The sequence below is a fragment of the Helianthus annuus genome, chromosome 17 (genome assembly GCF_002127325.2).
Source record: "Helianthus annuus cultivar XRQ/B chromosome 17, HanXRQr2.0-SUNRISE, whole genome shotgun sequence".
Lineage (NCBI taxonomy): Eukaryota > Viridiplantae > Streptophyta > Magnoliopsida > Asterales > Asteraceae > Helianthus > Helianthus annuus.
Window position 1 is genome coordinate 22,859,469 of NC_035449.2, and position 72,089 is coordinate 22,931,557.

Below are 72,089 nucleotides of genomic sequence, written 5' to 3' on the forward strand. Positions count from 1 at the left end.
TATGATGACTAACCATCATATTACTAGTAATCATCAAGATATCATCAAGTAAACAACAACAACATCAAAACAACTTTATTTCATCAAGATTTCATCTTATTTCGTCATCATGTTAGCTTTATGTTCAAGACTTATGTTTATGATCTTTTAGTGTTCTTGAGATTTCATCATAAAATAACTATTAACCACCATAAACATGAAGTAAATGAGGATCAAAGAAGCTTACTACTAGCTTTCAAGCTAGGGAAGAAACACTAGAGAAAATGAGCGGATAAAAGCACACGAGAGAGGTCCTTGATGATCCGTGAGTTCCACACTTCGTGATTCACCTTGGTACACCTTAGGATGGTCTTGGAAAGCTTGAATCAAAATCGAAAATGGTGGGGGTGTTAAGGGTAGTTTCGGCCGAGCTTTAATGGGGAGAGGAAGGAGGTTGCTTTGTGTTGAAGATGATAAGGTTCTTATAATCCTATTTCCTATTATCCATTGAGTATGGTGTCCCCTTTAGTACAAGCATGTCCAATTCAAGATCTTGTGAGTTCCAAGAAAGGATTTATATGGATATTAGAAGATTTGATGTCTTTGGTAAGAGGGGGTCCCATGGGGACGGTTACCACATAGGGGGGGGGGGGTTAGTTGTAATTTATTTGGGTAATTGGCAATTAGTAGGGTGTTAGATGTAAAATCTAATGTTTAGTGTGGTACATGCTTTATGTAGTATATTTATGTGTCCGGGAACCAAGACTAGCTCAGAAAAAGTGAAACAATGTTAATGATAATATTTTAGTGTTCCGGGTAATATCTGGTTGTTCGGTTTGATACCGTTCCATTAAAGTGCTAAGTGATATCGTAGAGTGTCCTTTATGTAACTTTTAGTGACCCTTTTAATTCCCGACACTTAGGAAAGCATGTAGGACCATTTTGCCATATTTTTGCAACTGACTAGCATATTTAAATGCTGAATTTTGTTTGTATATGCAGAATTTTGCATTTTAAGTGGGTTTTAGGCACTTTCCGGCACCTAAACTATCACCTAGTGACGCAGTTTTATGGTCCTTACTTCCCTACACTCCATACTAGTATGGTACCTTGTCTCTGGCTCATACTGGGCCTCAAAATAATGTCTGTCTATGTATTGGCACTGTCAGTATATTCCTGAATTATCCGCTCACTGTGCTAACTGTGCTTTGTGCATCAAGTATGTCACTAAAGTTTGTGTGTAATAAATGGAGTGACAGTATGAAAAGTGATGCATATGTGTGTATGTAACAGAAATCAGAAAGCAGTTTAATCATCAGTTGTAATCAAGCACAGTCATTAAGCACAAATTTAATATTAACTAATTGTATGGATACCTGTAATTGTGAGGGTTGTCACACCCTTTTTGCTTTACGCACTTTTAGGTGTTACAGACGTTATCTATGTTCAAAGCACATCGATCACACAACGCAATCACTTTTATACGCTAACCGTTACTGCATGATATACGTGTTACTTGATGAATGCTTGTATGTTATGTTTACACAATGATTGTTGCCTGACGCTTTAGCAACGTTAGTACTATAGTTTGGACTCAGCACCTGTTGTGAACAGGGGTTGTTAAGGTTATTACTTCACGTGTCACAGTGGTGATATGTGTTGCGCATTCTACAACTCACAGTCATGTCTGTGCATACTTCATTGTCGATATCCTACTAGCTTTCACTTTGCTACATGTTACATGTTGGTTATGCGTAAACGATTTCGAACTCTATTATATTATTAAACTTGTACGCTCACCTTTACACTATGTGTATTGACCTTTATTTTAACGTATATGACAGGTGCTTAGGATGCTTGCTTGCTATTTGATGGAATCGAGTTAGGATGGAGTCTAGAAACAAACAAAAACAATTTATTTATTTTAAATCTGAGTTGTCGGAACATGTTATTTGTCTTAGAGATATCTACGACTGTAATAATTAGTTTACTTGATGGATTATGGTATGGGACATAATATTAACTATCCGGTAATTTAGTTGTTATGGATTTCTCCTGGACAATCTGTTTCGCTCAGTGCCGTGCCCCGATGTTTCCGTCATCGGTTGGGGTGTGACACTCACCTACCTTTGGTCGAGTTTTCCTATAATAACAGCTATCATACGAGCATAAAAACCGCACCGTTCGAAGCCATATATGGCCGCAAGTGTCGCTCACCGTTGTGTTGGGCAGAAGCCGGAGATAGACAGTTGATTGGTCCCGAACTTGTTCAGGAAACGACTGACAAAATCATCTAGATCCGAGACCGTATCAAGGCGGCTCGTGATCGACAAAAGAGCTACGCCGATCGAAGACAAAAACCTTTATCTTTCGAGGTGGGAGACAAAGTTTTATTGAAGGTCTCACCTTGGAAGGGTGTAGCAAGGTTCGGGAAACGTGAAAAAATGAATCCACATTACATTTGACCGTTCAAGATTCTAGAAAAGATTGGTACCGTAGCGTACAAACTGGAGTTAACGGAGGAACTGAATGGCGTACATGATATGTTCCATGTGTCAAACCTCAAAAAGAGTCCAACTCAGGAAACAGTAATCATCCCTGCGGATGAGATACATATCGACGACAAACTCCAATTTACAGAAGAACCTATTGAGATCATGGACTGGAAGGTCCAGAAAACAAGGAGGAGTCGCATTAAATTGGTTAAAGTACGTTGGAACTCTAAACACGGGCCCGAGTATACTTGGGAACGCGATGATCAGTTCAAAGCTAAGTACCCCCACCTATTCGAGGAAGCTCCTGCGAGAGATGACTCAGCTTGAATTTCGGGACGAAATTCTTTTAACGGGAGGAGACTGTGACAACTGGCACAAAACCGTTAATTTCTGTACTATTCTAGTAATTATTTATTTCTTGCAATTATGTGCTTAAACGTCAACATTATGTGCTTACTTGCTTTGCATATGAATTCATGCATGTTTTATACTTCAAATATCACATTGTGCATTACATTAAGCGTTGCGTCAGAAAAACGAGTAAACTCACCGGTAAGACAAGCTGCGTCAGTATGACAGCAGAACACAATCCGACGGTAGATTTAGGGCCTAGATGTAGGTCCAGCATCAAAAATACATTAAAACCCAAGTGTAGGAACAAGGGTTAATATAAACACTTTCCGGAAGCTAAAACAAACACTAAAAAGTACCCGAAACGCACTATAAATGCAGATTTATGCAGAAATTCAGTAAAAACAGCATTTAAACCATAAAATAATATGCATAAATTGTGTTTTAGTGTCCAGAATAACTTTTAAAGTGTCGGGAATGAAAACGGTCACAAAAGGTACTTCATACCTTGTAAAACTGCGCAATTTAGCACTTTAACGAACCGATAACCGAACGAATAACCGGACACTACCCAAAACATCAAAACTAGACTAGAAGAATTGTTTTTATGATATAAAGCTAGTTATGGTGATTAAACACCTAAAAATCATAAAAACACATAAACACACTTAATTTAAACATAAACCTCCTAACTTACCTTCTAGTCCTCAACTTCCAATTTTTACATTTTACCCACCCCCCTATCTATAACCGGCCCCAAGGGCCCCACCCCACTTTTGAATATAATATTTGCAATGTATCTTAGATATGGGACATGTTAACCTTTGGGTTGAACTTATGTTGTGTGATGATGTTATAAGAGACCATTAGATGAAAACTCTTATCATTTCACCTCTATTCAAACTTCATCTTTCTCTCTTCTTCTCCCCTTACCTACGGCCACATACCACCACCCCACACCATCCATTTTCTTCATCACACAAGGCAATCTAAAGTGATTAAAAGGTGAAGGAAGGTTATCTAAGGAAGCTACAAGTGGTGAAAGTAGAAGGACCTTGCTAAGGAGCTTTTAACTACCCATCTTCTTCATTCTTCATCTTCATCTTATTTGTGCCACTTCCCCAGCCACTAGAGCTAGTAGTAAGCATGCTATACTCTATTTTACTTCATGTTAGTGTTATGTACAAGTCACACCATCTAAGAAACTAAACTTTAAAGGATGAGGATATGAAGATCTAACATAATCTTAAGAAAAACAAATGTTTTTAGTGGTGTTTAATGTATGTGATGAAGTTGTTGTTGTTGAATCTTGTGTTTATGTTTAGATCCATTATGTTAAAGCTTGTTAGAAGCTTAGATCTAACAAGTTTAAGCATGGATCTTGAAAGATCCATGGTTAAACTTGAAGATGAACTTGAAAAGTCTTTATGTGAACTTGAAAAATAGTTTTAAAGTGTGTTCTTGTGTTCTTGAAGCGACTGAGTTTATGTAAAGTTAACTTATGAAACTAAATTTCATAAAAAGTTTGTAAAAAGTTCATCAAGAAGCGTACTTTTGAAAGATTCAATTATGTTAAGCATAGATCTAAAAGATCCATGATGAAACTTGATGATGAACATAAGGATCTTCAAAATAAACTAAAAAATGGTTTTAGAGTATGTTGTTCATAGTTTGAAACCTTAAAACTCATGGATGGTTTATTTTATAAGTTAAAGTTTCATGTAAAGATGGTTAAAACCTAACAAGAACACTTGTTTTTGGAAGAATGGTGTATGTAAAGTGTAGATCTAAAAGACTACACATTTTTAACAAAAATCAAGTTCATCATAAGGCTTTACATGATGAAATTAGTGTATGTTACTTGTGAAAATTGTGTAAATTGATTTTGATGATGAAAAGAAAATAAACACATGTTTTGAAAACATGGGAAACCTCCATTTTTAGGGGAAACTATATCAAAATTTTATAAATTTTGACACTTAGAAAAATATAAGTTTTGGTGAAACTTATTCCCCAAAAATTCACCCAAAATTTTTTACTAAGGTTTCCTAATTTTTGTATAAAATTACAAGCTAAGAAATAAGGATTTCTTCAAGTTAAAATATATATTAAGTATGTATATTTTTAGGGGAAAATATATATATTTAGTGATCACCAAATTTTGTGCTAAGTGTATATTATGTGTATTATATGTAGTAGTGTATTAGGAACATAAAAATACACTAAATGCTCCCAAGGAGTATCACCAACAAAATACACATAAGAATACATAAGAAATACCTAAGAATATTCATACAAAATAACCCATGAAAGGGTATATGAACAAATACAAGAAAATATATTCATATAAATATATTCCTTAACAATTTTGGACTTGGACAAATAATGGACAATTTTGGACATAAAAATATATACATGGACAAATATATATAACTATTACCAAGTGATGGAAATTATACAAAATCGGAAAATGACAAAAATAAATCTATATATATTTTACAAACATAACAAAATATATATATTTCACACAAGTCTTAAAAATATATTTTTATTAAGAAATATAATTCTGGAAAGTATTAAAAATCAAAGTATTGAATTTTGACAAATAATGTAAAATACACAAGCATTTACATGAAAATACAAGTATACTTCCCTAAGTATACTTGCACAAGAATAATATGGAAAATATTATTTCACAAAATACTTATATTTATTTTTGGAGAATAATATAAGTAACATAATTTGGAAAAGTTAAAAATATAGATTATTTTTAACACTTATTTTTTGGCAAAGACTACATAAACAAATATATATTTTTAGGAAGTAAAATATATATTTACAAATAAACAATACAAATTCAAAAAAATACAAGAACATGACGAACGGGCGAGACCCGACAAACAAGGGCACGACCCTCACACATGATGAACATACACAAAACAAATACTTTACTTAAGATGGTGACTTGTACTCCGTGTGTTACAAGTCTAAGTGACTAACATACATAGAACAGATATAGGTCACGATGCTTACGAGAGAAACCCGGTGAAGTTTACGACACAACATACGCAAAACAGTGAGTTCATGTCCCCGCTTTTAAACTTTTACTTATTTTCTAAACTTGGGGAAAATACATGTACAATGGTATGTAGAACACAGAACTAAGGAATGACACATATCTCATGTGACGAATAGGGTGACATAAGCACCATTAATCAACTATATACCTAGACTGCGGAACAAAAGGTTAGAGCTAATGGGTTTCAGGCAGCCACACTCCGAACCACGTTCTACCTAGAGTGCGTTTGTGTCTCGAGTCGTAAATCGACAGAAAAATGCCTATGGTTTGGATGCTTCCTATGTCGTGACATATGTTAATGTCCTCGTGAAACATTAGCGATCTCGTATTCCTTACATTTGCAGAACACCGTTTACAGATATGTTTTACAAATTACATTCCATGTTTTCATACAAGTATACAAACATTCTATACAAAAACTGCATGAATTCACACCAACTTATGTTCACGATTTTCAAAACTTACATGTATTTCAGGTAACTAAGTGGATGTATGCGCGGTCTCCTTGCTCAAGATGGTCGTTTTGGTTTTAAGTATTTATGTGTCAATGTTCCGTTGCCACTTTTGTAGGATTTGTTTGTTATATCCCGCCTTCTACGGAGATATAATGAACAAAGCCTTGATATTTGTTTTTGAAATGGTGTTGTAGACTTTCAAACAATTATCTTATGTGTGATGTAAACTTTAAACTTAACTTTTATTTGGGATGTTTAAACTATGAATGGCAAGTGGAGTTTATTTTTAATCATGTAGATTGTTTACCATTCGTATGTAGTGAGAACCTTTCAGGATCACACCTCGTGCTTCCGCCTTAGAAAGAGGTGTGACAGGTGAGGCTCCGACGAAGATTCCGGTAAACGGGTAAGCTCACAACACTCACAAACCATTGGAACCCCTACAATTTGATCTAACTTGGGTTTTATTCATGAATTAAGATGCATCAGATTGTAATTTCTTGTAAATAATTATCACACGGTTAACTTCGTTTGTCACAAAGATTATATATGTCAAGTAGCATGTGTGCCGAAAGCTTTTAATGTTGATTCTACTTCATGCAATTAAAATTTTATTGATATGGTAAAAGGCATTGGCACAACTTTAACACTGGCAAGGTTTGTGTCTACTTAAGTGCCTCATTTACAGGGTAAGATTTAAATGCTTATGTTTGTTTTTAAGGTCGCACGCCATGTGTTTGTGACACTGCCTAAATGAAGAGATCCAAACATTGGTTAATTAGTAGTATGTGTATTTTGTACAGATGATCGAGCATTGGCCTATGACCCTATTTGAGGAATTCCCGACCGTGTTTCTGAATATACGCAGATTACTGGCCGGTTCCCATCAGGAATCATGTTAGTTCTTACTTTAGTATTGTTTTGTGCATTGCCAAGCTCTTTGGCAGGTAATTAATAGAAGGCTTTGAAGTTAGCAATGATGTTATTTAGTTGGTATATAAGTGGATATTCTAAGTTGTGACCCTTCATGATACTAAATACTACTGGTTCAGGATTCTTCTTAAGTAAGGGACAATCTTTATAGTTTATATAATTTTTCTTTTGGGTGGGGATCAAATAGGAAGTTTATTTTGGCTAAGAAGGATAGGAAGCAATAGGATTATGACATGTGGCAAAATTTAAAATTAAGGTGAAGGGTATTTTAGTCAATCGTATCCTTTCTTCTTCCTTCTTCTCCCCAGTAACTTCAAAACCCACCATTTTCCAAACCCACAATCTTTAACCATTTCTTCACTTTCTATCTCAATAATTACTACATTATAGTGCGATTTTCGTCACCAATCAATGATTCAAACACCCGATCAACGTGTTCTTCAGCTTTTTTTTGAAGAAACCCAGTTTAATTTCATATAATATCTCATTTTTTTCCTGTGATTTTGAAGCGAAACACTCGATTCGTTCGATTCGATCGCTAATAAGAAATATGAAGAAATCGACTTCAATCTATGGAAGAAATTTTTGAATTGCATTTTTACGATCTGGGTTTTTGAATTGAGTCATTGAGTTTTACGATCTTGGCGGGGGTCTGGGGGCAGCGCCCCTGGGAGCAGGGTCCAAGGGGCGGCAGCCCCTGGCGGGGTCCAAGGGGCAAAGCCCCTGGCTGGGGTCGAGCTGCATTAGAAAATTTAATTTTCAGGAAATTGCCTGATTTTTGTAGACAATTTTTGATCTCCTACTTCTAGGTTCAGACAGTTTTTACAGTTTTTGAAGAGTTTTTAGTCATTGCGTTTTAGGTAAAACACATTTTTAAGTGTTTTCTGGCCATTGCGTTTTAGAGTGAACACTTTTTTTATTAAATTGCTTTAACAAAAATGCATCAAAAAATTTAATTTTCCAGAAATTCCTTCATTTTGAAGACAAAAATTCGTAGACGGTTTTTGATTTCCTACTCCCTGGTTCAGACAATTCACAGACAGTTTTATGTGTCCATTGCGTTTTAGAAATAAGACAGTTTTATCTGTTTTCTGGCCATTGTGTTTTAGAAAAACACATTTTTAAGTGTTTTTTGTCCATTGTGTTTTAGGTAAACACATTTTTATGTGTTTTCAGTGTATTGCGTTTTAGAAAATACACTTTCTTTTGTATTTTTAGGCCATTGCGTTTTAGAAAAAAAGGCATTTTAAGTGTTTTCTAGCCATTGCGTTTTAGATAAACACATTTTTGAAGTGTTTTTAGTCCATTGCGTTTTAGGTAAAACACATTTTTATGCTTTTTCAGTCCATTGCGATTTAGAAAGTACACTTTCTTGTGTTTTTAGGCCATTGCGTTTTAGAAAAAAGACATTTTTAAGTGTTTTCTGGCCATTGCGTTTTAGAAAAACATATTTTTGAAGTGTTTTTAGTCCATTGCGTTTTAAATAAACACATTTTTATGTGTTTTCAGTCCAATGCGTTTTAGAAAGTACATTTTTTGTGTTTTTAGGCCATTGCGTTTTAGAAATAAGACATTTTTAAGTGTTTTCTGGCCATTGCGTTCTACAAATAAGACATTTCTTTGTGTTTTTTGTGCATTGCCTTTAAAAAAAGGTCATTTTTTTTACGTTTTTTGTCTATTGCGTTTTACGCAACTGAGTTTCTTTCCATTGCGTTTTACGCAACTGGGTTTTCAAAAAATTTTTTTTAAAATATAGCAATAGTATACTCGTTTTAAAGATAAAAAACGCTCGTTTTTCTGGTGCAATTTTTATAAAAAAATAATGTCGTATGAAAAAAGTTATTAACGTTTAAAAAATTGGGGGGAATTGGAGGAGAGAAACTATTGTCCTAGATTGACTAAAATGCCCTTACACAAACCCACGCGTCTCTTTTCTTCTCTTCAATTTCCCTCATTTAATTTTAACCCTTGATTCAATCAATTGATGGTTAAGATTACTTCGTAGCCTTCCTAGCCAAATTAACTTCCTATTATATCCTAACCCTTATTAAGTAATGTTAATGGTGAACTTGAAGCTTGATAGAAAATTGGTAATTATGAGTTGGAATCTTGACAAGACTTGATTAAAACTTGAAATTTAGTGATTTTAGCTACTAATTTTAGTTATTGTTGAAACTTGAATACTAGGTATTATAGATTTTTTTTAAAGAGTCATTTAACTTCGCTTCATCATCTCTTCAAATAGTATTTCTGAGAAAATTGAATCGGATATATATAAAAGCTGAGAGTTGCATTTGACTTGAGCAGGTCACGATCTTTCACAACCGACTTTTGAATTTGTTTTTGCAGCTGATTCAGCTCCTAGTTGTGATCCTAATTTTGTAATACCGGTTAGGTGATTTGGTTTAAACTGAATTGATAGTTGTTATTCAGTGATTTACTGTTTTGTTCACAATGAATCTTCCTAACATGTATACGGATATTTTTAGCAAAACATTACTTATGTGGTGAGCAAGTGGATGATGAAAAAATTACATATTTTATTGTAGTGGCTATGATATTTAATGTGAATAACTAAATAAAGCATGATTCTTAGATTAGCTAACATCAGATTTATAATTATAGTTTTAATCTTCAGACGCTAATCTCATAGTAATTGAAACAAGAAATTCGATATGTGGGTTTGCTTCATGCGAGTTTTGAATACCCGTATAAATATTTGATACAAGCTTCTTTTTTATATGTATTTTGGGTTAGAATTATACATTGTAACTAGATGATGAAGACTGGGGTTTGAACTTCATGTTCAGAAGCCTTTTTTATCTCAACTCGATGGCCCTGGCTTAAAGTTTTTGTTATGTTTTATTCTACCCTATCAAATATGGCAGAAGACATATTTCTCTTTTCCTTCACACATATGCAGTTAGTATTTTTATTTTAACTGATGCTTTTTGTTTCGTTTTAAGTTTATAGATGGAAAAAGTGGCTAAGTGGACAAGTCCAAATTGTAGACTGTTTGCAATGTTGGTAGCTTAAAGAATCCTATTAAATCAAAGTAGACACACTTACATATACCTTCAGTTCTTTTTTTATTAGAATTTGGTTTTAGACATAGTAACATCGTCTGCAGGCCACTTCGTTCTTGCTATTGCATTATATATATTTGGCATTCTAACTAACCATTCTATTTTGGATGCATAAACATGAGCTATGATGTATATGGCTAAAAAGGGAAGAGACGGTCCATAGGGTTACAATGGTGTAGGGACCAAAAACTATGGAGCCCACAATGTAAACTTCTTGATTTTAACAAGTAGATAGCATATTGTTATAACTAGGTTAAAACCTCGTGTATTACACGGGTTGCATAAATATATATTTATATAATAAATAATAAAAAGATATATTATTAAAAAAATACTCGTATATTGCACGTGTTGAATAAAATATAATGTCACATGTTAATACAAACACTCATCAAGATTTAACTTTTAAAAATGGACATTGATGTGCTATTTACTTATTATAACATTTTAATTTGTTTTTTTATTTTGTATAAATGTAATTTTATATAATAAATAATAAAAAAGATATATCTTTAAAAAACTAGTATATTGTACATGTTTAATAAAATATAACATTATATGTTAACACACACAGTCGTCAAGATTTATCTTTTAAAAATAAACTTTAATGTACTATTTACTTATTATAACATTTTACTTTGTTAAATATGTATTCTTAACTAACTTTTTATTTAAAATTTTTACTATTTAATATGATCATAATAAAAATAAACGTTTATATTCTTATCTAATTTTTTGTTTAAAATTATTATTATTGTTGTTATTATTATTTAATATGATCATAATATAAACAAATGTTTATCCTTATCTAAATATTTATTGTTATCTAATATTTTTTTTTTAAATTATTATTATTATTATTTAATATGAGAGATGAATAGTAAAATAAATTGAGAAAGCACCAGGAAGTGACACGTGTCCAAAAAATATTTTCATTTATTAGTATATGAAGATTTTTATACTAGGTTAGAACCCTGTGTATTATACGGGTTGAATAAATGTAATTTTATATATTAAACAATAAAAACTTAGATCTTTATGAACCTTGTATATTGTACGGGTTAAATAAATGTAATTTTATATATCAAATAATAAAAAAAGTTATATCTTTAAAAACCATGTGTATTACACAGATTAAATAAATGCAATTTTATATACTAAATACTAAAAACGTCGTATGTTGATACATATCGTGTGGATACGGCTCGGCTCGGTTCGACTCGACTACGAAGTGAAGGCCGTAGTAAGGACAACCTCCTGTCTTGACTTGGTATGCGATTTACTTTGTAACAGTTTGTGTAAATGCAATTGCGTGTGTGCAGTTTGCATTTAGTATAGCTTATATGTTTTCTGTTTGTTATTTGGACCTTTGAAGAAGCCCAAGTGACAAAGCCAAGGCCCAAGTCAAAGCTCAATATATCGAAATCCCTTAGGCCCAAACAACATATGACGAAATCACATTAAGTGGTGAAATCCCCTGATGTAATGAAATCCCCATATGAGACGAAATCAAGTGATTTTGTCTGGACCTTGAATATTCGTCGCTGGGATTTCGTTGGCCACATGATTTCGTCGTGATGTTAGTATATAAGCACAGACAACAGACAGAAACAACTTAGAGAAGTCTGAATAGATTTCACAGAGCGAACACACTGTAAACATACACACTGAGAGTTTATAAGGATATCTTGTAAACATTGCTTTTTAACCGTTTCATACGCATTAATACAATGGAGTGTTAATCGTTGAATCTTTGTGTTTGTGTTCGTAACTTGGTTTAACTTACCCGTTTGGATTCCGCACTCTCGGGTTTGTCGGAAAACAGGAATAGAGGTTGACTCGATCCTCCGGGTGGACCTACAATTGGTATCAGAGCATTGGCTCGCTTCCTTGTTTAAACCAAGTCGATTTTCTCGTGTTTTGATAGATTTTGAAAGTGTATTTCAGTTTATGCTCATGTTGAAAATCATTTTTCTGAAAAACTTCTTTTCAAAACCTTGAAAATCATTATGTTTTGCTTCTTGTTTTAGTGGAAACCTTGTTATATTACATGCTTGTATGTTATTGTGGGTTTTTATTGAAAGGTTTAGTAAAAATTTGGGTCACGAAAATTTTATCTGTTAATAAATTTGGCCGGAATCATCAAGTGTGTTCATCAGATCTTCATACAGTTCATAATATTCTTCATATATTTCTGTATTTTGATCTTTGTTTTGGTTAATGATTGAATTGTTGATTATTAAAATAGTGTTGTTTGACATTTGTGACACACAAATGATGGATATCAGAAAAGCAAGTCTGATAAAGATAAGATAGTGTTTGAAATTGGACATCTTGGGCAGGTTTGTGTCAGGATAAGATATCAAGTGGTGGTGAAAATATCTTGCAACTTGCTTCTCACTTTTGTCAACAAAATCAGGCTTCAATGAAATCACCTCATCCAGTCAACGAAATCACCTCATCCAGTCAACGAAATCACTTGTATTTGTTAACAAAATCAACTTCAGTATCCGAACGAAATCACTTGTGTTGATTGGACGAAATCACTTGTATTTGCTAACGAAATCAACACTTATTTTCGTCACACAAGTTCAGCATCAAGACACTTATTTTCATCAAAACAGTTCAGCAACAAACACATGTTTTCGTCAAACATCAGCGACGAAAACAAACTCTGATTTCATCAAACATCCGCGATGAAATCAGAAATGTCAGTCAAACATCAGTGACGAAATCAGAAGTGTCAGTCTACACCTTTCAGCAACGAAATCACTTTGTTTTCATCACACATCAACGACGAAAACAATTCTAATTTCATCACACATCAGCGACGAAATCACCTACATTTCAGCAACGAAATCACTCTTGATTTCGTCATCACACATCAGCGACGAAATCACTTACAGTTCAGCGACGAAATTACCCTGATTTAATCACATTTGATCTTGACGAACTCTCTTGTTTTCGTCATTATTGTTTTGGACGAACTCCTTTAGATTTTGTCCTATACATTTGAACATTTCTAACAGAAGACTTTTATTTCATTGTTAACTGTTTGATTTGAGTGTTTTGAGCAGGTATTCGTCATTATACATTCAAAATGAATCCAGATTGGTGGGGTACTCCATCTAATACGGAAAGTAAGTATAGAAGCACGGGATTATCTCCATCATGGGCCGAACCTACTGCACAATCATCGTCACCTCAAATTTCGTCAACTCAATGGGCGTTTGTTTCAAATCAAAATCAAAGTATTCAAAGTATACTTTTAAGCGAAAATGAAACCGGAAGCAATAATCGTCCACCGAAGCTAATGCACATGAATGAATATCCGGGATGGGAAGACAGATTTCATACGTATATTCTTGGGCAAAACACGGAGTTATGGTTACGATTCATTACAGACTTCGATCAAGCACTTGATGTTGCTGCTTCAACTGCCGCGTCTTTTGCAGATCTTTCTCCAGATGATAAGAAAATTTATGATTTAGAAAAGAAGGCTTTTTCTATTCTAACTCAAGCATTAAACAAAGAAATCTATCATCAGTTTATAAGCTTCAAGACAACAAAGCGGTTATGGGATGCATTGAAGACGAGAGGTGAAGGAAACAAAGCGTCACGCAAATTACGACATGACTTACTCAAGAAAGAGTTTGATGGTTTCACATGTATGGAAAGAGAATCTTTGAGAGATTTGACAAGTCGATTTTATCACTTGTTGACTGAGTTAAATCATTATGGGGTAGTAATAACTCCTTCATAGGTTATCACAAAGTTGGTCGATGCGCTGCCATTTCAATGGAAGGGTTTCTTGGAGATTTTAAAGTACAATGGCACATTGGCTACAACCTCAATCAATGATTTCGTTCAGATGTTGGAGAATAAAGATCAGGAAGAAACTCTAAAGGCGAAAAAGGTTCTAGTACAACAAAATCCTGATATGTATTATGGAGCTTCTAGCACTTCTGCAAGACCTGCTCAACCTGCTCCACTTCAAAGGGCGTTTGTCACAAGCACAGATTTGTATGGCAATCAGATACAAGTTCCTGTAAAGCCAGCTCCAACCACAGACTTGTATGGAAATCCACTACAACCAGCTCCACAACAGCCAAGCCAACGATCTATCGTAGCAACTAATATGTTCGGAAATCCATTACCTGTTCGATCTACCGGAGCAACAGATCTGTATGGAAATCCACTTCCAGCTTCCTCAAGACCAACGGTTGTTCTACCAACCACAGATTTGTACAGCAATCCACTACCAGTGCAATAGCAAGCCTGTTATGGTAGCACGTCATAAGCTGGTCAGCCATCTAATACAGTACGACTGGACACATCAAGTTTCTCCAAAGTTAGCGTTGAAGTAGCTAAGGATTACATGGAGATATTGAACACATTGGTGAGTCCGTATTGTGGGTTGATATCAGGTCAGATCGGGAACATCAATCTGACTCAAGAAGATTACAAGCAGATAGATAAAGAGGAGATGGATATGATGGACATCAAGTGGGCTTTCACTAGTGCTGTTAGGCGGGCTAAAGACTTCATGGAACAGATGGGTAGAACCAGCTTGGAAAGCAAGAAAGACACCAAGTATGGGTTTGATAAGCAGTCTGTTAAGTGCTTTAACTGTGGTGAACGTGGTCATTTCAAGCGTGAATGCACAAAGCCAGCTCAGCATGGGAACCAGAATCCTTTCAGAGGTCAAGGCAACCAAGCAAATCAGAATCAAGCCAGGAATGATGATCGCACCTTGGTCCCTGCAAACAATCAAGCAGGACCATCGAACACCAATCAAGCTCTTGTGGTGCAAACACTAGTCAATGCAATTAGGCATTGGTGATCAGGGAGGAGCAGCTTGTTTTGCTGAAACTGCTAAGGATTTGAAACACGCCAGTGGTGGAGAATCTTCCGCCAGTGGTGGTGAATCTTCAGATGAAGAAAGTTCTGGTGATTCAAGGAGTTCAGATGAGGAAATCTCAACCTCAGGCGAAGATTATTCTGATGATGTATCTAGTGGGAGAATTGATGCAGATATTGATGAATTGTTAGGAGAAGCTGCAGCAAGGAATGATAGAAGATCTATTCTGGTGGATCAAGCTACTTATTCTTCTTCTTCTTCTCTTCATTCAGCCTTTATGGCTAATGGCGGCAGTTCATCAAGCCAGGTATGTGTCGATGAACCAACTATCGTTATTTGTGATAATTGTGCTAGCTTAAGTGATAAATGTGCTGATTTAGATGCTAATATGTCTGAGTTCCAAAGCAAACATGATGCTTTAAATGCTGCATTGTCTGACTTGCAAAACAAACATGTTTCTTTGAATGCTAAGATGTCTGATTTGCAAAGCAAACATGAGGCTTTGCAAACCAAGTACGATGTGACATTTATCCACAACCAAAAGTTGATCGTGGATCTTGCCAAATGTACAAAAGCCAACATGTTTTATACAAACCATGAAAACGAGTATAAAATAATGATTGAAAATTTAAGAGAAAACAAATCCGAGCTAACGAAAATGGTTTCGAGAAAACAAACAACCATTAACTGTTACATCAATAGGCTCGAGATAATGCAAAAAGAGATGGCTTGTGTAAAATCTGAAAGTGAGGCGATCAATCTTAAGCTACATAGTTATTTGAACTCTAGCTATGTGTTGGATCACATTATTGATGTTCAGAAGGAGAAAAGGGATGTCACGTGCATTGGATATAAAAAATGTCCACCTCATGTGAAACACAATTATGATGCCATGCCTGATGAAGAAGATAGAATTTACTTTGAGCCATCTGTTTCTTTAAAAATTGAGGAGTTTACAACGGGACTTGGATACAAACCGGAAGTACCATCAGATTTGGATGTGTCAGCAGATACAAGTGTGTCTTCTGATGAACAGAATCAGGATCCTCCAGTTATTGTTGAGGATACTGATTCTTCAGATGATGAATCTAATGATACTGACTCAGCATAGTCAGATGCGGTAATCAAAGAAGAGGACATACCTCTTGAGAATCATATTCTATGTGATCCTCCCGCAAAACCTGCTAAGACTGTTCTGGTCGAGTCCACGTCTGTAAAAGAGTCAGAGAGTGTGAATTTGCTGTACACTCTTGTTGGTGATGATAAAATCTATTCTGATAAAGATTTTCCGATTAAGAATGTAAATCAATCTTTAATCAGTAAAGTTTTTGAAGATTCGACAAGTAGGTTTTTGGGAAAGTCCGGTTCACACGTTGTGGTAACACAGTGTCCTCCTATCCCAAAGGCCGAAGTTCGAAAACAATATGGAAATCAACGATTGCCAACAGTGAAAAAGCAGCAAAATCATACCAAACCAAATGGTAAATCAACGACTCAAGGTCGAAAGGAACCGAACCAAAAGAAGAACAAGAAAGTGAACTTTGTGAAATCAAAGAGAACAGATAAACTTGAAACATTTGCCAATAAATCTAACTTAGATCATGTTAATCAAGTTAAAATGTTGAAAAGAAATGAACCAAACAGTTCAAATCAAGTACCTCGGGATCACAAAGTTCATCGACAAGACAATCACATGATACTTCGGGGTTTGTAGAACGAAGATCATGTTTTTCGTGTGGCACATTTGGACATATTATTCGCAATTGTCCATATCTTCATAAACAAAAAGCCAAAGTTGATGATCCCCGTGGCTGAAATTACCGAAAGCAATTTGTTTCATCAAAACCAGATCCCCGTCTTGTAAAAGAAAGGGAAAAGAAACAGAAACGCCAACAGGTTAAACAAATTGAAAAAGCAATCAAAACCGATGTGGTTAACAAAACATTTGTTTCTATCAAACCAGAAAATTCAAGAACTTCAGACAATCATGAAGTTAAGATTTTAAAGAATAAAACTGGTAAAACAAAACAGACCTGAAAACCAAAAACGGTTACTGAATCAGGGGGAACATCACAATTTCCACAACATCGAGAAGTTCAAGTAACTTACGTTGATGAAAATGGAAGACCCAAGACCACAAAGGCTTGGGTCCCCATCTCCAACTAATCATGTGAGTGCATGTGCAGGGTGTTCAAGGAGGAACTTTCAGCAGTAATTGGATTGTTGATAGTGGGGCATCCAGGAATATGACCGGCGACATGAAGTTTCTCTACGACGTTAAATCTATTAGAGGAGGTTATGTTGCTTTTGCTAGAGATAAAGGCGGATATATTACAGGAGAAGGAATGGTTTCCAACGGGGTTGTAAGTTTTGACAAGATCAACTTTGTACAACAGCTTGATCACAATCTTCTCAGTGTTTCACAAATCTGTGATAAACAGTTTTCAGTACACTTTGATGCAAATGGATGTTATGTGCTGAAACCCGGCTTCAAGATTCCAAAAGAATGGACTCTCTTATCAGCTCCAAGGATAAACGATTTATATGTCCTTGATATGAGCCAAGCAATAACAACGACTGCACAAGCAACTTGTTTTATTACCAAAGCCACAGAAAAAGACTCAATCTCTTGGCACAGACGTACGGGTCACATTCACTTACGGAAAATGAATCATTTGGTGTCGAATGAATTAGTGAATGGTGTTCTTCTTAAAAATTTCCATCTTCAAGACGTCTGTGTTTCATGCCAAAAAGGAAAGCAAACTAAGAAGCGACATCCGACAAAGAAAATCAACACGGTGGTAATTCCTCTTGAACGTTTGCACATGGATTTATTCGGTCCTGTTAAGCACAAAAGCATCAGGAATGATCAATATTGCCTTGTGATAACTGATGATTATTCAAGATTTTCTTGGGTGGCGTTTATGGCTCACAAGAGTGAAACTTTCGGTATTATCAAAAACTTGATCATTCAGATTGAGAATTTGTATAAGTTGAAGGTTAGACGGACACGCAGCGACAAGGGTACTGAATTTAAAAATCATGCCATGGCGGAGTTTTGCACATCAAAAGGTATTCTTCATGAATTCAGTGCAAGCTACACTCCTCAACAGAACGGCGTCGCTGAACGTAAAAATCGTAGATTGATCGAGACTGCTAGGATGATGTTGGTAGAGTCACAATTGCCGATTCCCTTCTAGACTGAAGCTGTGTCCTCTTCTTGTTATACATTGAACCGAGTCCTTACAGTCAAAAGACACAACAAGACCTGCTTTGAGCTTCTTCACAAACGGAAACCAGATTTGTCATATCTTGAACCGTTTGGAGCTCCTTGCACAATGATCAGTCCTAATCGAAAGTTTGGGGCAAAAGCTATTGAGGGTCACTTTCTTGGTTATGCCACCCCGAACTTAAGAGTCTGGAATCTAGAGACTAAAAGGGTTGAGGAATGGTCTGAAGTCAGAGTACAAAGGCACACTTTGCCAGTCAAAAATCCAGGTCAACCATGGATGTTTGAGTACGATGACTTTTTCAATTCGATCAATGTTGAAGCAGTTGAAGAAACTGCTGCGGCAAGGATGTTTTTCGAGAGTGACAACGCAACAGATTCACCATTGGTTCGTCCAATTGTTGTCAATCAAGAACCATCTTCAGTGAACAATAATGCTCTCGACAATGAGGATTTTCATGATGCAACCGAGCTGAACGAATCTTCAGAGGATGATGAATTTCTCGATGCAGATCAAGAAGCTCCAACAACAGTTGTACAAGGTACTTCGGAAGCTACAGCTCCAGTTGATAACCCCAAAACAGCTGAAGCTACTGCATCATCCTCTTCGTCAGTTCCGGGTATTGAATTAGTTGTTGATCTCAATCTCAACAATCTGGGTACAAACATTTCAGTTCCAGATAATCCAGAAACAAGGATTCACAATACCCATCCTCAACAAAACATCATCGGTAATGTACAGAGTGGCATTCAAACAAGAAACATGTTGTGAAACAACAATAATGCAGGCCTGTATGCAGCGATTCGAGAATCTGGTCAACAAAACGATTGGTCTTTCACGTGTTATGTCTCATAGGAAGAGCCAAGAACTTGGAAAGAAGCTTTGAAAGATAACTCTTGGGTTGAAGCAATGCAGGAAGAACTGCAACAATTCCAGAAACTTGGTGTCTGGAAGCTCGTAGAGAAACCTGCTGATTACAAGAAGATTGGTACCCGTTGGGTGTATAAATGCAAAAAGGATGACCGTGGAATCGTTATTCGAAACAAAGCAAGATTGGTCGTTCAAGGTTTTCGTCAGATTGAAGGTATAGACTACAACGAAGTGTATGCACCAGTTGCACGTCTGGAAGCAATTCGGATCTTTCTGGCTTATGCCTCATTCAAAGGATTCAAGGTTTACCAGATGGACGTCAAAAGTGCATTCTTACATGGTCTAGTCGAAGAAGAGGTATATGTTGAACAGCCTCCAGGTTTTGAAGATCCTATCCATCCCGATTGGGTTTGGTTGCTGAACAAAGCTCTCTATGGTCTACATCAAGCGCCACGAGCCTGGTATGCAACCTTATCTAATTACCTGTTGGAGAATGGATTTCGCAGAGGTCTTATCGATTGCACTCTCTTCATAAAAGAACAAGATGGAGATATTCTACTGGTACAAGTATATGTGGATGATATTATATTTGGTTCTACTAACAATGTTATGTGTAGGGATTTCGAGCGTGTAATGCAGGATAAATTTGAGATGAGCGCTATGGGGGAGATGACTTTCTTTTTGGGCTTGCAAGTGCAACAAACGAAGTCTCGGATTTTCATTCATCAGACAAAGTATGTTCAAGACATTCTGAACCGATTCCAGATGTCCGACACATCGCCCACTGGTACCCCACTGCAGCAAAATCACGGAATCAATCCAGACTTGAAGGGTGAACTCGTTAGCTCTTCATACTACCGCGCGATGATTGGATCCCTTATGTACCTCACAGCATCAAGACCAGATATAATGTATCCAACATGCCTGCTAGCCAGATATCAAGTGAACCCGAAGGCCTCACATCTTGCAGCTGTAAAAAGGATTTTTCGTTATTTGAAGGGTTGCCCAGACACCGGTCTATGGTAGCCTAAGGATGATAACTTTGATTTAGTCGCTTTCAGTGATTCTGATTTTGGCGGATGCAAAATTGACAGCAAATCCACAACGGCTGGATGCCAGTTTTTAGGAAATCGCCTCGTAACATGGCAGTGCAAGAAGCAGACTTGTGTCGCTACATCAACTTGTGAAGCTGAATACATTGATGCCTCAAGTTGTTGCTCCCAAGTCCTGTGGATACAACAGCAAATGCGCGATTACGGTTTTGAATTCCTAACTACTCCTATTTTAGTCGATAATTATGTTGCCTTATCTATCACTAGAAATCCTGTGCAGCATTCAAAGACCAAACACATCGAAATTAAGTATCACTTCATACGTGATTGCTTTGATAAAAGGCTTATCGATGTTGTTAAGGTCCACACCGATGACCAACGTGCCGACCTTTTTACCATAGCATTTGATAAATCAAGATTTGACTTTTTATTATTGGTAAATGGCATTAAGGTCAAGCAAGAGTAATCCACATCGGAAAATCGTTTTTGTAAATATCTTTGTGTTTTTAAAATTATTGTAAGTTTGTTGATTTTAGGGGGAGTAATTCCAAATTTGAAAAATTCAAAAACATTGGAAAATTTCAAAACTCAAAAACAATAGAAAAACAAAAATGAGTTTCCTGGCGAGCAAAAGAGAAAATGATAGTACATCAGTGGTCTGTTGAAACCTCTTTAAACTGAAATGCAAAATGAAAAATGTTAAGCAGCTCAATATAAGATGTATCGGGAGGCTCACAATCATCTTAAAGTGTGCAGGGTGATATAAACTTAAATCGATTGAAGACCAGGTGGGAACCACTCATTGGCATATGGTCTTAGTACCGAAATTTCGTTCGAGAGATTGCCGAGGTTCTGAGATATGTGGTCTTTATGCTGTTTATCATCTGGGTATCATGGTTGTTTCTTTTATCGAAACAAACGGAGACGAAGTCTAGATCTTCCATGATATCATACATACGTGTACATATTGCATACGACCTCAATAAGTGATCAACAATCACATGTCCACAAAAACAAGTGATAATATATCACATTTATCTGGGAGTCAAGTTCGTCTCTTTGCTGTACGTTTGTACTGACCTGTTCACGGACTTGCTCTTGTGCCCTCATGCATCTAAAAATCAAGTTCCTCATCAATAAGTGATTCTATCACATAGGGCTTGTTTTAAACCAAATAAGTGAGTTTCTCACATTTTCATATACGTCAAAACAGATGATAAATGGTATACTCACCAGTAAGATGAAATCCTCATGCATACCTTGATACGGGAATGTGTCATGATGTGGATGAACACCGGTCGGTAAGTATAAATCATACCTTAACATATCCCCTCACCATGATTACATCTGATAAGTTGAGCTTATGTGGATAACAATACCGATAATCGTTATAGGATGTTTATCTAAATGTTAACAAACAGAACAACAAGAGCGTTTTGGCATGACCGTACACTGATATGATTCTCTTATCCTCAAAACTCGCAAAAAAAATGTTTGTATATATTTACTTTTCTTAGTTTTTGCAACTCTGTATATATTTATTTACTGCTTTCAGTCTTTAAGTTTGAAATATTCAAAATGCCAAAAAGATTTTAGGTGTGTTTTAATATAAACTTTATAAAAGTCAAAAAGATTTTATTTCTGCTTTAGTTTTGATTAAACGATGTTGGAACTCAAGTCTTCGCCTGAAATCTGATTGAAAACCAAAACGATTGAATCTTCATAAACTGTCAGAGTTTGCAAGTTTTGAAAGTTAATAATCAAAATTGAAAAATCTGTTAACTTTTCAAATAAACTATCGGACGGTAGTTGAAAACATGGTCACATGTGTGTCATTTGTTTAAATGTTAACTATATTCCAAGCGTTTGTTCTCATTACGCGTTTAGATTTCTTGCATGTGTAGATTCTAAAGGCGAGGAGAACATGTTCGATGATAAGCTTCGGAATGAAGACACGACGTGAAGGCACTCAAATGATAAAGATGATCGAGTTGTCGCTGATCAATCATCAACACCACAAGGATCTCAAGTATCGAAAATCAAAAGATTTACGAGCATAACCAAAGGGGGAGTTTATTGATACACTTCCTAGATAAAAGCGGGAGTTTGTTAATACACTTTCTATGTGTGACACGTGAAGACTTTGAAGAACCTTTCCGAGAAAAAGAACCATCAAGAGATGGAGAACGAGATTACGAACCTCGCGAGCAGCATCCAAGGGGGAGTTTGTTGATACATATCGTGTGGATACGGCTCGGCTCAGTTCGACTCGGTATGCGATTTACTTTGTAACAGTTTGTGTAAATGCAACTGCGTGTGTGCAGTTTGCATTTAGTATAGCTTATATGTTTTCTGTTTGTTATTTGGACCTTTGAAGAAGCCCAAGTGACAAAGCCAAGGCCCAAGTCAAAGCTTAATATGTCGAAATCCCTTAGGCCCAAACAATATATGACGAAATCACATTAAGTGGTGAAATCCCCTGATGTAACGAAATCCTCATATGGAACGAAATCAAGTGATTTCGTCTGGACCTTGAATATTCGTCGTTGGGATTTCGTTGGCCACATGATTTCGTCGTGATGTTAGTATATAAGCACAGACAACAGACAGAAACAACTTAGAGAAGTCTAAATAGATTTCATAGAGCGAACACACTGTAAACACACACACACTGAGAGTTTATAAGGATATCTTGTAAACATTGCTTTGTAGCCGTTTCATACGCATTAATACAATGGAGTGTTAATCGTTGAATCTTTGTGTTTGTGTTTGTGTTCGTAACTTGGTTTAACTTACCCGTTTGGATTCTGGACTCTCGGGTTTGTCGGAAAACAGGAATAGAGGTTGACTCGATCCTCCGGGTGGACCTACATCGTATCTTTAAAAAACCTGTGTATAATCGGGTTGAATAAATCTACCAAATAATAACAAAAAATTACTTCCTTAAAAACCCCATATATTACACGTGTTAAATAGATCTAAAAAGAGTTATATCTTTAAAAACCATGTGTATTACACAGATTAAATAAATGTAATTTTGTATATTAGATACTAAAAACGTCGTATCTTTAAAAAACTCATGTATAGTCGGGTTGAAAAATCTACCAAATAATATATATATATATATATATATATATATATATATATATATATATATATATATATATATATATATATATATATATATATATATATATATATATATATAGGGGACCGCTAGAATGAGAACCACCCCGAGTTGTAAGAACCGCGAGAACCACACCATCCGGGTCGCCGTTTACCACGATTTTTTTTACAACTAGATGTGTGTATTATAAACACATCCGTAAAAAAAAATTTTAAACGCCGCGCCCGAGGGGGTAGTTTTTTACACCACAAGTTTGGTGTTTTTATTTTTTTTTCTTTTTTCTTTTTTTTTACACCAAACTTGTGGTGTAAAAAACTACCCCCTCGGGCGCGGCGTTTAAAATTTTTTTTTACGGATGTGTTTATAATACACACATCTAGTTGTAAAAAAAAATCGTGGTAAACCGCGACCCGGATGGTGTGGTTCTCGCGGTTCTTACAACTCGGGGTGGTTCTCATTTTAGCGCAATTCTATATATATATATATATATATATATATATATATATATCCTTAAAACCCTGTGTATGACACGTGTTGAATAAGTCTAATTTTACATAGCAAATGATAAAAAGTCATATCTTTAAAAACTTCGTGTATTTCACGGGTTATATAAATGTAAGTTTGTATAGTAAATAATAAAAAATATATTTTAAAAAACCCCGCGTTTTACATGGGTTGAATAAATATAATTTTGTATACCAAATTATAAAAAAGTTATATTTTTAATAACTTTGAATAACATTTAATATTAATTTATTATTTATATATTTAATATAAGATAAGTAGGAAAGAGATGTATTTGTTTTAAAAATATATTAAATTAACAATTTAGATTTGAGGATAATATTTTATTAAAGTATGATAAGATTTAATATTAATTTATTATTTTTTAATTAATATAAGATAAGTATAGATTTAAGGATACCTTTAATGAATGACACGTGTGCAAAAGTTGGTTTTTTATCGTAGTAGATAGATTAGGAGATCTATATTACTACAAATAATCAAACCTTCCAAATAGAACTATTTATGAGGTATTTTGTGTGATTTGACTCATTCAGCCTTTTCTTTTAATAGCCAACTTTTTATTTACTCATTTGACCCGTTGCATCAAAAGTAAAACGCAAGCTGAACTGTTTGAATTTGATAAATTTTTAAAACATATACAGGCTTTGTACCGAAGCGCCGAGAAACAAGAAACAACACCACCAGACAGCATTCTCGAGGACGACATGCTGGAGCTTTCACTCAAACAATTGTTAGGTTTCAAGGATGTCAGAATGATCCATGCAAAACTTGGTATCGCTTTTGTCGAGTTTGATGAAAAAACGACTTTCTATTGCAATGCAATCCCCGCAAGGCTCAAGTTGTACTGTGTAGTGATAAAGATGCATAATGGTGTTTGTGTGAATGTGTGGTTTAATTTAAAAAGAGAAGATGAAGTGTGGTATTTTGTTTGCTCTGGGCGTTACAAGTGCCACCTAGGATAGGTAAAGCCTCATCACAGTCTTATGTTGACTTGCAATTCGAAGGTTCTTTGGGCCATTTCAAAACTAGATCTTATTTCATGGTTTCATGAAATACAATTATTAGAAATGAGTGGGAGTAGACCTCTGTTGACATACTTTGCTTTAACATCGGTTCCCTTTTCAAAAAGGCAACCCTCATTTCTCCCCCCTCGGAGAGGACATGCGTAGATAAGACAAACCTTTAAGGTAACCTAATGGCAAAAGGTGACCTTATACCCCCGCGATCGCAGACCACTGGTAGCCCAAGCCTGCCATCATTAGCATCGATGAAAACCTGTTGTTCAAAGGCCCATTACGGTAAAATCCGATTGAAACCTGATTCGAACTTGAGAACCGTAGCCTTCAACTCTGAAACTTCACTTCCCTCCAATGTCACTCAGTAAAACGTCCATGTTATCAAACCAAGAACGGTTTGGTCTAGCGCTCCGCAATGCGCGCACGATACAAACCTAGTTTATTGTAAAAATTCAAGTTTAAATTTCTTTGTATCTCCTAAATTTTAATATTGAACCTCAACACTAGAGATCAAAGTCAAATTATTCCAATCTATGGCAAATTCCTCCGGCCCTCTTTTCAAACTCTCTGCAAGCCGAATGGTAGATCTTGAAGCTCGGATTGAAGAAGAAAGGAATCTACTTGCATCTTGTCTTGAAGAAGAAAGGAATCTACTTGCAACTCGTCTTGATGAAGAAAGGAAAGCAAGGGAAGAACTTCAAAAACCACGTCAAGAATTTATGAAGAATTGGCTTGCTCCCTCTAATTAGTTGTAGTTTTTGATATCTTTTTTGAATTATGTTGAATTGTATTAGCTTACGGTTTAAACATATTCGAACTTGCGTTGTGACGCATGATTTTTGAATTTATGTCATTGTAACTTCGGTGAATTTTGTAAAACATGTTTTTGGTATTACAGATATTTCTGGAATTTTTCTCCAGAAAAATGCAGAAATATTAATTATTTTTTTGCAGTTTTTTTATTTAATAAATTAGGTGGTTGGAAATGTGTCACAACATACAAAGATTTTGTTGGAAAACGGTAAAAAAATAGTAGACCTTTTTCTTTATTTTCTAAAAAATTTGTCACATGACATACTCAGTTTCATCGAAAAACCGTTACAAACAATACTCAATTTCCTCATAAATTTGTAACAACACTTCTTATTTATTTGTTAGAATTGGGTCACAAAAAATACTCAGTTTCCTCATAAATTTGTAACAATATTTCGTATTTATTTGTCGGAATTGTGTTATAAAAAATACTCAGTTTCCTTGGAAATTTGTAACAACACTTCTTATTTATTCGTCGGAAGTGGGTCAAAAATAATGTTGCATTAAAATTTGTTATTTTTTTGTTTTTTGTCAGAAATGTGTAGCTAAAAAAATAAATCCTAAAAGATAATAATTAAATATATTGTAGGAGATTCGTAGCATTTTGCGACGTAGTAGTTTTGTAGGAAATGTGTAGGAAGTTGCGTAGGAAATGCGTTGGAAACGGGTTTCCAACGAGGTGTTTTCCTACATCAGGTGTTTGTCATAAATGCGTAGGAAAGTCAGTTTTATAACGCATTTTCTAAGAAAAACTGGTGTAAGAAATTTCAGATTTTTTAGTAGTGTTATATATATATATATATATATATATATATATATATATATATATATATATATATATATATATATATATATATATATATATATATAGGATAGGAGTTGGCCAGAAAGTCCAAATTTCCTAAAAAGTGTAAAAAGTCATAAAACACCATAATGTCAACCATAAAACACACTAAAAACCCACAAATAATATGATAAAGATTACTAAAACATCATGTATGTTGGTTTTGTGTTGTGTTTTAGATGTTAAGGCTCTGATTGTGGAATGACAAATATTATTGTGTTTTATGTTGTTTAGCATTGTGTGTTTTATATTCATAGTTCTACGATGGTGTGTTTGAAGTTTTTATGGACTATTAGAGTTTGAATATGGTGTTTTAGTAATATTCATTCTATTATTTGTGAGTTTTAGGTGTGTTTTATGCCTGAAATTATTGTGTTTTATGACTTTTTACACTTTTTAGGAAAAACACACTTTCCGTAGGATCCCCACTCTATATATATATATATATATATATATATATATATATATATATATTCCACATGTTAACTGTGTTTGTTTTGTTAGATGTTGACTTCTTCCATCAATAATCATATCATTGGCATGTGGAGACTAGCTAGCTATGCCCCTGTTTTATTCATCTTCTTTCTTTTTATTACTTTAGCCCGACTATTGTAATTCTCTTCAATTACTTTTTTAACGATAAATTTGGATCACCGACGGACCATTAGAGTATTATCATGTCACCAGCGAAACCACCTTATTGTATCCATATCTACTACGCAATAATGCCTACACACCAATTTAGGAGGAAACCCAATAATCTGGAAAAAAACCTAGTGAGAATGGAACGTAAGACCTAATGGTCCTTAAGCCATATCCCAACCCCAAGATGCAACTAAGCTACAATGACATGGCCCAAAATACTCTTATTTCGTAGGATTTGAAAAGCTACATTGAACATATTTGGTAGTCCCCCTACAAGAATAATACGTAATAGCGGCGACAGGCCATATGTCGCCGCTATTGGCCGATCCGGAACGCGGTGTCCCATATGAAACCCCAGCCATCCATTTCTTATCTTGATCTGACGGATGGGGTTTAACCTAGTCAAGCCGCAAACAACGATTATGACATTTTTGACAAGGACGATGAGGATGACGATGACTATCAAGTATATGACAACTATCTTGCAGTTTTTAGATGTTATTTTAGGATGTTATTATCGACATAATAAGTATTATGCAATTTTAGGATGTTATTGTACGGATTAAACATTTTATGCGATTTTAGGATGTTAAGTACTATGTTTATTTAGTTTTTTATGTTGCGTAAAACTGGAAAATTGGCAGATTTGTATATAACCGAAAATATTGAAAATGCAGCAAAAAATTGAAAAAAAAAACTTTTAGCTGCGACATGTGTCGCCGCTATTGACACTTACCTTTAGCGAAGACTTAATTCCAGCGACATATATCGCCACTATTGGTTTATATCAATAGCGGCGACATGAAGCAATAGCGGCGACAAAAGGGCCTTTACCGGCCAACCTTTAGTGGCGACCCTTAGAGGCGACATGTCGCCGCTATTTACAATAGCGGCGCAGATCATACCTTTTAGCAGCGACATTTCTCGCGGATCCTGTCCCATTTTCTTGTAGTGGTGATCCCTCCTTTCATAGTTTTATCATAACGGTGGCAAGCGAGTTTTTCATGTACTTCTATATAAAGCCAATAATTACCCTTTAATAGTTATATAGTAGTCAATGTGGGATAGTCTAACGTGGAGTAGTTCACTTGGTAGAGGGAGTTGTCTTTTTAAACGGGAGGTGCTAGGTCAAACCTGGACAAGAAAAATATCTAAGTATTATTGGTGTAAAATATAATATAAGTAACATTTCCCAATCAAAAAACATTAAAAAATTTTCATTCGAATGGCAAATTACATAAGAATAGCAGGTAGACGGGCAATTATTTTGATTTCTATAAACAATGATTTTTTCTCCACCGAACATGTTGTGCTTCGTAATTTTTAGTATATATGAGTATAGTCTTGTTCCTTACTTAACATTACCATAGAGTAAGAAGAGAAGAGATGACGAAGACACCAAGTTTTGATAAACATAGAGTGAAGAAAGGTGCATGGAATGAAGATGAAGACAACAAACTAAGAGCCTACATCCAAAGATACGGCCACTGGAACTGGCGTTTACTTCCTAAGTTTGCTGGTATATATATGTACACAATTCCAAGTTCTATGAAGTTTTCAAATAGATTTATTTTTTAATAATTTGTTGAAACTAACACAAACCTGTGAGATTGTGAAACACACATGCTACCGTTTGTGCTATGTGGTGTTCGTCATTTGATTTAGATTATTCTTTATATCTTACTCTTCTTTAATTTCTCTTTTATAGGCTTATCTAGGAGTGGGAAGAGTTGCAGGTTGCGATGGATGAATTATCTTCGCCCAAACATAAAACATGGAAATTTTACAAAAGAAGAAGAAGATACCGTCCTTGAGTTACATGAGAAGCTTGGTAACAAGTAAGTTATATTCTTCTTTTTTTTCCTCATATGAAGTAAATTATTTCTACATGAACTATGAAATTTTCTCATCACTTTGGTGTTTTGCTTACTTGCTTTTATTCTTGCATATAAAGATGGTCAGAAATTGCTTCATATTTGCCAGGAAGAAGTGACAACGAAATAAAAAATCGCTGGCACACACATTTGAAGAAACGAGCTAAAAAAGACCGAGAAATGTTACAAAATGAACATGTCCGAACCGTCCAACCTGATCAAGCTAGCACTAAATTTGAAAACCCTGTCCAAAACTCAGATTTAGAATTTCAACAAGATATTGAATCTTTATTGGCCGAATCAACACTATGTACTTCAAGCACCAACTTATCATCATGTTGGTTTAGTGGCTTTGATTTAGCATGTTCAAGTGGTTATATACCACATGAAATAGCTGATTACACACCAACATTCAGTTTCGGGACCAATCCTTTTCTACCAGACAATGATAGCATCCTATCATCAGGTGATAACCGGGAAATGATCATGTCTGACGAGTTTTTATGGTCATCCATAGATTCATATATTGAATACAATGATCAGTTTATAAACTGAAGACCATTGAAAATTAAATTAGCTATTTGAAGGAAGGACTCGTGGAATTGTTGGTGAGTCAAGGAAACCAGCAGGTCTTAAGTTATTAGTTATGGAATAAGTAATCAGTTGTTATGATCTTTTCTGTATATTTATTTCTTTTCTATGTATAAGCAGTAGTTTGATGATCAATAAAGTAAGGAGTTTTGGCTCAATCTTGACCTCAGTAGTCTCATATTGTGGTATTCAAAGCCTTAATCAAGTTCGGGAAAGTGCTGTAAAAACAAAAGTATAGTTGTACCTACATGCCAAAGTAACAACATTTGACAACAGTACTACTACTAATATAAGGTCGTCGTCATCATCATCATACTCAGTAAATCCCACCAATAGCAAAGCTAAGGTAGGGTCTGAGGAGGGTAGATGTAGACAGCCTTACCTCTACCCCATAGGAATAGAGAGGTTGCTTCCAGTGAGACCCCCGGCTCGATTGTAGTTTTGTATCAAGCCTTGGACCTAAGACACATAACACTCAAACAATCGGGACAGAGAGACTGATTGGTGCATACCATTATAAGGTCCAAAGTATTATATACCATTAGCAACAACTAAACAATTAATGGTTGTTAAAAGTTAAAGATAACTAACGCTAAATAAAAGGAGGTTATGATTACTTTGGAAAGAATCAAGTTCAAGTAACTAGCTATTATTAGTAAAGGAATAATAATAATAATAATAATAATAATAATAATAATAATAATAATAATAATAATAATAATAATAATAATAATAATAATTATAATAATAATTATAATAATAATTAATAAAATGAAATTAAATAACTGATTTATTTGGAATTAATAATTATATAGTAAATGTCAAAAATGCTTTACAAAAAGTAAATGGTTTAGATTATATAATCTAATCATTTTAAGTTAGTTAAAAATTTAAAGAGTTAATTATAAAAATAATTCATGTGATTTGTTCAAAATCTTAGATCATGTCTTTAAAGATTTTTCCATTAGATTCAGTCCCTCTGACTGACGGTTTTTCTAAGTGTTGGTCCAAATTAATGACTAATAAGTTTAACTTCTGTTAAACTGGTGTCAAATTACCTTTGATTCTAAAAACAAATTTATATATTTATAAATCTAAATAAAATGCGTAGGGACCAAGACGTACTATTAATTTTCTACTCCTCATGAAAGTAATGAGAATGGTTTGATATTCATACATCTGGAATTGAATCCATCTCCTCACGACTCCATTTAAGTAAACGAGGGATTGAAGCTTGTAGAAAGGCCAAAGGAAAAAAAACAAGTCTAAGAGAACGAGGGATCACATAGAAGGATGTGGATCTTCCGGTGACGAACCCCTAAGGCAGAGGTGCGTTCAACCAAAGACATAAAACGTGGAGCTTCCGGGAGGCAACCCAATGAGAATGACGGATATGCTCTTAATTAGAACTTACGATATATTGATGCATTTTTTCCTAACTATGTGATGTAAGAACTCGGAAAATGGCCTACATGGGTAAATAACCCTATTTTTTTCAGTGTGCCATGCCATCTACTGATTAAGTACAAGTGTACGACTATAGATGTCTGTGAAAGATCTCAATATTATCTTTTATTTTTTTGTATTAATTTGCTTCCTATTTTGATGCATTGGGGTGGACTATTTAAGGGCTTTTTGGGTTTTTCATTGTTCTTAGATTTGATTATTATTCTATACTATAAGATCTTGACCTGCTGCGCGTTGCGACGACGTTGAAAGTTATAATAACTTGCATTTATAGTGTATATTTGACTTGACACTTTATCCAAAAAAAAATTTACGTCTTCGTCGAATGAACACGCATTATATTTGACCCGAATCGCTTTCGAACACAGTTTACGAACGTACACAAAATAAGTATAAAAACGTATTATTTTTTACCAGACTCGTTTGAGAGAAAAAAATTATGTCAAAATGTGAGTCGTTTACGTTGAAATGTGAATTTAAAATGACAGCTACGTTAAAACTGTCATACGCCGCGCATTACGGTGGGGACACCTTAGTTGTTTATAGCTGGCGGCACGTTATATGATTCGTTAACCATATAAAAACACATGTTTTGACATATCCGATCTAACTCTGTTCAGCCTATATAAGCATTGCGGTTACAGTGTACGGTGATGACGTTAACGTGTGATGCCCGCACGCGACATTACACGTGTTTGACTTTGTTATCTATAACACGTCCTTGACATTAACGTCATTAGATATGGATAAAAAAAAAGGGTATGAATTGCTCATTGTGGTGTAAAGTTGTAACAATATTTTAGATAAGCATGTAAAGTCGTAAAAGTAATTTAGATATTAACATGGTTATACATAGATAAAAAAGTATATTAATGTGTGACGCTATGATCTAAAGTCGTAAAAGCAATTCGTAGTAAAATGAGACATCAAGTTATTAAGTACAAAAAGTTAGTGGATGAAAGTTATCAATTACCAAAATTGGAAATGAATGTGTAACTTACTTAGTTTGAGAGTGTGAAATGAAAGAATTAATAGTATAAGGGTTAGAATTATAACTTTTGGTTGTTATTTGAAAGTTGAAAGAAGATAAAAGTGTAAGGGCTATATGTATAGTTTTACAAAATTTAGGGAATTAAAGATAAAGGTTCACTAACCTTTGTCTTTAATATATATTAAATATACGTATAGCAACTTGCAGGACCATATAAAAAAACCACCAAAAATTCAGTAGGTGTTTCTTTTTATTCAAAGAAAAAAAAAGGAATCAACTCAACGCTCAAGGGTTGCATTGTTGCATCGTTTCTGTTTATTACGCAACGCTTTACCAAATTTCTCTCAAGGGTTGCGTCGCTTTTGTTTGTGGACACACCGGTTCACCAAAATTCCGACAAGTATATATACATACAGTGGCGGAGCTTGACTAAAAGTTCCGATGGGGTGGGGGCGGAAAGTCATGAGACCTAATTTATATATTGTATAAATATTTAGGCAAAATAATCGGGGGGCGATCCTTTATAACTTTAAAATTTTCAGACGAAAAATCGAAAATTTTACACTTCTAACCAAAACATTAGGAAGGGCGGGTGCACCCCCGGCTTTCCACTAAGCTCCATACCTGTATACATACCGGATGCACAATTGTAACTATTGGTTCAATTTCATTCAACGTGAACGAGAAAAACAATATTAACATTAGGGAGGTATGGTTATGATCTCGAGGGTGGTAGGAGGAGATCCACTAAAGTTGAAGGGTGCGTAGCAAAAGGTTAATTATGTTTATTATATTTTGGGAAAAGTGAATACAATGCTATTAGATACCTAACCTTACACGAAAAATCAATCCATATAAAATCACTTCCACATAGGTATTAAGATTCATAAAATCACATACTTTGATTCAAAGACTCCCCGGTTTTTTCAATTCCAATAAAAATTCCTCTACTTTTCCAATTTTGGTTAATTATGTTTATTATTTTGGTTGAACGCTCCTACAAGTAGCATTTAGAAGGAGTCACAAGCTTTTAGGAAAAAATTATTATTTTAACCTCTAAAAATAAGTAACTTTTTAATGCACAAACTTTTTAAATTTTTGGTTATGTCCATTTTGGTCATTTTATACATTATATTAAAAGTTCCGGCTACTCTGTCAAACACCAAATATATCTAAAAAGCTACAACTATTAGGTACCAGCTACAGCTACCAGCTACCAGCTCCCAGACCCCAGCTACCAGCCACCAGTCACCAGCTACTTTTGCCAAACATACCCTTAGGTGTTTGGCAAAGTAGCCGGAGCTTTTAATAAAATGTATAAAATGACCAAAATGAACATAACTAAAAAAACATAACTAAAAACTTCATTGTCTTTAGAGGTTAAAATAGTCATTTTTTCCTTAAAAGCTTATTGCTCCTTCTAAACACTAGTAGGAGCGGAGCATTCAACCAAAAGCTTTAAGCTCCTAAGCTAAAAACTTAAAACTCCTTTAACCAAACAAGTCTTTTTATTGAGTAGGAGTTTTTTCTTAAAAGCTTAAAGATAGAAGCTCCTAAAAGCTTCATGTCAAATATACCCTTTGTTTCTTTTCTTCTTATTTTTATGAGTAAACTTCCAAAATGGTCCTTAAGGTTTAGTCAGCTTTGCCACTTTAGTTCAAAACTCAAATCTTTTGAATCTGGTCAGATTTTTCAGTTAACGTCCAGCTTTTTGGTCTTTTCTCTCTCTTTTAGTGAAGGGCAAAATGGTCTGTTAACGTTTTATTATAACAAATTAAAAAAATCTGACCATTTTGCCCTTTATTAAAACAGAGGAAAAAATCAAAAAAAAAAAATGTATGTTAACTGAAAAATCTGACTAAAATGACAACAAAATTGAAACCACAGGGACCTAGATTCAAAAGATTTGAGTTTTGGACTAAAGTGAAAAAAATGAACAAACCTCATTAACCATTTTAGCAATTTACTCTATTTTTATTTTATATGCAAAAAAATTAATCATCGCATTTACATGTTATCTATGGTATAATATATTGTTTTTATGCAATGTTATTTATCATATAATATATTGTTTTTATGCAAAATGTTCTCCAAAATCCATTGTTTTGAGTAAACTAGCTATCACTGTTTTGAGTAAACTAGTTATCTAATACTAGTCGGCTATTCGCGCGATGCGGTGGCGGTGGCGATTTATAATAGAATACTCGTTTATGTTAGTTTATCCGTCATCTCGTGATATATTGTATAATACTTAAGTTAGTTTTCTTATTCGTGATATGTTGGCACTGTTTTTCTATTAGTTTATCAATTCTTTGCTGATATACTTTTGTCAATTTTTTTTAGCTGTAGCTTCGGCGTGATCTATCTATGCCTTGAATGTTTTTGGAATTTTGAAGTGAGTACGAAGAAAATTTAAGGTTGTTAGATACGTTTAGCCAATCTGATAAATTATGAGTTTAAAGTTGATGTAGGATAGCATAGTTAAAAACAAAAATAGTACAAAACAAGCAAGTAGCTGTAATTAAAAACAAAGAGTACAAAACAAGCAAGTAGCTAGAGAAAACACTAAAAACAAAAAACGGGGAGTCTCTTGTATCTCTTCCTGTTTTACCATTACATCCGTTCGATGACCTCTTTCTTGTATCTTCTCCTCTACTGTACCAGATTTCGACACATAAAAAAACAATGTAAGACGCTTACAGGTGTTTTATCAAAACTAACATATTTCAATATAGATGTTAACTTGATACCTGACATATCTTCTGATTTTTTCTTTGTTTCACCCATAACAGATTTCTAGTTTATGCAAGAGAGAAAATAGTAATTTCTGCTAGCAATTAAATTAAGGCACAAAATCTACTAACTTACCTTCGTTTTACTACGAATGCAGTTCATTAATCACGCAACACTTCCTTGTAGACAACATTTGATGTGTAAACTCCGCGTTGTTTAAAATCTTTGGCGAGATATACCAACACCTTCGTATTTTGTCTTTAAATCTCTCTTGATAACGCCACATAAAGTTGTCCATGTGAAAATACAGAATCCAATAGATAAATACCAACGTGCGGAATTGTTTGACCTTGAGCTTTATTAATTATCATGGAAAAGCTAAGACGAATTCGTAAGTTTATAAAAAAGAAGCTTAGAATAGTCAACCAGAAACAATCCCTTTGAATTTGATTTAGTAATTTTATTGAAGTCCAAAGGTCAATAAACTCTATTTGATAAGAAAAAAATAAGAAAGAAAGAACCTTGAAATTCGACACATACATGAGAAAGAAAAATCATAAAGCAATTTGATGTTTTTATTGTTTACATTACCTTTTAATCTCTTCATTATTTATACTATAAATAATATACATTACTAAACCATTTAATTTGATTTTGTTCAATAACTTGCATTCATAAATCTAATACACGGCTTTGTTGACAAAGAAGTTGTATTAAATGTAGAATTTTTTATTTAAGTGTTGCTATCGTGGCAATACCCTAACAAACCGCATCGATTACAACCGAAAAACATCGACACCAGTATCATTATCATCAAATAGATATTCATTTTTACGTTTCGATTGATGTCAAACATGCACCAATATTTTTGTCCAAATTACAATTATTGTTTTTAGGTTTCCTATAGACTGGGAAAGATCACCTCTAGGTGACCTCAGATATGGTGACTAATTCTAAGTAAGTCGCTGATTGAATCAGCAACTTTGAAGTCCAATTCCTGCAAACCTGCAAGTGACTGCAGAACATTCTGTTTGACTTATAACATCGTTGAATGGTTTTAAGACCTTTGGGTATGGCCCTCGTTATAGGGCCGTTCCCCCCCCCCCCCCATTTGGGTCGTCCTACACCACCCCCCTATGGGGCGTCTTAGCAAATCCGTCACAATTTGGACGCTGGAGATGGGCCAGAAAATTGAATGGGGTGGGCCCCCCTAAAGGTAACATGCAGCGATTATAAAAGAATATATATATATTCACCCCACCAGTGGCGGAACTAGAAGAAAAATTCAGGGGTATCCTAATTTTTTTCATCGTACATTTATACAATATAAATGAAGAAAAAACAATAATAAACCAATGTTTCCTTCAATATCTGATTAACTAAATGAAAAGAATATTTTTTTCTAGTTTCCCCGGTTAGACGAGAAGGCCACATATTTAATTCGATTTTGCAAATCTATCATCTTTTCCGGTAGTTAAAAAAGAACTATTAAATTGGGGGCGATAAATAGAACTGTTTTACCTTCTCTCGTAAGTTATTCGATTGTTTTACGTAGTGCCGGGCCACCGACAATTTCATCTTTTGATAATTCGATTTCATATCAACTTCTTTTATTGTTATTTTCATTGAAGGATTTGATGAAGTCTCTACACTTAATTTAAGATTCTCAAAATACTTTTTGAAAAAAGGGTTCTATCACACAACACAAAATTTGACGAAACATTTATATAAAATTATCTAAATACATAATCAGATATCTTACATATATAAATTATTTATAATATAAAATCAAATAAGTGTTGCCTACTTCTTATCAAATCCTTATTGTTTATCAAAATAACAATTAAAAATTAAAACAAAAAGAGAGAAAAGAAGTACTAAAATAAAAAAAAAAAGAGAGAAAAGAAGTACTTATTTCATAAATTAAGTAGTGAAAGATGGCAAATGATGATGTGTGTGGGTTAGTAACTTTTGAGCTGGTTATATAGAAAATTTAGAAAATAAAAACAACAATAAACTATCAGGCTTTGACTTTTATAACTTATAGTTGGGCCAACTCTTTACAAGCCCATAAAAAACTTTTAATAAGGCTCTTGTGTTCATAACCTAACGTCTGATACATCATCTTCTTCACAGCTCGCCGACCTCCGATACCTGTCGGAAAACTTTAAAACCTCTTTTTTTTTCTTTCTTCTTTCAAGTTTAGTGAGGCTTAGGGGTATCCTAATATTTACTCAGGGGTAGCTCACACATAAAATGGGAAAAGACAAGAAAATTTTTACACTTCGTCAAAAAAGTTGAGGGGTATCCCAGGCAACCCCTGCCTCCCTTGTAGATCCGCCCCTGCACCCCACCACTATAAATTAAACCCCTTTTCACCCCACTTTTTTACCAAACTACTCCCACTTTTCTCCTATTTTTATAAAAAAAACCTCTCCCAACCCTAAAAAAATTATGGATCCCTACAACCCAAATAATCCCAACTCAAGTTCACACCCGTTTTCGTCATCCGGCTACACATCCGTAATGGACAACGCTTTTGCAAATGATGAAGGACAAAATTAGGAAAAAATAGAGTGGGGGAGTGTAGTTTTTTTTAAACGTAACTTTAGGTTTTTTTTAGGTGTGTTTTTTTTTAATTTAAATGTAACTCTAGGTTTTTTTAGGTGTGTTTTTTTTATTTAAATGTAACTTTAGGTTGTTTTTTTAGGTTTTATTTAAATGTAACTTTTTTACTTTTATTTACTTTATTTTCATTAATTATTTAAATCAAATAAATAATAATAAAAAAATGGAGGAGCATCCCCACACCCTTAGATAGTCTCCAAGGGGAGGGTCCTTCTCTTTTGCCTACGTGGCGCTTACGTGGAGGATAGTCCTTTGGAGGCTATCCCCTCATACCCAATGGTCTAATACATTAATGAAAGTCGCTGAATGGTTAATGAAGTCGTTGTTTGATACCCATAGGTTAATGAAAGTCACTGTTTTGGATGCATACACTTTAAACAAAGTCGCTGAATGGAAAATATAAGTTAATGAAGTCGTTGTTTTGAAGTAATAAGTTCTAAAAGTTGTTTTTTGAAGTTAAAATTTCTGAAAGTCGTTGTTTTGGATGGAGATGTTTATTGAAGTCGCCGTTCTGAGTGAGATGTTTTTAAAATATAAAAAGTATAAAAAGTAGTTGTGAGTGGAGGAGAGAAAATGTTACTGTTCATCTGTATATTTGGGGGGACACTGTTCACCCCCTATAATTTTTTAATATATTTTGAAAGTGGTTGTGAGTGGAGGAGAGAGAAAAGATAATAATAAAAGTATAAAAAATATTATTTAATTGAAAATGAGAGAGAAAATACTATTAGAGTTTAATACTTTATAGATGTTGCTGATTTAGATAAAAGACATTGAAATTCGATGAAGACCCATGTGATGGGCTGAAAAAGTATATAGTTTAGAATTATTAAAGGGGGACATGTATTAAATTGTCCAAAAACACGGTTTGTACCTCTCCCACACCACCACCAACCACCATCTTCCATCGCCACGAACCATCTCTTGCCACCGTGACCGCCATCACCAGTCACCACTACCATATCTGAACGGTACAAACAGTCGCCGTCTGAAGCGATACAAACAGACGTCATCTCCCGTATAACTCCCTCACATCAGATCTGAACGGCCTCCACCTCACCAAACCCATTTCCTAAAACTATATCTGAAAACTTTAATTTTATATTTTTAATTTATTTCCGGCGTACTGTTACTTTTTCCGGTGACTTTGAAACTAACCTGTTACTTTTTCCGGCGTACTGTTACTTTTTCCGGTGACTTTGATTTTTACGGCGTGTTTAAATCTTGAACGAGAGTTCAAGTATCCAGCGTATCTGAGAAATACGCCGGGTCAGTTCATTTTTCCGGTGCCATTATCCTGCCGGTTTTATTCCGACCGGCGTTTTTAAGTTACAAAGACAGAGTAGAAAAGAAAGTTATTGGCTTTCAATTTGTTGTTTGTTCTTTCAGCCGTCACACCAATCCATTAGGCCGTACAACCCAAGAACATCAAGAACCACTGTACACCGCTGGCTGAAGGATAAAAATTAGGGTTTGAGGCTTTTGTTAGTGTGTTGTTAATGAATTGAAAAGAAGGTGGAGGCGCTTTTTGTCTGTAGTAAATATTAGGGTTTCTCTTGAGTGGTCTTGTTCTAAAAAAAAAAAAAAAAAAAAAAAACCTCATCAAAGATTTTAATACTACTACCATGAGCTAACGGGTTACGTGGGGTTCCATTTAAAGGGTGGGCAACTAGCGGTTGCTGCCCTCCTTTTATATTTATAACGGTTTTCCACTCCCACAACTCATCTCGAGTTCGGCTCACCACTTGTGTGTTTTCTCTAAAACAGCATCTTAAATACGCGTATGGCTCCTACGAGGAGGGGAAAGGATGTTAAGCCGGGGGGGCCCGTGCAAGGTTCTGCTAGTGGTCTAAGGACGTGCCCTTTCAAATTTTTTCATGAATGTAAAGATGGAAAGCCGGGGTCTGTGGGTTTTTTTCGCCTGCTTGAACACATGCAAAGCACCCACTTCAAGACTGAAAACCAAAAGCTAACTTTGAAGGAGGCTATCTCCAGGGACTTGGACCTCTTTTTGGACGTTGGGGAAGTTCTTAAGTCAGGGGATAAATGGTTGTGTGCCCGTTGCATGGCAATGCATGCACTCAGTAGAGGGTGCAAGCATGATGACGAGGTCGTGTCGTTTGCCATGGTCTCGGGGGATGTCGAAGATTTCATCGTTGGGATCCGGAAACCATGTCAAGTGGTGGTTGACACAAACCCACGTCACCCAGCAAGGCTCGGGGGTGGTGTTAACCTCCTCGAGCGGGTTTTTTCCCTCCCTGTTCAGACTGTTAAAAGCATTCCTCCCAGTTGTCGGCTGATGTTTGCTCAGGTTTTAACAGGGGCTTTGCGCAAAGTGGTTACGTCACCAGGATCGGTCGACAATTGGGTCCAATTACTTTTGCTACCACGTTGCACCTTACGAGTAGTCAGACCATCCTCCCGACAAGAACGACGATCAGGGAACAGGAAATCTCTGCAGTGTAATAACATCTTGCATGCGCTTACAGTTTGGAAAGATGGGTCTGGTTTTGATGATTTGGTCTCGTCCCTATTAGATAGCGTGGGGGAGGCGGGGTCTCCTAGGGGAGAATGCAGGAAGGAGGGAGACAGAGATAGGGACCCTAATATTAAGCAATGTCTCCGGAAAGTTAGGGATGGACATTTTACGGCTGCGGTTAAGGTACTAAGCTCCAGTGGAGTCGCCCCTCTAGGTGACTCGACCTTGAAAGCTCTTATTGATAAACACCCTGTGGTGCCGCCCCCCTCCTTTCCTCCCAACCCTCACACCCAACCCGCTCTTGTTGTTGATGAGGAATGTGTGCTTAAATGTATCTGATCCTTTCCTAAAGGGACATCATGTGGTAGGGACGGGATGCGGGCCCAGCACTTGTTAGATGCTATCGGAGGTGAGGGCTCAATGAGTTCCTCGGGTTTGCTAACGACCATTACTGAAGTTGTCAACTTATGGCTTGGAGGATCCTGCCCTAAGGTGCTGGCGGAGTTTGTTGCCTCAGCCCCCCTTACCCCTTTATTGAAACCCGATAAAGGAATTCGACCCATTGCTGTGGGGGGTATTTGGCGAAGGTTGGTTTCCAAGGTGGCAATGAAGAAGGTCGGGAAAAACATGGCTCAGTACTTGGGGGACTTTCAATTTGGGGTGGGGATGTCAAATGGTGCAGAGGCGGTGCTTCACAGTGCGAACAGGTTTCTCAACTCCTTTCATGCAGATGGTTCCTTAGCCTTGCTTACTGTGGACTTCTCCAATGCGTTCAACACGGTTGACCGCACAACCTTCCTGAAAGAGGTTCATCAACATTGTCCGTCAATCTATCGATGGGTCCAATTTCTTTATGCCCAGCCCGCTCGGTTGTATGTTGGTAATGAGTGTATTGGGGCCAGTACCGGAGTGCAACAAGGGGATCCCTTGGGGCCCCTTCTCTTTTCCCTTGCTTTACACCCCCTCATTCTCCGGATGCAGGACCGCTGTAACCTCCCGTTTCATGCTTGGTACTTGGATGATGGGACGATTATCGGCAACGCGACTGAGGTTGCTAGGGCCTTAGACATTATTAACGAGGAAGGGCCATCTCTAGGGCTTTACCTCAACATTAAGAAAACAGAGGTTTTTTGGCCGACATGTGACGGGCGGAAAGTTCAGGACGGGCTTTTCCCGAGAGAGATTGGCAGACCAGAGAGGGGGGTTAAGCTACTTGGTGGAGCTGTTAGCCGTGACCCTAGCTTTATTGGGGAGTTGGCAGGGCGGCGGGCGGCAGGGGCGGTTAACCTCATGAAACTCTTGCCCTGCCTTAGGGACCCTCAATGTGAACTCCTTCTGCTAAGGTCTTGCATGGGGGTTGCTAAGTTACTTTTCGGGCTGCGGACTTGTCAACCTCATTTGATGGTGGAGGCGGCATCCCGGTTCGATGATGGCCTCCAGGAGGCTATAGAAGACATAGTCGTGGGTGGTGGCCCCTTCTTTGGGGACCTCCAATGGCGTTTGGCATCTCTGCCGATGCGTCTAGGTGGTTTGGGTCTCCTCTCAGCTCGAGATGTTGGGGTTTATGCTTTTGTGGCGTCCAGAGCTCAGTCTTGGGAACTACAGGATCATATTCTTCGAAACAGTGGGGTTGTCGGGCTCGACGGGGACTATCTGCAGGCGCTCGATCGCTTAAATGTCTCTCTCCCAGACTTTGATATCGGCGGTTTCTCTAACAAGGACACCGCCCCCTCGAAGCCACAAAAAACTTTGGCGAATGCTCTGTTTAGCAAAATCGCTCAAAGCCTAGGAGAAAATTTTGATTTGTCATCTCGCCAGAAGGCAGTGTGGGAGTGCCTGAAGGGTCCCCATGCTCAAGATTTTTTGACTGTTGTCCCAATTGAAGGGCTAGGACAATGTATGTCAGCAGTAGAATACAGAGCAATCCTTAAATACCGGCTGATGATCCCTATGTACCCAGAAGATGAAACCTGCCCGATATGTCGTAAAGCTTGTATGGATAAACACGGAGAGCACGCAGTGCATTGTAAAGAGCTCCCTGGGTTCAAATATCGACATGACTGGGTGCGAGATGTTTTATGGGACATCCTGAGAAGAGCTGGGATTTCGGCTAAGAAAGAGGCTCCTGTGAATTTCCTTACAGACCCTATGGAAGGGAGATCTACTCTGCGACCAGCGGATATTCTTGTCTTTGGTTGGGCTAGAGGGAAACATGCTTGTGTGGACCTCACGGGGGTTTCCCCTCTGGTTGGTTTAAGGGAAAACGGGTTTGTAGCTGGACAAGCAGCAACAAAGGCAGAATCGAAGAAAGTTGATAAGCACGCTAAAGCTTGTGCAGAGAACCAACATGTTTTTGTCCCTTTTGCCTTTGACACATTTGGCTCCCTAGCGCCAGAAGCTATCCAATTCCTGACCAGGGTCCAACGGGTCATCCACAACAATTGCTCAGCCTCAGGGGGACGGGGTTTTGTCTTTGGTAGATTAGGGTTTGCAATTCAGAAAGGGGTAGCGGCGCAGCTTGTTGCCCGTCTACCTTCTGTTCTGATGTAACTTTACAAGTATGAATGAAATTGAATTATTTATAAAAAAAAAAAAAATTACTTTTTTTTTTTGAAATTTTATCCATAAATATCAACTCTCCATTTTAAACATCATAGAAATAGAAAATTGGTTTTTGAAATGTAAAGTCGTTGTTATAGAAGAATAATTCTATTTAATGTTGTGTATCCAATTAGCGACTTTGTAGAGTTGTTTTTCCATTCTTCGACTTTTATATAACTTTTCTGATTCAATCAACCAATTTCCAAACATTTCTGATTAAGAAATATTTATTTTATGATTCAATCAACTAGGTGTGTTCGTGGTCCGGTTTGGACGGTTTTCGGTTTCACGGTTTGGGCTATTTGGGCATTCTTTGCTAAAAATGAATAATAAAACAAATACCCTAGCTATCCACAAATTCTACATAGCTCAAAAGGCAGTCTAAATGGGCAAATACATCAAAAAATACATTCCCAAATACATCAAAATACAAAGTGTTACTATTGGCTAATGTTAGTTTATTACATCAAAAAGACATACCCATATACATCAATAAAAAGGTTTTAGCTGCTGTGTGAACTTCAAAGTCGTTACAACAACATTGTTATAACAATGCGAATAAAAGTTAAAAAGAGCAAAAAGAACCAAGAAATGTGAGAAAAACTTACTAGAAAGCAAGACCTAGATGTAAAAAGCCTAAAAACAATGCAAGACCCTAATGTAAAGAGGCGAGAAACAATGCAAGACGGATGTAAAGGGTATTCTGATGTTCTAAAATCAAAGTAAAACAAAACTTGTTAGGATTTTTAAAGTAACAGAAAGTAAGCTTTAATAGTAAGATTAAGTTCATCTGCGACTAACTTACCATTTGAAGGTTCAAGTGATTTTTTGTTGTAGCTGTCCATTCTTTGAGGCTGCAATCTGAACTTTGATGTTTAGTGTTTGTAAAGTGTTATGAGATTTGATGAAGCTTAACATGTTTATAACTTATATATTGCCAAGAAATCAAGAGTTTCGAGTTCCAAGGAGAAAAGCATGATAGATATTGTACATCTGGAAGCATACTGTTGACCACTGTTCACCACGTCTTAACAGCTAGCTGTAAAAGCAAATATACTTTTTTTTTTGAAAGGAAAACTTCATTAAACACAGCCCGAACCCGAAAACCGGGACGAGCAACAACCCACACAACCTATAAATTTACAAATTTACACCAATCCGACCATGATAACGCTACACCCTTTCGTCTATGTTTGTACCACAAAAAGCCTAACGATCTAACGTCGCTAAAGACACCATCAACCTTAACATCCACATTCGAGAAAACCGCTCGATTACGGGCCAGCCACAAACACCACATCGAAGTAATCATAATACCTTGCACCACATGTCTCACCCCAGGGTTGATGAACCTGTCTTTGTGGAAATCCAAAACGTCTTTGACTGAGAACGCAAAGATGGGAGGCAAGCCGCACCATCGAGATACCTTTTGCCATAGGAGAATTGCCACAACACAAGAAGTAAATATGTGATCCACAGATTCATCATCCGAATTGCATAACGGGCATGTCCCGTTACCTGCTTGAATACCCCTCTTCCGCAAAGCATCAGCTGTGGGTATCCGGTTTAATTCCACCCTTCATACAAAAACATTACATTTAATCGGGACCCAACTGCACCACTCGAGCACATACCTGTTCCCGCCTTCGTCTGCGGTATCAAGAAGCTTCTTAACGGACTGAACCGAGAATGAACCCGAGCTGCTGGGAAGCCATTTCCATTCGTCCTTCCTGTCCCGTAACGAGACAGCCGCGACCTCAGCATTAAGCGCGATCAGCTCAGAGACTTCTCCCTCCAACGAAGGGTCGTGCTTCCACAACCAATCACCGGATAACCGGTCCTTAACCGAGCAATTCTTGACAATCTCTAGCCTGAACAAATTGGGATAAACTTCCATCAACGGGACGTCTTTCAGCCATGGGTCTAACCAGAATAGAATACTAGTGCCATCCCCAACACAACCCTTGAAAAAATTACGAAGCCGGGGCCTCCCCATTAACGGCTTATTGATCACTGAAGCGATACTAGCCCAAACACCCCCAAGGGATTTCTTCAACGGAAGAAGAGACCAACCCGTCCCATTCGAGTGAAGAGCTTCCACCACCGTAACCCACAGGGCATTATTTTCTTTCTTAAACCTCCATCCCCACTTGCTCAGGAGAGCGATATTAATATTTTGCAGTTTACTTAACCCCAAACCTCCTAACTTTTTAGGCATGGCGACCCTATCCCAAGCTACCCAATGAGTTTTCCTCACTTCATCCGAACCACCCCAAAGAAATTTTCTAATCATACCCTCCAGGGCCTTAATCACCTTCACGGGAGCCTTATACAGAGAAAAATAATAGGACGGGAGGCTTTGGAGGACCGATCGAATGAGGGTGATTCTACCACCAATAGACAAAAGGGCTAACTGTTTATAGGAATATAGTTCAAATTAAACTAAAATAGAATTAAGCAGTAGGAAGATAGTTCAAATTAAACTAAAAAAAACATAAACGTCGTGAAGTTAAGACTTAAGAGAAGGCCTGGTCTATTCGCACACGCCATTTGTCTTTTTCACACCCAAAGCGTCGCGCTATGGCCACAGCGGGGCGCTTAGGGCTTGGTCACATAAGTCATATTGCAAGTTCCGGATCAAATCGGTTACGTGTGATGTCATATTCCATTATATCGTATCATTTTGGTTTGAAAGCACAAGTACTCCTATGAGTAGTGTTATGTGTATCAGCCGCCTACCGTACATGTACATGACGTATTTTTTCATTAATTGTAGTATTATGATGTATATTGTCATTTTGAATCTGATTGGGTCGTGGGGGTGACATTCGGTTTTTAACGTGATGTAACGCATATGTTGAACAAACACAAACGTACTTTTGGATTGTAAAAGAATTAACATGATTATTATTAAACACATTTAACATACATCTTGAACATATGGGGTTACATTAAGGTCAGGGGGACGATACGTAAGCATTTCGTACGCGTTGATCTGATCCCTGTATAATGTATGCCAGGCTGCTGCGCGCTCTGTTCTGTTCGCTGTCCAGAGTAGGTTTGGGGGAGGCATTGGATAACAACCTCCAAGCTCTACATGTATGAAAAGCCCATCGTCGACGAACACAACCGCAACCACCAGGTGAGGTTGCTCAGCTTCGTTTGGCCCGCCCAGCAGAGGGAAAATTGTATCGCTCCCATGAATGTCGAAGGTGTGAGCAATCACACCGTATCGTTGGGCAATAAGAAACCTCGTCTCAGGCATCGTCATGTAATTTTCGATACCTGCTCGTCCCACCCCCTTGAAATCGATCCGTCTAATCAACGCATCATAATGTCCTATGTTTTCCGGATCGAAAACCTGCCTCCAAAGCGATTCGTTCATACGTAACTCCATTATAAGTTGTTTTCGGATCATCAAATATGAATTTTGTTTCACTCCTAACCCAACAACCACCGATCGAAACCCACAATGACCATCTGGTTTCACGTCCTTTATTCTCACGATGTATGGATGGATCACTTTGGGAATCTGAGATGCGCAGTTGCGGATCGCTATATCCGTCTTAGGACCGAGCTTGATCATCGGGAAATCAGGGTGTAGGTTGAGCGGTTTGGTATTCTTTTGTCTTCTAGAATCTTCGGATGATATGTACGAGCTGTGACGGGGAAGATCGTCTGAGGCCTCGACCCAAGTTTCTTCCAACGGAATGTACGAGCTTTTTCTAGCGGCTCCAACCTTCCTTTGTTCCTGCGTTTTCAATGTTGGGCGACCACGAGTTTTCTTCAGAACAACAGGAGGTTTTTTGTTATTGTTCCCTGGATTGAGGATTTGCTAAAACTTTTCAAAGAAGCTCCTTTTCACTTGAGGGGGTGTTGGATCGATCTGTTGTTTCAATTTTTCAAATTCCGCGTCTACATCGATATCCTCTATGTTGTTCCTTGCAGGCTTGAAGTCAAGCTTCTTCTAGAACACGTCTATGTGTGTGATCCGGATTTGCTGACCTGTGGATGAAAACAAATTAGGTGGCAAAATCATAACGAGAAAGGTCAAAAATATTAATTACCTTTATTTTCCAACTTTTCCAAACGACAGGCACATGGCAAACCACAGCTGGTAAAAAGTTGGCAACCACAGCTTGCACCGTAGGCTCTCAACCCATCTTCCTTACGTTTTAGTTCCATAATCAAAAGCTCAATCACATATATTGAAACCTTTCTGAGAATATATGCAAGCATGGGCTGATCCTTGTGGTGCTTCATCACTTTTCAGAGGCTTGTTTCAAAGCTACTTCTAATCTCGGCGTATTGTCTATCAACAACATGATCAACATACAGTACAAGTTTATCCAGTGTGTTGCGATGACTTGGAAAGTGACTTTTTAGTGTTGCATGCATGCCCTCAACCCTGTTGATTGTAATTTGGTGAAAGTTGATAGTTTTGTTAATCCAGCAAGATACAAACTTTTCACGGTACGGATTCAACCAGGATTTCATCAAATAATCAAAAACCTCTAAAATTAAAGAACGTAAATAGTCAGTTTTTGTTATTATATAAAATTTGAACATAATTATGTAAGAAATACCCACGTTCACGACCATCTTCTTTCAGCTGTGCTTCAAGGTTTACCAAGTTATACCTGTATATTTCCTCGGTCGTAGACTCGCACAATGTCCAAAATGTACGTACAAATTCTTTCCACTCCTTGTCAGAGAATTTCCTCTTGCTGTTCTTATTAATATTTTGTTGAATATGGAACCGACAAAGATACTTATGCGCTTTTGGAAAAAATTGTTCACACGCGTTCATTAGCGCAAAATCCCTGTCTGCTAAAATCACGCGCGGTTCCATACATCCTACCAGCATAGACTTGATCCTCTGCAACACCCATAGGTAGTTCTCTAACTTCTGAGCGGAAATTACCGCACAAGCAGCCGTAAACGATTTGTTTGTCGACGTCATGCCTACGACCTGAACAAATGGCAGGTTGTACATGTTCGTTTTGTAGGTGGCATCAATCATTAGCACATGCGAGAAGGCACACCACATAGTGAATGATTTTTTGTGAACAAAGAAGACGTCTTCAACTTCGTTCGATATCTCATTCATGCGCATGTAATAAGTGTAATCTTTTTCTAGAAGAATGTTTTCGAGTATTTGCATCGGAGACTTACCGACATTTTTTTCGGCGTTGATCTTCTGAACAGCGTTGTGTATATCTTTTGGAATAAGCTTTCTAGCCGGATTGTTTTTTTTTCAGCGTTCGCCAGATACTTTGGTTGGGAATATCTTGCTCTGCCAGCTCCTTAACCAGTTTTTTATCCTCCGAAGAAAGCCTTCTCGCATACGCGTGACCCTCTAAGTTTTCAATAGGAGTGTGGTTATGCTTCTCCTTCGTCACCTCGATCCTCCAAACACTTCCGGATGATTCCGAAAACCCGATCATCTCGAACGGGCAGCCTATTTTCTTGCTACCCGTTTTCCTCTGTGTAGCTATACTCTTATGCTCCCCACCAAAAGTACATTGAAACCAAATCTTATAATTCTCTCCTCTTTTATTCGACCTCTTAATCACAATGAGGTAACCATTGTCTTTTGCCGTGTCTTGTACCCAACGCACCAACTCTTTACGTGACAAAAAGGTCTGCGTTGTATCAAACGAAAATGTAACCGGGTAACAGCCTTCCTCGTCAACAGACACATCCTCTGGCTCACCATCGTCACCGAGGTCCGAATAGACTTGATGTTCAAAGCTCTGTTGACAACCGTAACTGTGGTTTGGATAACACTCCTGCTGTACAAAGCTGTGCTCGCCATCGTAACCGAAATTCGAATAACCTTGTAAGCTCTGTTGACAACCGTAACTGTGGTTTGGATAACACTCCTGCTGTACAAAGCTGTACTCGCCACTGTAACCGAAATTCGAATAACCTTGTTGTGCGTAAGGGTCCACCACAGGGGTATTCAAATCCAGCTTCACCGTGTTATCACGATAACGAATGCCAAATACAACCTCTGCCTCCCTCAAGTTGGACGAGACCGGTTTCTCATACGAGTCAGAAATAGCGGTCCCCTCGTAAGAATCAGGAACAACTGACTCGTTAGAATATTGCCCGAAAAGATACTTGCTTAACCATGACATCGTTTTTTCAAGACACGTAACTAATAGAGCAAAGAAAATCGACAAACAACAAAACCCCGGAATGCTAAATGTTGTGTCTGAGCAGCTTTTAAAAGTGAAAATTTGGGGTCGAAGCGCCGCGCTTTGGCCATAGCGCGGCGCTTAGGGTTCACGAGACACCTGCAACCTCGTTTCACCCTTATGTCTCTGCAACTTATGTTTCAAACGTCAGTCAAATCACCTTTTGTCGAGCTAAGCACCCCGCTACGGCCATAGCGCGGCGCTTTGGGGTGTGAAATAATTTTCTCCGTATGGGAATAGCATGACCCTAAGAGAATATATACCACAACTTCATAGTTATATGGAAAACACGAAAAGACTTTTCCCCATTTGAAGAACTCAACTGCAACATTAAACCCCATGGTGAGAGTGAGAAAAAAAATATAGATAATAGAGAAGCAAAAAGATTATAGATTTACTTAGGTGCTGTTTGTTTTTGCAGACATAAATTGTCTGCAATCTGATTTCATCTGTTTTCATGTCTGCAACTGAAGATGTGGTCTGAAGCTCTTCAAGCTGAAAATATAAGACTGTTTGTTTTTATAAATTGATACCGTCTGTACAAACTACATGAACTTTGTTTTATTTTCCAAATCAAAACATCCAAAACCAATTAACATTATTACATTAACCTAATCTGATCTCAATCACTAACAATTTCACACATAACCACTAATGTAAACACAATAGCAGCCAAACACAATCTACCAACATATGCATCCAACAAAACATCACCAATTAGGGTTCCAAAAATCAAAATCACCAACAATAGATCAACAAACTAACAAGATGAAGAGCAAACTTACAGCCCAAATGTCAGCAGGAACGAGGATAATGAAGGATAGAAAGAAAAACCATGTGTAACCGACGGTGAAGAAGATGTAACGATGTATATCAGGTCCGGCGAAGTATCGTAACGTGAGCGGCACCATCCCCATGGTTAAAGGTAACGAGATCAGGTAGAATACCCACATGATTGATGATTGTACAAACTACATGAACTTTGTTTTATTTTCCAAATCAAAACATCCAAAACCAATTAACATTATTACATTAACCTAATCTGATCTCAATCACTAACAATTTCACACATAACCACTAATGTAAACACAATAGCAGCCAAACACAATCTACCAACATATGCATCCAACAAAACATCACCAATTAGGGTTCCAAAAATCAAAATCACCAACAATAGATCAACAAACTAACAAGATGAAGAGCAAACTTACAGCCCAAATGTCAGCAGGAACGAGGATAATGAAGGATAGAAAGAAAAAACCAGGTGTAACCGACGGTGAAGAAGACGTAACGATGTATATCAGGTCCGGCGAAGTATCGTAACGTGAGCGGCACCATCCCCATGGTTAAAGGTAACGAGATCAGGTAGAATACCCACATGATTGATGATTGTATGTGTTAATGGTGGATTGGGGTTTGTGACAGAGATATGGAGAAGAAGATGAAGATCGATTGGGTGAAGCGTCCTCTCTCACGTAGGTGGCTTAATCGATTGGGAGAAGATGAAGATGAAGATCGATTGTATGTGTTAAAGTTGGAAAAAAATGATGATGAACAGAGGGTTTTTTGAGTTCTGAATGTATACGAGGGAGAAGGTTTTTTTGTGAAGATGTTTGAAGTAAGAGTTTCATAGCTTTTTTTTAAGCTGAAAAAAGTTATTTTCGGATCTGTTTAAAAGAAAAAAAACAAACAGTCTTCAAGGGTAACGTCTGCGCGCCTGCAGACATAAACTCCCTTGAAGATGCTTAAAGAAAAAACAAACACCCCCTTATATTAAAACACCTAATTATGCACATCTCACAAAAGCTGAAAAAATGAATGTCTTATGCTTCGTAACCGGTAATAACCGCTCGAGGAATAACCGGTTAGTGGTTATTTTTAACCATAGGATTAGGAACGGGGTATAAATATGTAGTATAGGAACCGGTTAGTAACCAAAAATCACCCGGTTAATTAACTGAACGACAAAAAAAATCAGCTATTAACCAAAAATAACCTGCTAATTAAGATGAGGTTGAAAATTAATTAACTTAATTAACTGAGCGGGTTGAAGTAATTAACCAAACAGGAATGGGTCAAACGTGGGTTGTGGGCCAACCCAACCTGGTCAGGCCCAAATCCAATCTTGGAATTCTATTAATAATTAATAACCAAAGTATATTGATTATGAATAATTTAATTAAATGGAACAAGACTCAAAATTTTCATTTAAAAACAAAGTGTAGAATATTTATCAAAAGAATAATAAACACAAATTTATAAAACGTTGATTTATGTACTAATTATGTGTGCCCCGTTTTGATCAGTTGTATAATTTGAGTAGACCTGAATTCAACAGATGTATTAATTGAGTTTACCTAAATAGACGCGTATAGAGTATGTACGTATACTAAAGCAAGAAGATAGAAGGACCAGAATAAACTCACAGAATTTACAAACATCGATGCCATGGCTTGAACAGATTTTAGAGGAACAGGAGCATCTTCAGCTCCAGCTATAACCAAAAGTGGTGTGTCGTGCACTGCTTTTACCAGTGAAGATTCGTTTTCTTGGGTCAGAATTGTTTCAGACGACAACCGACCAATCTCATGCAATGATTCATCCCAACCTTCTACATATAGTGGTGCCTGATATAATCACTTACATTTCAGTGATGTGAAAAAAAAAAAAAAAAAACATTAATGTACCAGACGACAACCGACCAATCATATGTTTATGCAAATAGTAAACACCTTGTAGAGGCTTAGTATAACACCCTTACTATTATTTTACTGTTTTCATATAATATACGAGAATAAACACATAATTATGATTACATTTATAGGCTAAAGATCAAATAAAAATAAATTAAACGTACTAAACGTACGAATGGGGGAAAACTAAAAAAAGGGGCGGTGGCAATATTGTAATAATGCAAATATCTTTTTTCTCATTCTAAAATCGTACAACCTACAATCAACGCTCCTGATCTGTTTTTATTTAGGGTTTAGTACGATTCTCCATCATCTCAAATCATACATACTTACAAATCAATGTCCCCAATTCTATTCTATTGATCGTTTCGTTGTTTTTATCATCAATGGCTGAAGAACATTTGAACTCTAATTTTGAAGGTTTGTGTTATTTTTATTTCTAGAATTGATATAATTTCACATCAGCTGATTGTATTTTGTAGAATCAGCCACAAATCAACGTCGCTGATGTAGAGTAATTTTGAGTGTTTTTTGATTTAGTGTACAGTTGTCTTGGTTGTAGGGTAATTTTGTGCCCTTGTAGGGTAATTATGAATGAGTTGTTGTCTGATGCACCTGTAGGGTAATTTTGAGTGTTATATTGATTTATTTGTACAGTTGTCTTGGTTGTAGGGTAATTTTGTGCACTTGTAGGGTAATTATTAAATGAGTTGTTGCCTTATACACTTGTAGGGTAATTTTGTGTACTTGTAGGGTAATTATGAATGAGTTGTTGTCTGATGCACCTGTAGGGTAATTTTGAGTGTTTTTTGATTTATTTGTACTGTTGTTGTGGTTGTAGGGTAATTTTGTGCACTTGTAGGGTAATTATGAAATGAGTTGTTGCCTTATACACTTGTAGGGTAATTTTGTGTACTTGTAGGGTAATTATGAATGAGTTGTTGTCTGATGCACCTGTAGGGTAATTTTTAGTGTTTTTTGATTTAGTGTACAGTTGTCTTGGTTGTAGGGTAATTTTGTGCACTTGTAGGGTAATTATGAAATGAGTTGTTGCCTTATACACTTGTAGGGTAATTTTGTGTACTTGTAGGGTAATTATGAATGAGTTGTTGTCTGATGCACCTGTAGGGTAATTTTGAGTGTTTTTTGATTTATTTGTACTGTTGTTGTGGTTGTAGGGTAATTTTGTGTACTTGTAGGGTAATTATGAAATGAGTTGTTGCCTTATACACTTGTAGGGTAATTTTGTGTACTTGTAGGGTAATTATGAATGAGTTGTTGTCTGATGCACCTGTAGGGTAATTTTGAGTGTTTTTTGATTTAGTGTACAGTTGTCTTGGTTGTAGGGTAATTTTGTGCACTTGTAGGGTAATTATGAAATGAGTTGTTGCCTTATACACTTGTAGGGTAATTTTGTGCACTTGTAGGGTAATTATGAATGAGTTGTTGTCTGATGCACCTGTAGGGTAATTTTGAGTGTTATATTGATTTAGTGTACAGTTGTCTTGGTTGCAGGGTAATTTTGTGCACTTGTAGGGTAATTATGAAATGAGTTGTTGCCTTATACACTTGTAGGGTAATTTTGTGCTCTTTGTAGGGTAATTATGAATGAGTTGTTGTCTGATGCACCTGTAGGGTAATTTTGAGTGTTATATTGATTTATTTGTACTGTTGTTGTGGTTGTAGGGTAATTTTGTGCACCTGTAGGGGTAATTATGAATGAGTTGTTGTCTAATGCACCTGTAGGGTAATTTTGAGTGTTATATTGATTTATTGTACTGTTGTTGTGGTTGTAGGGTAATTTTGTGCACTTGTAGGGTAATTATGAAATGAGTTGTTGCCTTATACACTTGTAGGGTAATTTTGTGCACTTGTAGGGTAATTATGAATGAGTTGTTGTCTAATGCACCTGTAGGGTAATTTTGAGGGTTATATTGATTTAGTGTACTGTGTTGTGGTTGTAGGGTAATTTTGTAGTAGTTGGACTGCTCCATCAGTATTATAATTTATGTGTAGTTATTTTAATTTTATGCATATCTGTAGTGTAATTATACATCAGTATAGTAATTTATAATTTAAAGTGTAATTATTTATTTGTTTTAATTTCAGATGTTGGAATCGAAGGTATAATTTCAGGTTTTCAGCGTTTGTCGCCTTCTGCTGAAAGGACTTTCAAACCTAGTGTACCTTCTTCTATAACACCGGTTGTTGGCATGGTTTTCTCATCTTTGGATGCTGCATATGAGTTTTATCAAATTTATGCCAAGAAAGGAGGATTTTGTGTAAGGAAGGGGTCTCAAACTGAAAAAAATGGTTTCATTGCATATAAGTACTATACATGTTCAAAGGAGGGTCATAAGCCATTTAAGAAGTTTGATGGAGTTCTAGAAGTTGTTAAAGATGGAAAAAAGCCAAGAAAGGGTAGGAATAGGCCCTCTATCCGTACGGGTTGTAATGCACATATTGCATTATATTCTGATGATGGCAAATCTTATAATCTATATAGGTTTGTAGAACAACATAATCATACTTTGATTTCTCAAGAAGATATGCAATTTGTTCCGTCATCAAGGAATTTAACGGTTATGAAACAAAAGAGAATATATTCTTTGTCAACGTTAAACCTAGGTCCTGTAAAGTCATTTAACATCATGAGGACCGAATATGGTGGTTTTGAAGAGGTTGGTGCAACTGCTGTGGACTGCAAGAATTTTAAAAGAGATTTAAACTGTTTCATTGAAGAATACGACGCTGAAATGATTGTTCAAAGATTGACCAATAAGAAAGAATATTTGCGGGATTTTTCATTTGAATATACTGTAGATTCAAATGGTTGTTTGACAGGGTTATTTTGGGCAGATGAAGTTTCTAAACAGAATTATTTGGTTTTTGGTGATGTAATATCATTTGATGCAACTTTCAAAACGAACAAGTAAGTTTATAGTCTATTTATTTTATGATTTTTAATGTTATTATTAGTTTTTTTTACTTATTTATTCTTTATTTTTTTGGGCAGATACAAAATGGTTTTTGTTCCGTTCACTGGCATTGATAATCATTTTCATAATGTGAATCTTGGAGCTGGTCTAATTGCAAAAGAAACTACTGAGTCTTATGTGTGGTTATTGACATGTTTTTTGAATGCATTTGGTCATCAACCAAAGGTTGTAGTTACGGATCAAGATGCCGCTATGAAGGCAGCAATTGAAACTGTTTTCACGGATAGTAGACATCGATTATGTATGTGGCATATTATGAAGAAAGTAGCGGATAAGGTTAGTTTGAGTAACTTATTTAGAGTAATTAAGTAATTTTGGCTGTAGAATTTAGTGTAGAGTAATTATGATCATGAGTTAAGTAAAGTAATTATGTCTAAAGTTTTTGTTTTATTTAAGTAATTTATCTATTTCTTGCTTTATATGAATAGAGTAATTATTTATTATTGTAGAGTAATTATTTATTATTGTAGAGTAATTATCTAATTTTGTGTAGTGGAGGAAGTGTTGAGTAATTATGTTCATAGGGTAATTATTAAGTAATGTAGAGTAATTAAGTAACTGTTTTGTCAAATTAAGTAAGTGTGCAGTTATTAATTGATCATTTATTTATTTTACAGGTTGGGAATGTATTGTGTAATGATGATACTTTTAAACGTCGTGTTTGCAATATTGTGTGGACAGATGCAATTGAACCTGAAATGTTTGAGAAGGAATGGCAAGAAATAATTCATGACTTTGGTCTTTTACAGAATATTTGGTTAGAAAGTATGTTTGACTTAAGATCGATGTGGATTCCTGCTTTTTATCGTGATGAACCTATGTCAGGGCTTATGCGTACTACTTCAAGGTCTGAAAGTGAAAATCAATTTTTTGGTAGTGTTTCAAACTCGCAATTGACTCTTGTAGAGTTTTTTAGTCATTTTGATATGGCAATTGAAGCTCAAAGATATAATCATCGAAAAAATGATCATGATACGCGTAATACTGAGTATGATAATTGGACTGATTCTCCTCTTGAAGTACATGCTCATAAGTTGTATACTAGGGCCATATTTTTTGATGTTCAAGAAGAGATCCTTGCTAGTTTTGAGAAATGTTTTTCAGTTAATGTCAAAGAAGAAGGAGAGAATGCAAGGTTCTTTATTAGAGATATTTCGGCTTTTGGAAATGGGTTCTTTGAGGTAATATTTTTTTTTTTTTGATTTCATATGTATCAGTAGAGTAATTATATCTCTTTGTAGGGTAATTATGAAATGAGTTGTTGCATGATGCACTTGTAGGGTAATTTTGTGCTCTTGTAGGGTAATTATGAATGAGTTGTTGTCTGATGCACCTGTAGGGTAATTTTGAGTGTTATATTGATTTAGTGTACAGTTGTCTTGGTTGCAGGGTAATTTTGTGCACTTGTAGGGTAATTATGAAATGAGTTGTTGCCTTATACACCTGTAGGGTAATTTTGTGCACTTGTAGGGTAATTATATGAAATCTCATAACAATACAAACTGTGATTCTCTTAGTAGAGTTATTGTAAATAGAATATATCAGCAGAGTAATTTTTTTCATATGTAGGGTAATTATCATCTTTTTTTAAATTTTGACAGGTATTAGCTAAAGTTGATGATGAATTTTCTGCTTCGTGTTCTTGTAAAAGATTTGAGCAATACGGGTTATTATGTCGACATGTTTTCCTTGTCATTCGAATGTTTGAAATTGAAGAAATTCCTGAAAAGTACATTTTGAGGCGTTGGAGAAGGGAAGCAGTTAGAAATAGAGCCAATTGTTCTTTTTTTGCGGAAGATAGTTCGAATGTCAATATTGATGAGGCAAATCAGGTTGTTCGCGAGATTATGCTTGCTAGTGAATGCCTTTGTAATCGATTTTTTTCAAATAATGAAGAACTGATCAAGATTAGAGATGAACTGAAAGGAATGATTCAAAAGGCAGATGAGAGTAGTAAGACTGGGCTGGTTTTTAAAAAAAAAGATATGATGGCTTCTCTTCTTGGATATAATCTACCATCAACATCAACTGTTAAACTTCCTCCTGGTATTAGAAACAAGGGACGTGGATCACACAGGAGAATTAAATCCAAAAAAGAGAAAGCAGCTAGTCGTATGGGGAAAAGGCATCGAGGATGTAAGGTATGTGGGATGGTGGGTCATGATATTCGAACATGCAGTGCACTTGTTCGTCCAGTTGTAGAGGGTGCAGTTTCTACAGATAAATAGCTTTTTATATTTTTGAAATTTTGTAAACTTTAATTGATCTTAAGGATTTTTGGATTTTGCAGTGTTTTTTTATATTGGATTATAGTTTAATATTCTTCTTCAATGTGTAAGGTAATTATTAGGGGTGTTCAAAAAAATCCGAATCCGAAACCGAATCCGAAATATCCGAAAACCCGTATCCGAAATATCCGAAAGTTCGGATATCCGAAATTTCGGATATCCGAAAATCGGATAATCCGAAGTTTCGGATTCGGATTCGGATGCGAGTTTTTGAAAATTTCGGATAATCGGATTATCCGAAATCCGAAATATTAAATTATATTATTTTAAAATATTAAATATATTATGATAAATACTAGAAAACCCTACCCCTTCCTTCCTTTTCCAAACCAGTACACCACGCCCCCACTTTCTCCATTAAACCTTCATGGTCTGAACCTTCAAATCTTAATCATCTCACCCTTAATCAACCTTCATCGCACCTTAATAATCATCTAAAATCTAGAGCCCTCATCAACCATGGTCTTTTTTACATTCAGAAGTCGGAACACCTTCGTTCAGTTGTACGACGAACCAGCAGCCAGTTGTTACAGAAGACAACCACCGAATCGCCTCTCGTTGTCGCTCCTCTTCTCGTCGCGGCGTTGCTGCTCCTCTTCCCATCACAAAGCTTGCGCCGTTGTCGACCTTCGTTGGTTAAACAACAAGTAATGTCCTTTTGCCCCTTTTGCGACCAAACACCAAGCCACCGAATCGCCTCTCGTTGTCACTTGTAGTAGAGGATCCAGATCTGAAATGTAATACATTTGAATTTTTTAATGGATCCCGATCTGAATTTAATTTGGTGTTGTTGCCATTTTGGTTTTGAAGCTTATTTTATATCAGTTGATTTGATTCGTTGCCATTTGCAAAATCATAAGATTAATAAATAATATAGATTGAAGAAAAGATCTAGAAAACCATAAAGTATGTATTTGAATGTAGAATATTATTTTTCATTTCTTTTTAATTCGGATATTCGGATTATTATCCGAACCCGTATCCGAAATATCGGATATCCGAATTTCGGATATCCGATATTTCGGATACGGGTTCGGATATCGAAATACAATATCCGAAATTTTCGGATATTCGATTTTCGGATATCCGAAAATCGGATAATCCGATCTTGAACACCCCTAGTAATTATTGGATTATATGAATGTGTAGGGTAATTAACAGAATCATAACAATGCCTACAGTTGATTTTATCCATAGAGTAGTTATATCAATGTGTAGAGTAATTATAACAATGTGTAGGGTAATTATCAGAATTATGACAATACCAACAGTTATAACACAATTATAACAAAGAAGAAGAGTTATTATGACAATTATAACAAATAATAACAGTTGTTTCAATTTGTAGAGTAATTATAACAATGTGTAGGGTAATTATCAGAATTATTACAATACCAACAGTTGTGGTTATCAGTAGAGTAATTATATCAATCTGAAGCATAATTATCATAATGCATAAAGTGAAACAAAACATATTCTAAAATAAAGTTCAACAGTATTCAAACATATTAAAAAAGAACACACGTCTAGAAGTTAAATCCAAACATTAAACATGAGTTTAAAACTGCAAATTGAAACAAACATTCAAACAAAGTCTTTTTGCCTTTGATCCATCTTTTCCTTCAAATCTTTTTGATGTTCTGCCTTAACTTTATCATCCATCTTTTCATATTCAAGGGCATGCTTTATAAGATCATCTTTCATGGTGTTGATTTCTGACAACAGCATTTTGGTCAAGAATTTCTTCCTCAACTCAGAAATTTGAGGTTTATGAAATTTCTCATTTGATAAGAAGTCGCAATCCCAGTTTTCTTCACCAAAATAAGTTTCCATATGGCGCATTGTATAAATGCCACAATCAATGTAGTTTTCTTCTGTCCTCCATGGCATTTCCAATCTTTTGATGATTGCCTTTCTTAGTGTTTTTTTGGCGAATCTAATCTTCTTCAGCTCAAGGTAGTCACACAATGCATTTCTCTACAATATATCAAAAATAAAATATGTTAGTTTCTCAAAAATAAAATATGTTAGTAAAACTGTAAAGTTATTATTAGTCATACCAACATATTAGGGATCCCTTGATATCTATCATGGAATTTTTTACCCATTTTGCTGTTATCGATCAACACAATTTTAGAAGTCTTCAGATTGAAACACAGGACGTAATAATGTTCTGAAGCTAAAATGGGGAAAAACAGGAGGTCGAAATCTCTTATCGATTTGACCTTAAACTGTTCAAGCCATTGATCCAAGTTTTGCGTGAACATCAAAAGTCGAACTTCATCGGTGGTTGTAGGTGCATAATGAGCCTTTAACTGTAAATTCACAATATCAAAAGTAATCGCAACAGTTGATATTTCAATAGAGTAATTATAGCTATCTGTAGAGTAATTTTTTTTTTTGTAGAAATAATATCAGTAGAGTAATTATATCAATGTCTAGGGTAATTATCAGTATTATTAAAAATAAAAACAGTTGTTCTTATCTGTAGAGTAATTATAGCTATAGGTAGAGTAATTGTATGAAATATAACAATAACAATGAATCTTTGCACAAACAGAATAATCTACATAATAGCAAAACAATTTATAAAAGAGTAAGTCTGAAAACGTACCAATAGAAGCGATGAGCAAAAAAACCTACTAAGAGAATACCGGCTTTTCATTTTTTCTTCATTGTTTAGCACTTCGGCCCAATTGTCTATGAGGACTGATGTAATTTTTATACCATCAAACATTGCTTCAAAAACCACTTTGATTGAATCTGTCCCATAAACTGACTTGTATACAAACTTCCTGTTGTTTTAAAAAAGATAGAATATTAATAAGATATATGAACAACATTTGCAAACTACTAAAATAGTACTTACAATTCATCTGCTGGAGAAAATATGTAATCTACTATCAATTGTTCATCATCACTCAGCTTTGTTCCAAGTTCAACTTTCCGGTTAACGTAAGGTGATTTATATGCAGAAGTTGGCTTAATTATTCTCTTTTCTTTTGTTTGTTCAGGGGTAGTGTGGCTTTCAGTTGATTCTTGGGTGATGGGTACTTGAAGAAATGGAAATGTGTCGAGAATTGACTGTATTTTGTTTTCGTTTTCACCTTCAATAGGATTTACTTTCAACTGATCCTTTAAATGTTGTTCTTCTGTTTCTTGCAATCTAATCACCATTTCATTTAGTAATGTTTCCGTTGTCCCTTGTTCTGGTTGATCGTTTTCAGCAACTTCATTCTCACCATCATTTTTTTCATCAGCATTGTCACCTTCATTACCATCAACTATTTTTGAAGCATTATCACCTGTAATAGTTGATCTTATTTCATCAGTAGAGTAATTATTTAAATGTGTAGGGTAATTATCAGAATTATAACAAATAACAACAGTTGATCTTATCAGTAGAGTAATTATACCAATGTGTAGGGTAATTAACAGAATTATAACAAATAACAATATATGATTTTTATCAGTTGAGTAATTATACCTTCTAGCCCACCATCTTTATTCTTATCATCATTTAAACTTCTTTCTTCATGACGTGATTTCATTGTTTGTTCAACCTCTGCTTCTTTGTTGAAGACACCTTAAATTTATCAGTAGGGTAATTATACCAATGTGTAGGGTAATTAACAGAATTATTACAAATAACAATATATGAGTAATTATACCTTCTAGCCCACCATCATTTAGACTTCTTTCTTCATGACGTGATTTCATTGTTTGTTCAACCTCTGCTTCTTTGTTGAAGACACCTTCAATTTTGTCAAATAATACATATTAATTGTAGGATAGGTAGTTATTAGAATTATAACAAATAACAATAGTTGATCTTATCAGTAGGGTAATTATACCAATGTGTAGGGTAATTAACAGAATTATAACAAATAACAATATATGATTTTTATTAGTTGAGTAATTATACCTTCTAGCCCACCATCATTTAGACTTCTTTCTTCATGACGTGATTTCATTGTTTGTTCAACCTCTGCTTCTTTGTTGAAGACACCTTCAATTTTGTCAAATAATACATATGTTAATTGTAGGATAGGTAGTTATTAGAATTATAACAAATAACATTTCATTTTATCAGTAGAGTAATTATTTAAATGTGTAGGGTAATTATCAGAATTATAACAAATAACAACAGTTGATCTTATCAGTAGGGTAATTATACCAATGTGTAGGGTAATTAACAGAATTATAACAAATAACAATATATGATTTTTATTAGTTGAGTAATTATACCTTCTAGCCCACCATCATTTAGACTTCTTTCTTCATGACGTGATTTCATTGTTTGTTCAACCTCTGCTTCTTTGTTAAAGACACCTTCAATTTTGTCAAATAATACATATGTTAATTGTAGGATAGGTAGTTATTAGAATTATAACAAATAACATTTCATTTTATCAGTAGAGTAATTATTTAAATGTGTAGGGTAATTATCAGTAGGGTAATTATACCAATGTGTAGGGTAATTAACAGAATTTTAACAATATATGTTAAGCCTATATGTTAATTGTAGGATAGCTATTTTATAAAGCAAGTGTAAATATGTACCTTCTTCATCAACTTTTTCTATTGATGGTTCATCCAAATTGATGATGTTAGTATCATCATTTGTACTTTGACTCAATGGATATTTGGCTTCCCATTCCTTACACATGTCTTGTACATTTTGATTCCATGGAAACTTTGATTTTCCCTCCTTCACCATTTGATTAATTACTTCTTTTAACTCCTCAAATTTTTCCATATGGTTTTCAAGAGTAATCAACCATTGCTACACAATGAAAAATATATAAGTATAGTAACTATTTGAATTGATAGCGTAGTTTTTGTTTGTAGAGTAATTATTACCTTTTCATTTGATCTATAATCAGGGCCTAAGTAGGATGATAATCCAGATACTTGTAATGGTGTAGCACAATAATTGAAAAGCTTTTGCGTCGACGTTCCAATCTCAAATTTATTGATGTCAAAAGTTGAATCGGACAGTCTTGTAGAAGGCACTACATAGAACAAGTAAAACAACAATTGGTTAAAATAGTTTTTTTTTGATCTTTTGATTGCATAATAGTGTAATTATATGAAATTACATACATGATGTTGTGAAATCATCATTTGGTTCATTGCGACCTTCTTCATTTGTATTATCACCAATAGGTTCTTCAACATTTGAAACTTCAACATTCTTTTTGCTTTTATCTTCCGTATCAGATTCAACACTTTTCGGATTTTCATTCATTTCTACATCGTCATCGGTTTCTTCATCGTCTGTCAATGGGCCATTATTGTAGAAATGTTTTTGCAAGTTGTTGAGTAGCTCCGTTGTGATATACTTCACTGCTGGTGTTTCAACTTTAAAACTTGTTTTTTTGTGCCTCTTGAAGTATGAATGTGCGAATATTACCTGCCATTAATTTAACGAAATAAAAGTTTTAAATTAAATTAGTTATAAAAAATAGCTATATTATTTACAAATTATAAGTAGAGTAATTATTTAAATGTGTAGGGTAATTATCAGAATTAAAACAAATAACAACAGTTGATCTTATCAGTAGAGTAATTATACCAATGTGTAGGGTAATTAACAGAATTATAACAAATAACAATATATGATATTTATCCGTTGTCAAATAATACATATGTTAATTAACAGAGTAATTATCATACCGCAAGTAATATTATTGGGCCAGTGAATTGATCAATTCCTCCTTTCCACTTTTTCTTTGATCTTCTTAAACATTCGAGCATGTAGCCACACCAGTTCATATTTGGTATTTCTGAATCGTTTTCAATACCAATTATAAACCTTTGGTTGACTGTTGTTGACTGTGTTGTTTCTCCTAACAAAGTATTCACCACAACAAGAAAGTTTGTGTTGAATAACTTTCCTGCTTGTGAAGATTCTTTTATCAGATCAATCACTTTTATCACACTGATTTTCGTGGTATCAAATTGATTCTTAAATTCATCAACTCTCTCACCAACACCTTTTCTAGGTTTGTTCTTCTCAAGCACTGTAATCTTACCCCTTGGTATTCCGAGACATTCTTCTACTAACTTTGATGTTATTTTTATTCGATGATTTCCAGTATTGATCTCTTGCCTGTCTTCATCGTAGTTCATTACCAACCAATATCCTAACATTGTTGGTACAAAATTTATCTTCAGTGAAAGTAAAGCTTCAAACCCCATTTCTTTCACAGCTTTTTTTTTGTTCATCCGAAAGTGAACTTATAGCATCCAATAAACCAGATGACTTGCATTTCATGTGTAGGGTATTTCTAGTGAATTCTACAAATTTCCTTTGTGGGAATTCTTTCTGAGGTGTTTTTTTTCTGGTCTTAATAGGGGATTGAAAATCGTCTTGAGAATCCACTTCTGTTCTTTTTCCGCTCCCCTTTTCACAAACTTGCTCATCTTTATTGTTCCTCTTTTTTTTCCTACTATATTTATGTTCCATAGCAGTTTTTACCGGTGTAGATTTTGAAGTTCTCAACTGTTTAACTGGAGACTCAAAATCGTCTTGTGAGTCTAATTGCTTTCTTTTACGAGTGTCATCTTCACAAACTTTTTTATCTTTTGCAGCGTCTTGTTTCTCAACAGGCTTTTCTTTTCCAGCGTCCTTCTTCTTCATAACTGTTTTTTCTCTTGCAACATTCTTCTTTTTCACAACAGCAGTTTCTTTTGCAGCATCCTTTTTCACAACAGCAGATTCTTTGGCAGTTTCCTTCTCTTTAACAACCGGTTTTTCTTTCGCAGCGTCCTCTTTCCCAACAGCAGTTTCTTTGGCAGCTTCCTTCTGTTTCACAGCAGGTTTTTCTTTCGCAGCATCCTTTTTCACAACAGCAGATTCTTTGGCAGTTTCCTTCTCTTTAACAACCGGTTTTTCTTTCGCAGCGTCCTCTTTCCCAACAGCAGTTTCTTTGGCAGCTTCCTTCTCTTTCACAGCAGGTTTTTCTTTCGCAGCATCCTCTTTCACAACAGGTTTTGCAGCATCCTTCTCTATCACAACTGTTGTTTGTTTTCTTTTAAGATGTGTTTTCCTATCTTCCTTCTTTTTCATTGCTATATTTTCTGTTTCATCATCAGAGTAAAAAAATCGTCAATTGCAATATTTGCTATAGATTATTTATCTACATAATTTAGCTTTTCTAACCTGCTAATGTTTGTCCATCATCAATTTGTTCAACATCAAAGCAAACAGGGTTTGTTGCATCATTGCTATATTTTTTAAGTGATTTTGAGCGAGTTCTCTGACTTTTCCTCCTTTTTATAGAAACTAAATATACAAAATACAATATTTTAATTGATAACTATTACCCTATAAGTTCAACAAAATTACCCTACAAGCACAACTGTACACTAAATCAATGTAACAGTCAAAATTACATTAAAAGTCCTACAAAATTACCCTACAAGTGTATAAGGCAACAACTCATTTCATAATTACCCTACAAGTGCACAAAATTACCCTACAACCACAACAACAGTACAAATAAATCAAAAAACACTCAAAATTACCCTACAGGTGCATCAGACAACAACTCATTCATAATTACCCTACAAGTACACAAAATTACCCTACAAGTGTATAAGGCAACAACTCATTTAATAATTACCCTACAAGTGCACAAAATTACCCTACAACCAAGACAACTGTACAAATAAATCAATATAACACTCAAAATTACCCTACAGGTGCATCAGACAACAACTCATTCATAATTACCCTACAAGGGCACAAAATTACCCTACAAGTGTATAAGACAACAACTCATTTAATAATTACCCTACAAGTGCACAAAATTACCCTACAACCACAACAACAGTACAATAAATCAAAAAACACTAAAAATTACCCTACAGGTGCATCAGACAACAACTCATTCATAATTACCCTACAAGTACACAAAATTACCCTACAAGTGTATAAGGCAACAACTCATTTCATAATTACCCTACAAGTGCACAAAATTACCCTACAACCAAGACAACTGTACAAATAAATCAAAAAACACTCAAAATTACCCTACAGGTGCATCAGACAACAACTCATTTCATAATTACCCTACAAGGGCACAAATTTACCCTACAAGTGTATAAGGCAACAACTCATTTAATAATTACCCTACAAGTGCACAAAATTACCCTACAACCACAACAACAGTACAATAAATCAAAAAACACTCCAAATTACCCTACAGGTGCATCAGACAACAACTCATTTCATAATTACCCTACAAGTACACAAAATTACCCTACAAGTGTATAAGGCAACAACTCATTTCATAATTACCCTACAAGTGCACAAAATTACCCTACAACCACAACAACAGTACAATAAATCAAAAAACACTCCAAATTACCCTACAGGTGCAAAATATTTACCCTACAACCAAAACAACTGTACAGTAAATCAAACTAACCCTAAAAGTGTATCAGTCAACAACTCAGTCAAAATTACACTACAAATGCAACAAAATTATCAATATCAATACCAGAATCAGCGGTTTTAGACTTTTTTTCTTTGTTATCCTTCATCGTTATTGTAGCATCTGTGTTTTCTAAAACAAAAACCCAAAAAAAAGATCAGGTGAATAACGATTGAGAAAAAAACTGATTCAAAATTACCCTACAAATGCTTCATTGAAGTTGAAATTACCTTTTGTAGACATGACTAATGGAAGAATCGAAGGGTTTTTGAAGATTTTTGGAGACTTTGAATCAGAGCACTTTGAAGTTTTTTCGGACTCTGATTTTTTGAAATGATGGTTTTTGTTGAAAAAGGAAGGAAATAAGAAAAGACAAACTGTATGAGTATGTTTAATTACGAAATTGCCACCGCTGCCACCGCCGAAAAATGCAGGAAAAAAGACAAACTGTACTATATGTTTAATTACAAAATTGCCACCGCCAAAAAGTGCCATTCGTACGGTTCGTATGTTTAGTTTATTTTTACAAGAACTTAACTCTACATTTATAATGAAAATACAAGTTAATTAAAACTTTACTAAATGTTAATTCGTTACATTTTGTTTAGTAAAAATTCGTCGTTTAAATATAACAACAAAACCCTGTGCGGAAGCCTGCAACTGCATCGTGTTCGGTTCTTTGTTGAGCTTGATCGTCTTCCGGCATTCCAAGATTACCTACGTTTTAAAAACCATCATAAACATTAGTTTTGATAGTTTCATAATACACAAACTAAGTTCTTTAGGCCAAAATTGAACGAACAACAAATTTTTCAGCATTTATGCGGGGTTCAGCTCAAGTCGTCGCGTGCCACGACGATAGCGGCGTGCCGCGAGGGTGATCCTGGTTGGTTGTCGCGCGGCGCGACGGCCTAGTTTCGGCAGAAAGTTTGTTATTTTGAGCTGCAGATTCCCAGCTCCAAACTTCTCATTTGTTAAAACTTACAACTTGCATAGCTTTTGTTCTAGTGTCCGTTACACGTAATTCTTTTTCCCACGCGTCCGTAATTTAATTCTCCATTATATGGAGTTAAAATTTAACATTCAAACTAATAAAATTTCAAGTTTTTAAGCAATCGGCTTATTATTCAAAATTAGCATTTTGACCCGTTTGTAGTTAAAATCACCAGCTTGATTTTAGACAACCAAATACAAATATCAGTATATTTAACTCAAGATCTCTAATTCGGGTTCATACTTTCTTATGAAATATGCGACTAGTACACAAACTATGCGTACAAATCTATTTTGACCCATTTAGGGGATTTTAAGCAATTTAGTCTATAACCCGCTCTTTTTTTTCCACACATCATAAATCCAACTTCAAGGTATCTACCTATTTTCCATAATCACCATACAAGTTTCTAAATAACCCATATGGGTCGCTTGCCCGGTTTACCAATCGTGGGTTTTTTGATCAATTTTAGTCCCTTATTTTACTACAAGGGAATTTTACTAATTGTTTGACCAAAATATCACTATTAACTATAACACTATTTATGCGTACCTGGCTCGGGTCAACGTATAGACCCGTTTTATACCTCACTTTAATTAGCCGCTACTTTATAACGTTGCAATTATTCAATTCCTGTTCACTCATGTGAACATATAACTTAACAACCAAATGTTAGTCGATATTGTCAAATGGTGTTATCACCACCATTTGACCCGTTTGGCCTATATGACAAAACATTTACCTATGTAGCAAAACATGGTTTTAATTTACCAATTTGCCCATCCGACCCATTTTGGATTTTTCTTTCATTAGATCCCTTCCCTAACTTATTTAGCCCATTTTGGCTTACGCCATGGGTATCCTTTTAGCTTCGGTTTACATTAGTCGACACTTGACTAAATTTCCATTTTACCCTTTTTCTCAATATTACATTACACTACAAGGAAATATTATCGAAAACTCATAATTTCTTAGTTATTTCATGACCAATTTACCGTTTCGCCCTTTTTACCATGATCCATGGTTTTATCGTTTATATTAGTTCCGACCCGTATCAGTTGCGTCGGAAACCGATATTTCCCAAATTATCTTTATCACATTTATACTTATAGAATAAGTAAATATTCTACAAAAGGGTGTAAGTTTCACTTACCTCTCATCCGGTTTACGCTTTTCTTCTCGTACTTGATTCGTTTGACCGCTTCTTTCCCAAGCCTCCACCTAGCTCGTTAAGCGTCGAACTATTGTCAACATTTACAAGGCGGTTAGATTAGTCATTAACAATCACGACTATTCCACCTTACTTACTTTCTATGTCGAAACTACTATTTGACTTCATCATTAGTTAGCTTAACTTATCATAAGTTAACTACTTTTGATCACATGATTTACACAATTAAGTCTAAATCAACATGATATTTAGAACTCTTATCGTTTCATATTTCGCATAATTTGCCATATCATTCAAATGTGCGTTTCACTCGAAATTTCAACATTTTAGCTTTCATTTAGGCATTTTAACAAACACCTAGTGGGCATACTTTTACACATTTACAAACTAGTTCATAACTAGTTATTTTTACCAAGGTTAACATCAAAATTCAAACCTCTATGTCTAGTGTTTATGAACTACATCTAGAACTTGTATCACAACATCAATATTCATCAATTTAACACCCTAATTTAAGTGTTCATCACAATCATATAAAAACCCACTTAGCACATGTATGGGTAATAATCAAATTCCTAGTTTCTAACACTAATTCATCAAGTTTTCCACTAGGGTTTGTCTCTAGACATGAATTTCATCACAACAACACTCATAGATTCATCATTCATTCCAGAATTTCGATTATGATTATTCATCATAATTTCAAAGTGTCACCAAATAACAAAATTCAACATACCTTGTGATCCCCATGACTTGGTGGTCGTTTTTATGTGTTCATGCGTTGATTTAGGGCTTGAATCGAGCTTTAATTTGGTGATTTTGTTGAAATTAGGGCTAGAGCTCTTGGGAGCACCCTCCCGGTCGATCTCCACACACGCACACACATTCTCTGTGTGTGTGATGTGTTATGTTTTATTTTTTAAAAACCATTTTCACGTTATCCAACTTTGGTCCTCGTGTTTGGCTAGTTATTAAATTAGCCACAACCCCTTTTGTTCAAACAATATTTCCTTTTACTAACTAGGTTAAACATTCCTAGTTAACTGAGTGGGTTCGGGAAAATTATGACTCAGTTTATTTTAAGTCCCGTCAACTCGGGCTTCTTAAAATTTTGTTTTCTCAAAGCATTTATTTTCCTTTTTAATTAATATTATTTGTTTAAGTCCTAACATTCACCGGGTACATTTTCACCACTAACGGTATTTTACCCGTTCATTAATACTAAATGTGGTTTGATTACCAAACCCGTTTTTGGGGTGTTACACTTAGCACATCCATTGTTAGCTTCGTAGGATCATACCATGCCTGGTTTAACTAAATTAGTATTCTTCACAATCTTTATTTAATTTTTAAAATTTAAGGATGTACAAGAATATACAAAAACAGTTTAACTTACATCAAGACATAGAGCTTCTTTGACTCTTTGTGCAGCCTTCAAAGCAAGGAGACCTCCCTCATTTTGTATGTTAAATTGGAAAATGACAGAAAATATAATACCAGGTCTGGTCTGGTTGCTCAAATGGAGAACAAATGTGATTAAATTGGTGACAATTAACATGCTTGACATAACAAAAACAAATAAAACCCACAAAATTCTTGATGATTAATAAAAAGCCGAGTAAGAATCATTATATGTAAAAAAGACTAAAAGAGCTAGTTCTTAAACCAGTGGAATTGCATTTTGATTGCAAATTAACCAATTTTCTTGCAGAAACAATCACTTTAACCCAAATGGTTTATAGAAAGGATATTGTATAGTGCGAGTAAAATCTGAAAATGTGAGATGAAAAAAGTAAATTTAATTTATCAAATTAATATCCCTACTTTGGTTTCAAATACAACACTTTGAAAAACGTTTTTACTTGCCAGATCTACGGACTAAAACAAACCCTAGATAACAAATGTCCTTACCATACAATATTTTCATTTCAACAGAACCATAATCCCTTCTAAGTGAAGTAACTATTGTTAATATTTTCAACGTTATGCTACTTTAAGTTGTATTTCATGTTTTTATAAAAAACGGATTTTAAGAAGTCAGACTTTACCTCTTTGTATGGAGAAAAAGAATGAAAAGAGGTCTGTCGAAACCTGAAACCGAAGTCGCCGGTGCATTTGCAGACCAACCCCCACCATTTGTTGCAGGAGCCTCTACAACCTACCACCATACAAACTCCCAGATTTGGTACCTCTGCTTACAAATCTGGTAACTTGAAAGCCGATTTCGGCCATGATCGACATGTTCCTTCAATGTATGCTCCTGCAACTCAACAAAGCAGTAAAACATATTTAACATTTGATCAAAACAAAGAGAAACTACATAAGAGACATCGAGATGGGTACACACGATCTTCACCTACACACCCATTTTAGGGCTCTGATTCAAGCGAACGAAGTTGGGATGATTAGGGCTCTAATTCAGTTGATGAATATGGGATTTGTTTTTCGGTGAATCACGAAGTGATGGCAGATCTACCAAACAACCACCATGGATCTGGTGAAATCTTCATCAATCACCTTGAATCTCCCTGACTTCTTGAATCGCTAGAGAGAGGGAAAGCAATGGAGGCGGATAAGATATTTTGAAATGAGAAACCCTAATCAATAGATGTAGATGTATCCATGTTTTGTTAATGAGGTGTACATGATGCATTAGATATTGTACCTCCCTTAAAAAGTGACAAATTACGAAAACTGCCCTTCGAATATGCATTATATAGATAGTATAGATAACAAGAAGGATGAAAGTGAACAATAGTTTTAATAAACTCTTATTTTTTAATTTTTAAATTTTTAAATTTTATTATTATAATTAATTTTGTGTATATATAGTTTTTCTAAGATAGCTTTTAACATATTATGTTTTATAAAATTTCGAGTATGTTGTTGCGCATTTCTATTTTATCTACGTTCTTATATAAACTTTTTTTTTTGAAATCGGGTTATCATTTAAAGTATTATTATTTAATTGTATAAATACCAAAGTGTATCAACGTGATAGTGTTATATATCTAATTTTCATAATGTTAACTATAGTGCTCTTGATTATTTTTTTTAACTTCAACTATCCTCACCTTTCTAATTTTTTTTTTGTAAAAAGTCATTTGACCCCCTAGAGTTTTGGATGCTTATTTTTATGTACGTATCCGTATAAATTTAAGTTGTTTTAAGTTTCGACGTCATTTTGACCCCCTCGAGTTTTACATAATTATTTTTATGTACATGTATAAATTCAAGTTGATTTACATTTTACGTAATTGTTTTTTGGAAAATCAGTCATGTCAAATTAATATGTTTTCGTTCTTATTTTTTTTATATTTTCAGTTAGTCTATGTTTTGATATAAAATTTATTCGGAAACGAATCAGGTCAAATATAATACATTTTCATTAGGCGATATAAATTTAAGTTACTTTAAGTTTCATGAGTCGTGCCAAATATAATATATTTTCTTGCTTATTTATATAGACGTTTTCAGTTGGTCTACATTTTGACGTTTATGTACATGTTGATATAATTTCAAGTTGGTTTACATTCAATGTAATTTTTTTTCGAAAATGAGTCATGCTAAATACAATAAATTTTCGTGTGTAACACCTCGAATTTTTGTATCCAATGATGTGTTAACACGTGTCATTTGATTACACGTGGCATTGATATTAAATAAAGGACTAATTTTGACAAGCCTTGAAAGTATGTAAATTCGAGGGTTATAAATGTCAACAAAGGGTAAATATACTGTATAGTAACCCTAAATGATGCTCGTACCTTCAAACGAATAAATCATGGATCGTACGGAAGCGAAACGCGGAAGAAAGTGAGAGATTACGAGCTACAGGGGTTAACCGTGTCAACATGTTTAAATTATACCTCTGAGTGACCCTTTAACGTTCCCGAGGCTTTGTAACAGTATTATACGCTCACCAGAATATACTGTATAAATTCCGCGAAGTTCCGTTTTAAAACGAGAAAGTTATGATCAAATTCGTAAGAGAAGGGTTAAAAGCGTCAATAATATAATTTAAGACTTTCCGGATAATAAATAAATTAACCGGGGGCTTAACGATACGGGTAAATAACGCGAGGTCCTTAACTGTAATTAATCAAGGGCCATATCGCAAAGTTACCCCTTCAAACCCGAAGGGTCAGGTTATTAATTACCAAAGATTCGATATTAATTACTAAGATTTAGTAATCATTTCAAAAAGATACAATTTTAACCCCTTACGGACCGTAAAGAGTATGCCCTACGGACCGTAAGGGGGGGGGGAATGATTGCTGGTGATCCGCCTATGGCTTACAGACCGCAAGGCCTAAGCCATACGGTCCGTAAGCGATGCCCAGCGACAGAAAAATGGCTGTTGGCACTTTTAAGCGGTAAAACAATAAATGATGGGTTCTCCAGAGGCATGGGCGCCCCCTACTCGACCCATAGCACCATGGGACACCTGCCCATCATCCATGATCAGTTGTAGACCAATGTGTGATGATCTTGAAGCTTGCCTTGCACTATAAATAGGCCTCCTTTGTTCATAAGTTTCATCACAACTCAAAACACCTTCTCTGATCA

The 72,089-nt window shown here is 35.5% G+C and overlaps 5 protein-coding genes across 5 annotated transcripts; 3 read left to right on the forward strand and 2 right to left on the reverse strand.

Moving 5' to 3' along the window:
- Positions 1-28,741: 28,741 nt before the first annotated feature.
- LOC110922133 (transcription factor MYB72) lies at positions 28,742-29,968 on the forward strand. The gene is made up of 3 exons (XM_022166458.2): positions 28,742-28,883; positions 29,073-29,202; positions 29,319-29,968. Exons 1-3 carry the CDS (start codon positions 28,751-28,753, stop codon positions 29,791-29,793), a joined length of 738 nt encoding a protein of 245 aa, XP_022022150.1. The 5' UTR covers positions 28,742-28,750; the 3' UTR covers positions 29,794-29,968.
- A 10,534-nt stretch (positions 29,969-40,502) lies between these two features.
- LOC110923835 lies at positions 40,503-43,058 on the forward strand. The gene is made up of 2 exons (XM_022167892.1): positions 40,503-42,613; positions 42,980-43,058. Exons 1-2 carry the CDS (start codon positions 40,503-40,505, stop codon positions 43,056-43,058), a joined length of 2,190 nt encoding a protein of 729 aa, XP_022023584.1.
- An 8,952-nt stretch (positions 43,059-52,010) lies between these two features.
- LOC110923834 (protein FAR1-RELATED SEQUENCE 5-like) lies at positions 52,011-56,851 on the forward strand. Its single transcript, XM_022167891.1, has 5 exons — positions 52,011-52,044; positions 53,734-54,556; positions 54,641-54,899; positions 55,241-55,804; positions 56,225-56,851. The coding sequence occupies exons 1-5, from the start codon at positions 52,011-52,013 to the stop codon at positions 56,849-56,851; spliced, it is 2,307 nt and encodes a 768-aa protein (XP_022023583.1).
- A 1,521-nt stretch (positions 56,852-58,372) lies between these two features.
- LOC110922773 lies at positions 58,373-60,382 on the reverse strand. The gene is made up of 4 exons (XM_022166976.2): positions 59,781-60,382; positions 59,526-59,706; positions 58,972-59,226; positions 58,373-58,888 (listed from the first exon to the last, which is right to left on the reverse strand). Exons 1-4 carry the CDS (start codon positions 60,086-60,088, stop codon positions 58,496-58,498), a joined length of 1,137 nt encoding a protein of 378 aa, XP_022022668.1. The 5' UTR covers positions 60,089-60,382; the 3' UTR covers positions 58,373-58,495.
- Positions 60,383-62,009: 1,627 nt separating this feature from the next.
- Positions 62,010-63,091, reverse strand: LOC118488807. The gene is made up of 2 exons (XM_035986174.1): positions 62,591-63,091; positions 62,010-62,327 (listed from the first exon to the last, which is right to left on the reverse strand). Exons 1-2 carry the CDS (start codon positions 63,065-63,067, stop codon positions 62,010-62,012), a joined length of 795 nt encoding a protein of 264 aa, XP_035842067.1. The 5' UTR covers positions 63,068-63,091.
- Between the last annotated feature and the right edge of the window lie 8,998 nt (positions 63,092-72,089).

What these genes read in the sequence shown, in the direction of transcription:
- LOC110922133 (XM_022166458.2), top strand. Translation starts at nt 28,751, where the DNA reads ATGACGAAGACACCAAGTTTTGATAAACATAGAGTGAAGAAAGGTGCA. An exon ending in TTTACTTCCTAAGTTTGCTG is followed by an intron (nt 28,884 to 29,072) that starts GTATATATATGT and finishes TCTCTTTTATAG; the next exon opens with GCTTATCTAGGAGTGGGAAG. An exon ending in CATGAGAAGCTTGGTAACAA is followed by an intron (nt 29,203 to 29,318) that starts GTAAGTTATATT and finishes TTGCATATAAAG; the next exon opens with ATGGTCAGAAATTGCTTCAT.
- LOC110923835 (XM_022167892.1), top strand. Translation starts at nt 40,503, where the DNA reads ATGCGGGCCCAGCACTTGTTAGATGCTATCGGAGGTGAGGGCTCAATG. An exon ending in TTTGTCTTTGGTAGATTAGG is followed by an intron (nt 42,614 to 42,979) that starts GTTTGCAATTCA and finishes TCAATCAACTAG; the next exon opens with GTGTGTTCGTGGTCCGGTTT.
- LOC110923834 (XM_022167891.1), top strand. Translation starts at nt 52,011, where the DNA reads ATGGCTGAAGAACATTTGAACTCTAATTTTGAAG. An exon ending in TTTGAACTCTAATTTTGAAG is followed by an intron (nt 52,045 to 53,733) that starts GTTTGTGTTATT and finishes TTTTAATTTCAG; the next exon opens with ATGTTGGAATCGAAGGTATA. An exon ending in TGAAGAAAGTAGCGGATAAG is followed by an intron (nt 54,900 to 55,240) that starts GTTAGTTTGAGT and finishes TTTATTTTACAG; the next exon opens with GTTGGGAATGTATTGTGTAA.
- LOC110922773 (XM_022166976.2), bottom strand. Translation starts at nt 60,088, where the DNA reads ATGGTGATTAGATTGCAAGAAACAGAAGAACAACATTTAAAGGATCAG. An exon ending in TTTTCTCCAGCAGATGAATT is followed by an intron (nt 59,707 to 59,780) that starts GTAAGTACTATT and finishes TTAAAACAACAG; the next exon opens with GAAGTTTGTATACAAGTCAG. An exon ending in TTTGCTCATCGCTTCTATTG is followed by an intron (nt 59,227 to 59,525) that starts GTACGTTTTCAG and finishes GTGAATTTACAG; the next exon opens with TTAAAGGCTCATTATGCACC.
- LOC118488807 (XM_035986174.1), bottom strand. Translation starts at nt 63,067, where the DNA reads ATGTTAGGATATTGGTTGGTAATGAACTACGATGAAGACAGGCAAGAG. An exon ending in GCCCAATAATATTACTTGCG is followed by an intron (nt 62,328 to 62,590) that starts GTATGATAATTA and finishes AATTAATGGCAG; the next exon opens with GTAATATTCGCACATTCATA.